General features: G+C 34.1%; 1 long non-coding RNA gene and 1 pseudogene across 1 annotated transcript; both read right to left on the bottom strand.

Annotated features, from left to right (window-relative positions):
* Positions 1–29,419: 29,419 nt before the first annotated feature.
* On the bottom strand, positions 29,420–63,035 carry LOC140636241 (uncharacterized). The gene is made up of 4 exons (XR_012033539.1): positions 62,833–63,035; positions 35,593–35,649; positions 32,543–32,624; positions 29,420–29,638 (listed from the first exon to the last, which is right to left on the bottom strand). It is a non-coding gene; the product is annotated as an uncharacterized lncRNA (long non-coding RNA).
* LOC140637406 (5S ribosomal RNA) lies at positions 29,830–29,936 on the bottom strand (annotated as a pseudogene).
* Positions 63,036–72,089: the final 9,054 nt, after the last annotated feature.

The following is a 72,089-nucleotide window of genomic DNA, read 5'->3' as shown; positions in this document are numbered from 1 at the left end:
CATTTTTGTCACATATTCCATACAACTCTATGATGTAGATTTAGTCATTATCCTATTCCACAGACTGTAAAACTCAGCCATAAAAGAATTAAGTACAGATCCAGTAAGCACTAGATCTGGGATTTCAACCCAAAGAATTTAATTCTAGTGCCTATTCTTTGAAATACCAATCTCCAAATCTCATTAATTTAAATTAAATGAGCCACAGATTAATGCAGAGATATTACATTGGACATTATCATGAAGAAGGATTACATTTTAGAAATGTTCTTTGTGATTTTCCATTCCCTGGGTTCCAATTCATCTCTTTCCTCTTGTCTTCTACAACTTTAATTTTTGCCTAAATGAGGGTAACTGTTATTTTGCTTCTTTGCAAACCAATCCTAGACACAGAAATATTTTACTCTGCCATCTTCAGGGTAACTGGACAACTGAGGCAATATAGTAAACATATATTATATGATGCAACTTTCAATACATATTAAAAGTCCAAAGAGATTAATATCTTAAAGGAAATAAAAAGGCTAAAAAGATGGGCATGATGTCATTTATTCTATTGTTGTTTTTTTTTTTTCTTGGTATTGTAGGCAGTCCAACAAATAACACTATATTTGCTGCTCAACTTGAGATCAAATGAAAACATAGAGGAGACAGAGAGATGGAGATGGGTATTTGAGTTTTATTACTGACTAGTAATGAAATAATTTGCTTAGATCTGTGATGGTTACAGTGACTTATCCATATTTTACCCAAGAATAAAGCTCTTTTATTCACATGGACATTGACAGAGCTAAAACTTGCAAGCCTAGTGCCCAGCATAGGGCAGTGCCTGCTCCTTTGAGCTCATGGCATGGCTGTGGCCACATAGGACTCAGACATAGAAGACAAAAGATAACAAAAGAGGGAGAGGAAGGTGAAGAGCTGAGCAACAATTTGCAGTCTCTTTTCTTAAAGCCCCAATCAAATAATTTGCTGTTTCTTTGGGAGAATGTGGAATGAGTGTGTGTGTGTGTGTGTGTGTGTGTGTGTGTGTATGATCTGGCAGAGGGTGTCACAGGGGTAAGAGAAAAGGCTAGTAGCAGTATTCTCATATGAAATGAGATGAAATGATAATTAAAAAATTATATTTCCCTATTCATTATTTTTTTTGTTTTTAATATAAAAAGTATAACCATACAAAATATTCTCATCTTATAATATTTTAAAATATATGCAATAAAGAAGAAAATAAATATTTCTATGTTTTATTTCTATATCGATTTTATTATTTCAACAGAAATACCAATTTTTATCAACTTACTTTTCTCATTGTTTTTTAAATATCATTATGTTTGTATTACCAGTCATATTGTCTTGTCTCTCTCCCTTTCTTTCTAAGTCTCCCACAACACGCATATGCACACACAAGTCATAATAATTTTTTATGATATTGTATCTTCCTCTCCAGTGCTTTCTTTATTGCTGCATTCATAAACCATTACATGAGTTTTAGATAAACCCCTTTGCAAAGACTTTTGACTTTTTTCTAATTTTCATTCCTATCCTTACCACTTGGGATTGTCAATCTTAAATTTAAACATACAGCTAGGTATCACCTTATAATCAATATGCTTTTAAAAAGTATTTTGGCCATTTGGATAATCTTCTTGTATAGTACTTGTTCAAATATTGTGCTTATTTTTCTTTTCCTTGTCTGTAATTTCTCACTGAATTATTTTTCTTTATATAATTCTAATGTGAATTTTGTGTCTTAGATATTTTCTCTAACTCCATAGCTTCCCTCCACTATCTTACAATGTCATTTAATAGACAACTTTAAAAAAAAATTAATGTAGTGTAGTTGAGCAGCTTTTAATTCTTTAATGATGATTTTTAAGAAATCATTGTTTGTTTGAATGTTATTAAGTTACACTTTTATGTACCCTTCTAGAAGTTCTATTGTTTTGTTATTTCCACAAGTTGCCTAGAATTATTTTCTATGTAGGGTATATTGTAAGAATTGTTTACTTATTACTACTTTTTATTTGTCCATATAGATATATATTCAGTTGACCTAGCACAAATTATTAAAAATACTATAATTTGGGGTGCCTGAGTGGCTCAGTTGGTTAAGTGTCCAACTCTTGATTTCCACTTAGGTCATGAGGTTTGTTTAGGTCCGCTTGGGTGATTAGATCAAGCCCTGCATCAGGCTCTGTGCCGGCCTTGCAGTCGTCTTAAGAAACTCTCTCTCCTTCTGCCCCAACTCTCTGATCTCTTTCAATCAAAAACAAAGACAAAAACAAACAAACAAATAAAAACTACACTATCTTAAGCAGGAAATAAACCAGTGCAGGATGTTACTTCTGGTTTCCATGTTTGATCATTTTCTACTCTCTCCTAATTAGTACTACTTTAATATGAATCTTGATATCTGTTTAAGAATTTCTTCCCACTTTGCTCTACCTCTTAAGGTATATATGAAGCATCTTTGATCCTTTGCATTGCTAGATACATTTTGGAATTTTCATTTCCACTGCCACCACAAAGCATATGTTTTTTGTTTTTTTTTTTTAAGATTTATTTATTTATTTATTTATTTATTTATTTATTTATTTGAAAGAGCAAGGGGTGGGGAGAGAGCACTCATGCCTGCATGAGTAGGGGTAGGGGCTGTGGAAAGGGACAAGCAGACTTCCTGCTAAGCAGGGAGCCAATGCTGGACCTGATCCCAGAACCCTGAGACCATGACCTGAGCCAAAGTCAGATACTTAACTGATTGAGCCACCCAGGTGCCCACATATGACATTTCTGTTGAGTATGTTGGGGAATATACATATCATTAAAACATTAAGACAACTCTCATGAATATAACATAGTCCTCCACTTTTATGTCTTCATTATGTTGTTGCCAATGCTTAAATTTTACTTGAAGATTTTCTGTACATCTTTCATTACATTTAGCTCAAAATATTATATCTTCAAATTTTATTTTTTTAGTTTTTTAGCTTTTCTAATTATTGGCTACCTATTACAGAAGTACAGTGGAATTCCTCTCAAGATTCCAAAAAATATAAGAGGAAGGAAGACTTCTAAATTCATTATATGGAAGAGGAGGGGCAAGACGGCGGAAGAGTAGGGTCCCCAAATCACCTGTCTCCACCAAATTACCTAGAAAACCTTCCAATCATCCTGAAAATCTATGAATTCGGCCTGAGAATTAAAGAGAGAACACCTGGAATGCTACAGTGAGAAGAGTTCGCGCTTCTATCAAGGTAGGAAGACGGGGAAAAAGAAATAAAGAAACAAAGGCCTCCAAGGGGGAGGGGCCCGCGAGGAGCCGGGCTGAGGCCGGGGCGAGTGTCCCCAGGACAGGAGAGCCCCGTCCCGGAGACGCAGGAGCTGCACCGACCTTCCCGGGCGGAAAGGGGCTCGCGGGGAGGTGGAGCAGGACCCAGGAGGGCGGGGATGCCCTCGGGCTCCGGGGGACACTAACAGACCCCTGCGCCCCGGGAGAGTGCGCCGAGCTCCCTAAGGGCTGCAGCGCGCACGGCGGGACCCGGAGCAGCTCGGAGGGGGGAGGGCAGAGGAAGAGGCTCCGCGGAGGGGGCTGCGTGGTTCCAGGAGCAGCTCGTGGGGGGCTCGGGGGCGGCTCCGCGGAGGGGGCTGCGGGGCGGGAGCGCGAATCCACCAGCGCAGGCCCCGGAGCACAGGGCGCCGGGACACAGCCCAGGATCCGGCCTCCCCCGGGACAGGCAGAGGCCGGGAGGGCCCAGGACAGCAAGGACGCTCCTGCCCCAGCTGAGCAGATCAGCGGCCCCGCCCCGGAGCCTCCAGGCCCTGCAGACGGAGAGCTCCGGAGTTCCTGCGGGGGCTGAATCCAGGTTTCCAGAGCTGCCCCGCCACTGGGGCTGTTCCTCCTGCGGCCTCACGGGGTAAACAACCCCCACCGAGCCCTGCACCAGGCAGGGGCACAGCAGCTCCCCCAAGTGCTAACACCTGAAAATCAGCACAACAGGCCCCTCCCCCAGAAGACCAGCTAGATGGACAAGTTCCAGGAGAAGCCAAGGGACTTAAAGTACACAGGATCAGAAGATACTCCCCCGTGGTTCTTTTTTTTTGTTTGTTTTGCTTTTTGATTTGTTTCCTTCCCCCACCCCTTTTTTCTCCTTTCTTTTTCTTTCTCTTTTTCTTTTTTCTTTCGTTTTTTTTTTCCCCCTATTTTTTCTCTTTCTCTTTTCTTTCCTTCTTTCTCTCCTCTCTTTTTCTCTTTTTCCCAATACAACTTGCTTTTGGCCACTCTGCACTGAGCAAAATGACTAGAAGGAAAACCTCACCTCAAAAGAAAGAATCAGAAACAGTCCTCTCTCCCACAGAGTTACAAAATCTGGATTACAATTCAATGTCAGAAAGCCAATTCAGAAGCACTATTATACAGCTACTGGTGGATCTAGAAAAAAGCATAAAGGACTCAAGAGACTTCATGACTGCAGAATTTAGAGCTAATCAGGCAGAAATTAAAAATCAATTGAATGAGATGCAATCCAAACTAGAAGTCCTAACGACGAGGGTTAACGAGGTGGAAGAACGAGTGAGTGACATAGAAGACAAGTTGATAGCAAAGAGGGAAACTGAGGAAAAAAGAGACAAACAATTAAAAGACCATGAAGATAGATTAAGGGAAATAAACGACAGCCTGAGAAAGAAAAACCTACGTTTAATTAGGGTTCCCGAGGGCGCCGAAAGGGCCAGAGGGCCAGAATATGTATTTGAACAAATTCTAGCTGAAAACTTTCCTAATCTGGGAAGGGAAACAGGCATTCAGATCCAGGAAATAGAGAGATCCCCCCCTAAAATCAATAAAAACCGTTCAACACCTCGACATTTAATAGTGAAGCTTGCAAATTCCAAAGATAAAGAGAAGATCCTTAAAGCAGCAAGAGACAAGAAATCCCTGACTTTTATGGGGAGGAGTATTAGGGTAACAGCAGACCTCTCCACAGAGACCTGGCAGGCCAGAAAGGGCTGGCAGGATATATTCAGGGTCCTAAATGAGAAGAACATGCAACCAAGAATACTTTATCCAGCAAGGCTCTCATTCAAAATGGAAGGAGAGATAAAGAGCTTCCAAGACAGGCAGCAACTAAAAGAATATGTGACCTCCGAACCAGCTCTGCAAGAAATTTTAAGGGGGACTCTTAAAATTCCCCTTTAAGAAGAAGTTCAGTGGAACAGTCCACAAAAACAAGGACTGAATAGATATCATGAAGACACTAAACTCATATCTCTCAATAGTAACTCTGAATATAAACGGACTTAATGACCCCATCAAAAGGCGCAGGGTTTCAGACTGGATAAAACAGCAGGACCCATCTATTTGCTGTCTACAAGAGACTCATTTTAGACAGAAGGACACCTACAGCCTGAAAATAAAAGGTTGGAGAACCATTTACCATTCGAATGGTCCTCAAAAGAAAGCAGGGGTAACCATCCTTATATCAGATAAACTAAAATTTACCCCAAAGACTGTAGTGAGAGATGAAGAGGGGCACTATATCATACTTAAAGGATCTATTCAACAAGAGGACTTAACAATCCTCAATATATATGCCCCGAATGTGGGAGCTGCCAAATATATAAATCAATTATTAACCAAAGTGAAGAAATACTTAGATAATAATACACTTATACTTGGTGACTTCAATCTAGCTCTTTCTATACTCGATAGGTCTTCTAAGCACAACATCTCCAAAGAAACAAGAGCTTTAAATGATACACTGGACCAGATGGATTTCATAGATATCTACAGAACTTTACATCCAAACTCAACTGAATACACATTCTTCTCAAGTGCACATGGAACTTTCTCCAGAATAGACCACATATTGGGTCACAAATCGGGTCTGAACCGATACCAAAAGATTGGGATTGTCCCCTGCATATTCTCAGACCATAATGCCTTGAAATTAGAACTAAATCACAACAAGAAGTTTGGAAGGACCTCAAACACGTGGAGGTTAAGGACCATCCTGCTAAAAGATGAAAGGGTCAACCAGGAAATTAAGGAAGAATTAAAAAGATTCATGGAAACTAATGAGAATGAAGATACAACCGTTCAAAATCTTTGGGATGCAGCAAAAGCAGTCCTAAGGGGGAAATACATCGCAATACAAGCATCCATTCAAAAACTGGAAAGAACTCAAATACAAAAGCTAACCTTACACATAAAGGAGCTGGAGAAAAAACAGCAAATAGATCCTACACCCAAGAGAAGAAGGGAGTTAATAAAGATTCGAGCAGAACTCAACGAAATCGAGACCAGAAGAACTGTGGAACAGATCAACAGAACCAGGAGTTGGTTCTTTGAAAGAATTAATAAGATAGATAAACCATTAGCCAGCCTTATTAAAAAGAAGAGAGATAAGACTCAAATTAATAAAATCATGAATGAGAAAGGAGAAATCACTACCAACACCAAGGAAATACAAACGATTTTAAAAACATATTATGAACAGCTATACGCCAATAAATTAGGCAATCTAGAAGAAATGGACGCATTCCTGGAAAGCCACAAACTACCAAAACTGGAACAGGAAGAAATAGAAAACCTTAACAGGCCAATAACCAGGGGGGAAATTGAAGTAGTCATCAAAAACCTCCCAGGACACAAGAGTCCAGGGCCAGATGGCTTCCCAGGGGAATTTTATCAAACGTTTAAAGAAGAAACCATACCTATTCTCCTAAAGCTGTTTGGAAAGATAGAAAGAGATGGAGTACTTCCAAATTCGTTCTATGAGGCCAGCATCACCTTAATTCCAAAACCAGACAAAGACCCCACCAAAAAGGAGAATTACAGACCAATATCCCTGATGAACATGGATGCAAAAATTCTCAACAAGATACTAGCCAATAGGATCCAACAGTACATTAAGAAAATTATTCACCATGACCAAGTAGGATTTATCCCTGGGACACAAGGCTGGTTCAACACGCGTAAAACAATCAATGTGATTCATCATATCAGCAAGAGAAAAACCAAGAACCATATGGTCCTCTCATTAGATGCAGAGAAAGCATTTGACAAAATACAGCATCCATTCCTGATCAAAACTCTTCAGAGTGTAGGGATAGAGGGAACATTCCTCAACATCTTAAAAGCCATCTATGAAAAGCCCACAGCAAATATCATTCTCAATGGGGAAGCACTAGGAGCCTTTCCCCTAAGATCAGGAACAAGACAGGGATGTCCACTCTCACCACTGCTATTCAACATAGTACTGGAAGTCCTAGCCTCAGCAATCAGACAACAAAAAGACATTAAAGGCATTCAAATTGGCAAAGAAGAAGTCAAACTCTCCCTCTTCGCCGATGACATGATACTCTACATAGAAAACCCAAAAGTCTCCACCCCAAGATTGCTAGAACTCATACAGCAATTCGGTGGCGTGGCAGGATACAAAATCAATGCCCAGAAATCAGTGGCATTTCTATACACTAACAATGAGACTGAAGAAAGAGAAATTAAGGAGTCAATCCCATTTACAATTGCACCCAAAAGCATAAGATACCTAGGAATAAACCTAACCAAAGATGTAAAGGATCTATACCCTCAAAACTATAGAACACTTCTAAGAAATTGAGGAAGACACAAAGAGATGGAAAAATATTCCATGCTCATGGATTGGCAGAATTAATATAGTGAAAATGTCAATGTTACCCAGGGCAATATACACGTTTAATGCAATCCCTATCAAAATACCATGGACTTTCTTTACAGAGTTAGAACAAATTATTTTAAGATTTGTGTGGAATCAGAAAAGACCCCGAATAGCCAGGGGAATTTTAAAAAAGAAAACCATATCTGGGGGCATCACAATGCCAGATTTCAGGTTGTACTACAAAGCTGTGGTCATCAAGACAGTGTGGTACTGGCACAAAAACAGACACATAGATCAGTGGAACAGAATAGAGAACCCAGAAGTGGACCCTGAACTTTATGGGCAACTAATATTCGATAAAGGAGGAAAGACTATCCATTGGAAGAAAGACAGTCTCTTCAATAAATGGTGCTGGGAAAATTGGACATCCACATGCAGAAGAATGAAACTAGACCACTCTCTTTCACCATACACAAAGATAAACTCAAAATGGATGAAAGATCTAAATGTGAGACAAGATTCCATCAAAATCCTAGAGAAGAACACAGGCAACACCCTTTTTGAACTCGGCCACAGTAACTTCTTACAAGATACATCCACGAAGGCAAAAGAAACAAAAGCAAAAATGAACTATTGGGACTTCATCAAGATAGGAAGCTTTTGCACAGCAAAGGATACAGTCAACAAAACTCAAAGACAACCTACAGAATGGGAGAAGATATTTGCAAATGACATATCAGATAAAGGGCTAGTTTCCAAGATCTATAAAGAACTTATTAAACTCAACACCAAAGAAACAAACAATCCAATCATGAAATGGGCAAAAGACATGAACAGAAATCTCACAGAGGAAGACATAGACATGGCCAACATGCACATGAGAAAATGCTCTGCATCACTTGCCATCAGGGAAATACAAATCAAAACCACAATGAGATACCACCTCACACCAGGGAGAATGGGGCAAATTAACAAGGCAGGAAACAACAAATGTTGGAGAGGATGCGGAGAAAAGGGAACCCTCATACACTGTTGGTGGGAATGTGAACTGGTGCAGCCACTCTGGAAAACTGTGTGGAGGTTCCTCAAAGAGTTAAAAATAGACCTGCCCTACGACCCAGCAATTGCACTGTTGGGGATTTACCCCAAAGATACAGATGCAGTGAAACGCCGGGACACCTGCACCCGGATGTTTATAGCAGCAATGGCCACGATAGCCAAACTGTGGAAGGAGCCTCGGTGTCCAACGAAAGATGAATGGATAAAGAAGATGTGGTTTATGTATACAATGGAATATTACTCAGCTATTAGAAATGACAAATACCCACCATTTGCTTCAACGTGGATGGAACTGGAGGGTATTATGCTGAGTGAAGTAAGTCAGTCGGAGAAGGACAAACATTATATGTTCTCATTCATTTGGGGAATATAAATAATAGTGAAAGGGAATATAAGGGAAGGGAGAAGAAATGTGTGGGAAATATCAGAAAGGGAGACAGAACGTAAAGACTGCTAACTCTGGGAAAGGAACTAGGGGTGGTAGAAGGGGAGGAGGGCGGGGGGTGGGGAGTGAATGGGTGATGGGCACTGGGGGTTATTCTGTATGTTAGTAAATTGAACACCAATAAAAAATTTAAAAAAAAGAAAAAAAAATTCATTATATGAGACATGCATGTCCTGATACAAAAACTAAATAAAGATACTATAATAAAAAGAGAACTATAGGCCAGTATCTATGATGAAACATATGGGGCATCTGGGTGGCTCAGTCAGTTAAGCGTCTTCCTTCAGCCCAAGTCATGATCCCAGGGTCCTGAGACAGAGCCCTGCATCAGGATTCCTGCTCAGTAGGGAATCTGCTTCTCCTCCCTTTCCCCCTCCCCCATCACTTGTGCTCTCTCATGTTCTCTGTGAACTCTTTCTTTCTCTCAAATAAATAAAATCTTAAAAAAAAAAACACACACATAGTTGCAAAGATCCTTAACAAAGTACTAGTAAACTGAACCCAACAACACATTTTTAAAAAATCATTCTCCATGATCAAGTGAGATTTATTCCTGAGATGCAAAAGTGGTTTAACATTTACAATCAATTATTTGATACATCCCATCAATAAGAGAAAGATTAAAACAATATGATCATTTAATCTAATACATAAAATCATTTGACAAAATACAACAGTGATTCATGATAAAAACCTTTAACAATGTAGGTGTACGGAGAACATAACATAATTAAGGTCATATATGTGAAAAAAAAACACTGGTAACATCATATTCAATGGCAAAATAGTAAGAACTGTTCCCCTAAGATCAGCAGCAAGATAAGGACAATCAGTGTCAAAATTTTTACTTGGGATCCCTGGGTGGTGCAGCGGTTTAGCGCCTGCCTTTGGCCCAGGGCGCGATCCTGGAGACCCAGGATCGAATCCCACGTCGGGCTCCCGGTGCATGGAGCCTGCTTTTCCCTCTGCCTGTGTCTCTGCCTCTCTCTCTCTCTCTCTCTCGCTCTCTCGCTCTCTCTCTTTGTGACTATCATAAATAAATAAAAAATTAAAAAAAGAAACTTTTACTCAACATAGTGCTGGTACTCCTAGCCACAGCAATTACATAAGAAAAATTAAGAAAAGGCATCAAAACTGGCAAGGAAGAAGTAACTTTCTCTATTTGCAAATGACATGATTCTCTATTTAGAAAACCTTAAAGTCTCTACCAAAACGTACTAGGACCGATAAAAGAATTCAGTAAGATTGCAGGTTACAAAATCAGTGTATAGGAATCCATTGTATTTTATACAGTAATAATGAAGCAACAATAAAAGATATTAATAAAGCAATCCCATTTACAGTTGCATTAAAATAATAAAACACCTGAATAAATTTAACCAAAGAGGTAAAAGACCTCCACTCTGAAAACTTGTAAAACATTGATGAAAGAAATTGAAGATGACACAAAGGAATGGAAAGATATTCTATGCTCATGAATTGGAAGAACAAATATTGTTAAAATATCCATACCAAAGCAATACAGATGTAATACAGTCCCTTTCAAGATATGAGAAGCATTTTTTACAGAGCTGGAACAAATAATCTAAAATTTGTATGGAACCACATAGGACACCAAATAGAAAAAAATATATGTATTGAGAAAAAAAGCCAAAACAGGGGATATCACAATCCCAGATTTCAAGAAGTACTGCAAAACTTTGGTAATCAAAACAGTATGTACTGGCACAAAAATAGACACATAGATCAACAGTACAGTGTAGAAAACCCAGAAGCAAACCCACAATTATATGGTTGTTTAATCTTTGACAAAAGAGTCAAGAATATGCAATAGGAAAAAGTCTCTTCAACAAATGATACTGGGAATACTGAACAGCTGCATGAAAAGGGATTAAACTGGACCACTTTCTCACACCATACCCAAATATAAACTCAAAATGGACTAAAGGCCTAAATGTGAGACCCGAAACCATAAAAATTTCAGAAGAAAGAGCAGCAGTAATTTATTTGACATGGACCATCGCAACATTTTTCTAGATATGTCTCCTGCAGTAAAGGAAATAAAAGCAAACACAAACTATTGGGAGTATATCAAAATAAAAAGCTTCTGCACACCAAAGAAAACAATCAACAAAACTAAAAGGTAATTTACAAGATGGGAGAAAATATTTACAAGATATATCTAATAATGGGTTAATATCCAAAATATATAAAGAAATTCCACAACTCAACATCAAAAACCCCTACAAATAATCCAATTACAAATGGGCAGAAGACATGAACAGATATTTCTCCAAAGATGATAAAGGCCAACAGAGTCACGAAAAGATGTTCAACATTACTAATCACCAGGAAAATGCAAATAAGAACCACAAGGGAAGACCACCTCACACCTGTTGGAATGACTCGAATAAAAAACACAAGAAAAAAATAAGTGTGAGAATGTGGAGAAAAAGGAGCCCTGGTGTTTCTCTGTGGTGCGAGTGCAAACTTGTGTAGCCACTGTAGAAAACAGTATGGAGATTCCTCAAAAAGTTAAAAAAGAACTACCCTATAATCAGTAATGGCACTACTGAGTATTTACTCAAAAATACGAAAACACTCACACAAAAGGATGTATGCACTCCTGTGTTTATTTCAGCATTATTTACAATAGCCAAATTATGGAAGCAGTCTAATTGTCCATCAACAGATGAACAGATAAATAAGTGGTATATACATATATATATACAATTAAATATTATTCAGCTTTAAACAAGAATGAAATCTTGCCAAGTGCAATGACATGGATAGAACCTGAGAGTTTAATGGTAAGCAAAATAAGTCAGAGAAAGACAAATACCATTTGATTTCACTCGTGTAGAATTTAAGAAACAACAAAGGAAGGGGAAAAAGAGAAAGAGAGAGGGAGAGAGTGAGAGAGAGAGAGAGAGAGACAAACCAAGAAACAGACTTAACTATAGGGAACAAGCTGATGGTTCCCAGAGTGGAGGCAGGTGGGGGATGGGTGAAATAGATGATGGGGATTAAAGAAAATATTTATCATTATGAGCACTAAGCTCATATTCTTAGTGAGAACTCATTAGAATAGAATTGTTGAATAGAATTGTTGAATCTCTATTTTTTATGCCTGTACTAAAACAATACTATTTGTTAATTATACTAGAATGAAAATAAAAAAACAATAAATGTACAGTTGATTTTTGTATATTTGTATATTTTTGTATATAAATGTCATCTATTCGGGATCCCTGGGTGGCGCAGCGGTTTAGCGCCTGCCTTTGGCCCAAGGCGTGATCCTGGAGACCCGGGATTGAATCCCACGTCGGGCTCCCGGTGCATGGAGCCTGCTTCTCCCTCTGCCTATGTCTCTGCCTCTCTCTCTCTCTCTCTCTGTGACTATCATAAATAAATAAAAAAAAAAAATTAAAAAAAAATAAATGTCATCTATTCATCTATTTATACCCTTCCAGATTGATTAATGAGTGTTCTCTCTAGTTTGCTAAAGTTTTATCATAACAATTTTTTAAGAAAATCTATTGATCTAATCATCTATATTGTCTTCTTCTGTTAAAGAGAATTATACTGATTAATTTTTAAAAATGTTAAACCAAACTCATAATTCTGAAAAATAAAATTTGATTAAAATGCATTATCTCTTCATATGCCCTAATCAGTTTGCTAATACGTTTTGAATCCTTGTATCTATGGATCCTGCAAATTTTTGATATCCTTACTAATTCTTTGTTGTTTTATCAGTTTCTGCAAGAGCAGTGTTAATATTCCCCATTGATTTTGGAATTTCTCTCATTTTTGTACATTTTTGCCTTATATTTTAGAAACTGTATTACTAAAGTATACAAAATTAGCAATGTTATATCTCCCTGATAAATTACATTATTTAATTATTATGAAACGTTTCTTTCTATCCCTAGTAATATTTTGTGATGGTATCACAGTTCTAAATTGCAAATATTATTGGTTCAGCTACTTGCTAAAACCTTCAATATATATATATGGTTAAGACTACAAGATCTTTCTAAGATCAAGGCAAAAATCCTTTAGAATCTCTGCATTTAAGGGAAAATTCCATAACATGACATTCAAAAACCTTCCATAGCCATCCATAAATTTAGCTTTATCTTCCATCATGCCCATCTGATGGCAAATCTGATGCCAAATCAGATGATGCCATCATGCCATCTGATGCCAAATCATTCTGAATGAGTATTTCCTATTGAGGAGTTCAGGCCTAAGCCAAAAACATATGTGTAATTTTTTAGGTCCAACCATAGGCAATTAGTGAAGATTTACCTGGCAGGCCTTACAGAGGAAAGCTGCTCTCCCCAGACCAGACTGGTGCACAGCCAATGGGTTGCGAGCTGTGAAGAGAGTTGTAGTCAAGAATTCAGGTCCACGCAGTGGCCATGCTTTCAACATATCTGCATTTGTAGCCCACATGCCTCCATTTGGAGGTCTCCTTATTGGGGACCTTGAAAACATATTATCTCTACTCTGAGACACTCAATATTTAGTACTTTTCCAGTTCTACATCATCCCTTCCCTTCCCTTGACCCTTAGTCCCTGGCCCCTCGTTCTACAAAAAACTATAAAGCTTTTTGTTCAAGCCTCCCTCTGTACTGAGAATCCCTCACCTTTTCGTTGAACAACCAGATCTCCATCCAGTGTTGTTCCATGGGGAAAGCTGACACTTTTTCCTTTTTGCTACCTTGTTTATACTGACTTTTACATAAAGTGATCAAAGATTTGACTGTTACTTTCATCTTGGTTTTCTGTCTTAATCAACTACCCCAATACCTGGCAGCTCAGGTCTCTTCAGCTGAGCTCTTAACAAATATAATGTAAATTTTCCTTGTGTCTTTCTCTTGTTAAGTGACTAGAATGTCCACCCCCTAAGTTACTTGGCTTACATACTTTCATCTTGTAAGAGTCACGTCAAATACCAGCTCACCTACAAAGACATCACTCTTTAATATTGACTATACTTTCATGTTAGCTCTGTCAATTATATATATATATATATATAAAATTATAATATATAATATATAATATATAAACATAATATATAATATATAATTATAACAAATATAACAATCATATAGTCTATTCTATATACATATAGAATACATATAATATATAATTATAGTATATTATATAATTATAACTAATATAACAATCATATAGCATATAACTGTAATATGTAGTATAGATTACCTATAATTATATAGCATATAATTATATTTACGTAGTCTTCTAATTTGCATAGTCAATTACATAGTGGCAAATATAGCCCCTGATGCAAAGTAGACACTCTAGAGAAAGAATGTGTGAAAAATGGTCAAATGAATGAAGAATAAATGTCAATATCTAAAGTATTTTTTAAAAATATTTTTCATGTTGTACTTAGTGTTAATTTAATAAAAACAGGATATATAACATCTAAACTGTTATGATTATATAACACCTAAATTGATACAATTAAGAACATAAATGAACAAGATCCTCCTTGGTTTAGGTCAAAAGTGTTTTAGCTAATTAGATTACTCTTTGAAATAAAAATTTGAAGTTTAAAAGCTGTAATGCACATGGAGGTAGCACATTAAAATATATTATTCAAATATATAATTATAATGATAAAAGTAGAGTTAAAAGAAAATGTTTAAAAAATAACTTTTTCTTCTAAGAAAACTTTCTCTGAAAAAATGCATAATAATTTCTTCATAGGATGGATGATAAAAATTTCTGATAAATATTGATCACTGTGGTATTTAGCTTCAGCAGTTATACATGCATGCATTTTCATCTCACACACATACATATACACACAAACAGGCTTTTATACTTTTACATTTTGACATTACCCAACTTGATACTAAGAAAAAAAATATGATAGAAATGTTTTTTTTCCATTTTAAAAACTGCCAATAAAAATAGATATATTTTTATTTCAGTGTTCATGTGTCTGCCTATCCATTTGGTGATAATGACAGTATAGCTTTAAAGACCATACAATGAACTAAGGAAGGTGAAGAGAGTTAAGGGCTAAACTATAACTATTCCTGCTTCTAGACTTCTTGTTATTTAAGATAAACATTCAAAAATGATAAGCATTCATATTCTATAAACTACATATACTTGAAATTGTTTGCATTTACATCCAAGATCATATTGATGGGCAGATTATTCTGTAGTTTCTAGGAAAAAAGATCTCTGAAGTTAGCACAGAAACCAGGACTGCAGTCACAAATTGTATATGAGCAAGAGAACTGACCTGGTTGTTCCTATGTAGACTGCTAACTAATTACTCTGATTATAGTTATATTTCTCCCCCTTGCTTCTAATATATATAGACTCCTACCTTAAAAACTCTCTCCGGGATGCCTGGGTGGCTCAGCAGTTGAGCATCTGCCTTTGGCTCAGGGTGTGATCCCAGTCCTGGGATGGAGTCCCACAGTGGGCTCCCTGCCAGGAGTCTGCTTCTCCCTCCATCTATGTCTCTGTCTCTCTCTCTCTGTGTCTCTCATAACTAACTAACTAACTAACTAACTAACTAACTAACTAACTAACTAACTAAATAAAATATTAAAAACAAAACAAAACAAAAAAGCCTCTTTCCAAAGAGTCTTCATTAAAAATAATTAGGAAAGGATTCCCATCCAACATCCACTTTCTCCAAAATGTTCACCTATGGTTTTCTATACTTTGGTGTATTATTGGTCCATTGTTGTCTTCTAGAAATTCTTTTAAGTTTTGGAGTCACCCATGACCACTCTAACTATTCACAGTGCCATTTTGAGTCTATCTCTTTTGGTATATGTTCATGGTCATTTTGATGAGATAAAGGGATAAAAGGGAGGGAGTGTATGTAAGTGCAGGTAACTAATATCAAAGAAAAATTCCACTAAGCAGTAAGACTTTATTTAAAATTATTTGAATAGGGAAGAGATTGAAATCTAGTCTTCTCCAATAAAAGGTAGTATAAACACTGGGGTGAGCTCTCTTGATGATTTCATTCAAAGTAATGGCTTCAATGTCTTTGAGGAGTATACTCCTGGTTTACAGAAGACTTACAAAGGAGCAGAGAAGTAATTTATAAGTTTCTAAAGTAAATGTTCTAAAAACAGGTGCCTGTGCCTATATTCATGAAGAAACTTGTCTGAATTTTATCAAATGAGAAATTTAAAGTCTTCAAGTTCACTATGTTGATCAGAATCTCAGCATTAGTATTTCTAAAACCTTCCAATAATTCTTATGCATGGCTAGATTAAACATAACAACACAACTGTGACTTTTATAATAGTGTAATTCAAACCCATGACCAAGTAAACTTAAATTAGGTTGTTTCTCTAGCTGCATTGTCATTTTGTTCTCTCTTTATAAGCAAAATTCACTTTACTTTTACCCCCACCCACAAATAATTCTGTTTTTAGCATATGATTATTATTTTATGTTTGGTGTTCATCATATTGCAGAATAAACTAATACTAGAAAATATTTTAATAATAAAAGGGATCTCTGGGTGGCTCAGTGGTTTAGCGCCTGCCTTTGGCCCACAGCGTGATCCTGGAGTCCCAAGATCGAGTCCCACATCAGGCTCCTTGCATGGAGCGGGCTTCTCCCTCTGCCTGTGTCTCTGCGCCTCTCTCTCTCTTTCTCATGAATAAGTGAATAAAATCTTTGGCCACTCTGCACTGAGCAAAATGACTAGAAGGAAAAACTCACCTCTAAAGAAAGAATCAGGGATCCCTGGGTGGCACAGCGGTTTGGCGCCTGCCTTTGGCCCGGGGCGCGATCCTGGAGACCCGGGATCGAATCCCACATCGGGCTCCCGGTGCATGGAGCCTGCTTCTCCCTCTGATTGTGTCTCTGCCTCTCTGTCTCTCTCTGTGTGGCTATCATGAATAAATAAATAAAATCTTAAAAAAAAATAAAGAAAGAATCAGAAACAGTCCTCTCTCCCACACAGTTACAAAATTTGGATTACAATTCAATGTCAGAAAGCCAATTCAGAAGCACTATTATAAAGCTACTGGTGACTCTAGAAAAAAGCAAAAAGGATTCAAGAGACTTCATGACTGCAGAATTTAGATCTAATCCGGCAGAAATTTTAAAAAAATCAATAACACATAGTCACACCAAGAAAACCACCAAGATTATTTCCCATATGTGAGGACAAAGCTAATCTGGGCTTTGTTAATGTAAAATTAAGACATTTTGTCATGGGTGGGACACTAATTTTGGGCTCCTAAACAAATAACTAAGGAGAAGAAATTTTTCATTCTTCTGAAGATTGTGGTAGTGGAGCCCTCAGGAGTGTCCAATGCTCCTCCATTTCTACCAAAATTGATGACCCTCTCAGAGATTAATGGGAAGGAAAGTTGACTGGACACTACAAACAAGTGAGACCTGTGCATTATGTGAAATGTAAGGGCTTCTCCCACTCAAGCAGTTAACTGATGAGAAATTTCTTCATATTAAAGTTAAGCCACTTGATATTGAAAGTAGGTATTTTTTCTCTATTAATATCCCCCCCCCAGAATTTATTAATAGGATTTTTCATTTATTTTATAATTATGTTTTTATTTATGTGATAGTTTTCATCGTGTTTATTGTTTCATAATTCTAGAACACTAATCTATTTTGTCTGTTTAATATATATATATATATTTTTTTTTTTTTTCAAGATTCCTGGGTGGCTCAGCAGTTGAGCATCTGCCTTTGGCTCAGGGTGTGATCCCGGAGTTCCAAAATCGAGTCCCACATAGAGCTTCCTGCATGGAGCCTGCTTCTCCCTCTGCCTATGTCTCTGCCTCTCTCTCTGTGTCTCTCATGAATAAATAAATAAAATCTTTTAAAAACTTTTTTTTCCAAAAATATATGCATTTTTCACAAAAGCATAAGAACAAGTTTATCTAAAGGATATTTATTCTCTTCAAAATAAATTGAAAGTATACTGCCACTAACATCGCACTGATATTCTTTTTCATGTAAGTTTACCCTTGAACAATGCAGAATTTAGGGCATCTACCCTGTTTAGTCAAAAATCTACATATAACACTTGACTCCTCAAAAACTTAACTACTAATAGCTTACTGTTGACTGGGAGCCTTACCAATAACATAAACAGTCACTTAACACATATTTCGAATGTTATATGTACTACATACTATATTCTTGTAGTAAACTATAGAAAAATATTTTAAAAAATATAAAAGAAAATACATTTAAGGAACTCTACTGTATTTATTGAAAAAACCCACATGTAAATGAGCCCATACAATTTTAACCCATGTTATTTAAGGGTCAGCTGTATTGTGGAAATATATATGGTGTATGACTTAGTTTTTCATAAAAAACTGATACTCTGACTTTTGAGAGAGATTAAAATAGAAAAATATTCACCAATTTTTAAAATTGTAAAATCCAGTGTTGCACCCCCAGTAGAATATCCAGTAACCATATATGACTATTGAGCATTTGAAATGTTATTAGTACAAATTGAGATGTTTGTAAGTGGAAAATATATACTGGATTTTAATGACTTGGTATAAAAATAAGTAAAAAAAATCATGATTTTTTATCAATTGCATGATGAAATGATAGTATTTTGGATATATTGAAAAAATATTAAAATCAATTACTTTTTTTACCTTTTTATGTGGATAACGGAAAATTTAAAATTACATATATGACTTGTATCATAATTGGACAGTGTTGTCCTAATGCCTTGGCAAGTTGAATTTTGCCTTTAATGTCAATATACTGATTTGTTGGACTGTAAATACCTAAATTAAGTATGGCATACAAAAAGAACAAAACCACAGTCTCAGAATTATTTCCTGTGATAGAATTCAACAGAAATATCACTAAATTGTCAGTTTTCAACAATTTTTATCTATGAAAACTTTTCATATAGTTCAATTTTTATCCTTCCTCTTTGATTTAAAAGTTCATTGATGTTTTTCTTTTAATATCAAATGACTGTGACTATCTCCTTCTTACCTTATAGTATCAAATCTAATTATTTTTATATCAGTGCTCAAAATTCCAATTTTCATAAAAGGCTTATTTATGACAATATGTTGACTGGGTCAGAATATGTCTACATTTATTTTGAAAAAATATGGAATAATTCCTGTATGGTTCTCTGAAGCCTACTCTCATGAGTGGCAGAAAATTTGGGGTCTATATCAATAGTGTCGGAATGTTGGGGATTTTGAGACATATATAGTGATGCCCTTTGATTTTAATTGGGAGAGGTGTTAATTTTGATCTACTATTTTAATTAGAATAGTCTATTTGATAAACTCTATGTCCCATGACCTGGAAATAGGCAGAGATCACTGAAATTATGAGGGAAAAGTCATACTAATGAAGTAATATAACTCTTTGAGCCATAAAGGAAGACAGGGCATGAATGTAAAATTACTAATATTACTTGTAATGTGCATCTATGTCCAACTGTTCTTTGATCTGACTCCCTTTTAAACAACAGTATAAATGAAATAAGTATACCATTATTGGCTCTGCTATGGATAACTTTTCTGAAAAAGTTAACTATGAGGAGACAGAAAAGAGTTTCCATGCTGGCGGGAAGTAAGGACAGAAAAGAGTACAGAGATTGACAGATTGGGCAAGCCCAGAGAGGGCAGAACTATCATTGACCGTGAGCAGAGCAGGAAGCTGGCACACAAAGGAACATAGAAAAAATTAAAGTTACAAACAGCATGTTTGTAAATAGCATTTCCCCAGTCTCAGATATGTCCAAAGCAACTCCTTAAGGAAGAAAATTGCAGAAATAGTCTGAATTTCCAAAGGATTCTAGGAATACCTTGAAGTTTGAGCAAGTCAAGAGATACAGGACTTTGGGATATTGCAACGATGGCAAAATTATACTCTGTTGTTTCAGATGAAAGCACAGACAGAAAACTTGTTTTAAAAAGTTTTATCCTTATCCACATCTCCCTACATGCATAATTACATCCTCATTTGAAAATATATTTCATGGTGTCTATATTTTGACTTTCTAGTCAAATTTAGGATCCAACAAAGTTCTATTTGATTATAATTTCTATGAAAAGCCTCCATGAATTTTCAGTGGTAGATATTTTGTCCTATGAAAGCCAGGCTTTTCCAAGTTGGTCTTATATATGGAGACACTTTATGTTATATGTTTTAAATTTTAAGATCATATGTCTGGGGTGCCTGGGTGCCTCAGTCGGTTCAGCATCTGACTCTTGATTTTGGCTCAGGTCATGATCTCAGGAACCTGGGATTGAGCCCCCGGAGGCTACACTCAGCTCAGAGTCTGCTTATCTCTCTCCCCACCCCTCATCCCTCCCCCGCTCCTCTCTCTTTCATAAATAATAAATAAGTAAATAAATAAATAAATAAATAAATTATATATATATATATACATATATATATATTAGAAGATAATAAGTATGTGTCTATTCAGTGCTTGTGTTGAAAAAGTCACCTTTGCTCACTTGGTAAATACCTTTTTCCATAGGTTTCAAGTGACTTGTCCTTATGCCTTCAAGCAACTCTGATAATGCAGCCTAGTACAACCCCTCAGTGAAAAAATTGTCCTAGGTAAGGAATGCTACTAAAATCACTCTTTGGCCTAATGATTGGTTTGCTTGCCTTTATACACATATCTATACACTTATGCAGACCATTTATTTAGCCACCTGAATGAGCCCCTGCTCTTAGAATTTTGTTAGATGTTGAGGATGGAGTAGTAAATAGAATTTTGACATGAATTGCATTAAAACAAAACTGTTAGCTCTCAATAGCAATTAGTAGTCAACCTTTGCTTGGGACCATGGAAATTAAAAATCTTGCCAGTTTTGAATGCTTTTATTTTTCTTCATCATATTGTCAATTCTAGTTCCCAATGAATGTAGGTACAGGTGATTATGGGACTTTCTTGATATCTAGCTAAGATATACTAACCTAAAAACTGCCTCTTTTCTTCCCTTTCATCAATGGCTAATATGAGACTTCTTGTTTGGGGGGGAAAAAAAGGCAAATAATGTGATATGTGATATCTACTCACTCATTCCTTCATTCAGTAAACAAAAAGTGAGGAGGGTCAAGTTGAACTTGATAGTCATTAATAGTAGCTATGACATGGCTAGGGCCACTATTGTTCCCAAAATAAATTTTGTTGGTATGAGTCTCTTAATATCTTTCACATTTCTCTTTTTAGTGATACTGCCTACAATGCCTATTTCCTTCCCTAAATTGTTTTCTACTGGGGTACTGAACTTTCTGTTTAAGAAAGATCACTTCAGGGAATCTCTGGGTGGCTCAGCCGTTTAGTGCCTGCCTTTGGCTCTGCGCATGCTCCTGGAGTCCCGGGATCGAGTCCCACCTCTGGCTCCCTGCATGGAGCCTGCTTCTCCCTCTGCCTGTGTCTCTGCCTCTCTCTCTCTCTCTCTGTCTGTCTCTCATGAATAAGTAGATAAAGTCTTTTAAAATAAAAGATCACTGCAATATAATGGTAAAAGGAGATTAGATATCAAGAAGGTACTAAAATGAAGGAAAAAGCAATTGTTTGATGGTGATGGGAGTGGAGATAGAGAAAGGGTTCAAAATATTTAGAAAAGGATTAAAAGGACTAGTGATGTGAAAGGATAAATAGGCTGAGGAAGAGCAAATTTAGGAATCTAGGATGGCTCGTTAATCTAAGTGTTCTGCAAATATTTTTCATGAAAAATTATTTTTCTAAATGTTTTTTGCATGGTCATCTGTGAAGTGCCATTTGATTGGTACCAAGTAAGTGAGCTTATTCAGATGCAGACTAAAAGAAACATAATACAAATATTGAATGAAAGACTAAAATAGGGACGCCTGGGTGCCTCAGCGTTATTAAGCGTCTGACTTTGGCTCAGGGTATGAGGATGGCGTCCCACATCAGGCTCCCTGCATGGAGCCTGCTTCTCCCTCAGCCTACATCTCTGCCTCTCTCTGTGTGTCTCCCATGAATAAATAAATAAAATCTAAGAAAAAAAAAAAAAGACTAAAAGAGTTGGGAAAGAAATAACTAAAAGTACGGATGTACTCATTTCCCGAAATTTTAGCTAATGATGGTTAATATTTATTTTTGTACCAGACATATTCTTACATGTTTTACCTATACTAAGTAGATTAATATTCACAATAACTCTGTAAATTAAGCACTGTTATTTTTCCAGTTTAACAGATGAAAAAATTAAAGTCTGAGTCACTTAGTAACTTGTCCAAATTTTTATAGCTTGGAGAGTGAGGATAAAAACAAATTTAAGTCCTATAGGCTTATAGCCTGGTCTAGTAATATCTATACTCTATTGTGTCTATATTTTAAATTTCTGAAATGCTCTATAAGAACAAGTACTGTATCTTCTTCTTTTTGAAGGCAAAATACAAATATACATTAAAATTACATTTTTCTTATCTACTCCAAAAATACTTATTTTCTGGCACTATTTATGACTTGGGTAATTATCTCAATATAATATCACATGTAGCGTTCTTACTACTTAATTTTATCCATATGAACAGATTATTTTTCTATTTCCCTGTATGGGAATTGCATGCAAGTTGAAATTGTATACCAATAAAACATTTTTAATGGAGGCTGATAATTCCTACCAGAACTTGCCTCAAGTAAAGTTTTGATTTTTAATAACTTCTTATTAAACTGATTAGAAGAATTTGAGGAATAATTTCTTTAAAACATTTATTTCCAAAGTAATTTTTAAATTACATTATTATTTTCAAGTTGTGATCAGCCTGCATTTTTTTCAGAGAAGAGGCAATTCACGAACAGAGTTTGCAGTAGCAGAGAATTCTTATAACATTTCTAGTGACAGAAAACATAACAAAATTAAACATAACTAACCAACAATTTTCTTATATTGTTCATAGTATATTTGACTTTAGAAAACAAAATAAAGATAATTATAGATCTCTAATCCCTTTAAGAATTATAATTTTAAAAACATATTAAAGAAGCTCTCTGATTTTAAATAAATCATCTAGTATAGTACTTTTCAGACTCAACCTGAATCAAAATCATCTGGAAGGTCTGTTAAAATGTTGATTCCTATTAGGTAACCCCAGAGATTCTGATCCAATGTGTCCAAGATAGGGCCTAACTTTGCCTTTGTGATAGGCCTCCAAGTAATGCTAATGTTGCTGTTTTATGGTCCACACTTCATAGACCATTGCTTTAGTCCACATTTAAGACTATTGAGATATCATGGTGAAATTAAGCAAAAACAAAACAGTTAATCAGAATATAAAAAAGAACTAGATTTGTTCCCAACTTCAATACTTCTTGTTTTGTATTCATTTATTTGTTTATTTTCTAAGCTGAAAGTCTACCTGGAAAACAGACAAACAAAAAACTACCCCAACATATTTCATTTGTGTAGTCTCTGAATAGTAAAAGACAAGCTCCACACATGTCTATGATGAAGAGTTTATCCAATAAGCCTCTAGACATAAACTGATCCAACCCATGTGATTTACCTTTTAATCTTCATCCTTTCTGGCCATCCTTTTCTCATTAGATCTAAAATACAGTAATAATGTTTACTAAAATTAGAAACTGTAATAGAAAAATAGCAAAGACAGGCCATGAGAACCAGCAATCTTAGAATTGTAATTTACATTCCAGTGGGAGACATCTATGAAAAGACTTATTTTAATTTAATCCTCAGTTAGGGGTCCTGTTTTAAGAGCAAAAAAGAAACACTGAAATCAGCTCTCTATGAGCAATCCAGATTTTTAATATAGTTAGATTATAAGGTAATAACATTGTGTAAGTTTCTCAAAACTTATGATCCCACACAGGTTTAATTGCCATAAGCCATTAGTTGAGAACATTTTCTTGAGAAATATATATTAAACAAAAATGTGAATGGAAAGCAACTGTTTCAAATATCTTAAACTGTGGAACTTCATGTTAAATGTTTTTCTCTTATGAAAAGAAAAAAGAGTGTTCTAATATAAGTATAGAATTTCTCAAATTGCTCATTTTGTAAAAAATATATCAGTGGGAACAAACTATTTTAGAAATAAAGAAAAGAGATAGCTTTATCCAACTTTAATTTTTGTATGTTATTTTAGGAGAGCAAGTTAACATGTACAGCATACTAAAATTAAAAAACAAAACAAAAAACAAAACAAAACATTGAAGTCTAGTAGGCATGCTATTTATTCTCCATCTGCCCTTATCCCAGCTCTATTCTCCTCTTCTATGTTTCTCTCAGTCCAAGAGGCTGGCCTCTGGACACTCTATCTTCCAGATCCCCTTGATATCTAGCTTTAGTTGGATTTGTATAATGGTAGTATGAGGAGGCTTAAAGGAGGAGACAGAAACTAAACTATTTGTTCCCCACTCCCTCCTGGTAGTCATTCCATTCCTCTGTGGCAATAACTTCCACAAGCTGGCCCATATATCCAATATTCTAGCATTCACTGAGTACCAGTAACCATTTCCTTCCTTTTTCCCTGAGGCCCTGGAATTGGTAACTGTAGGTTTCTGTAGCTATCCTCTGGATATCTCGGCATTTCCCATATGACACAATAGACATTTTAGACTGGATAGTCCTTTTTTTGTTCAGAACAATCCTATGCATTGTAGGATGTTTAGCATCATTTTTGGGTGCAAGTAGCACCCCTCCCCAGTAAGGATAATAAAAAATGTCTCTAACTGTCAAATGTTACTTGGAGGACAAAATCTACTTTCCTTCCCCCTTCTCCCTACACATGCCCTCTACCTGAGAACCACTGCCATAAACCATCTGACAGTTCTGTATTATTTTCCTTCTCTTCATTATAGCCATTGGAGTAGAATCTTGACTCATATAACACAAAATGATTAAATAAAACAATTGGGAAAATGGATGTATTGACTGATGTTGGTAACATTTGAAAAGTAAATAATGGTTAGTAAAGTTTGTGTGATAAGATTATATCAGACCATGGAAAATCTTTAATCCTTACAAACAGATAAGAATAGTTCTTAAAGGTTTGAAACTATGGAATATACTTAAGATGATTATTTGTTTAAATAATTTGTTAAACAATATACAAATTACCAAAATGCAGATAACATAAAAGGCAAAATATTATTATATTAAATAAAATAAAATATTCTGAAGAGTTTTAATAATAGTAAAGTAAACCAAAGCTAAAAAATTCTATAGATATTTATAGGAATGATGTTAAATAATTATTATTTACATTAGGAAATTATTATAAAAATAAACTCAGTGTTAAGTGTTAAAAATCCAGTGAACACATTTTTTGATATTATAAAATGGCCGTTATTAATGCTATATTAAGCATTTCCAGTTTTCTGCTTCCTGAGATAAGGTAGCATTTCTCTGCCCCTTTGAAGTTAAGTTTACTGTTTACCCAATAAAATATGTGCAGAAGCAACTTCTTTTTCTTTTCTGTTTTAAAATTGATGCTCTATAATTGGTTTCCTATTTAAAGACAATGATAGTAAGAATTGGTCTATCTCATGTTTAATGATAAATAACAGATTTCATCAGTTAGTTATCATGATTATTTAGTTCATCATTTCTAACAGAGTTTATCTTTTACTCCCATCCTAAAATTCCAAGTTAGTTAAAACAAAGTTAGCTTTTTCTTAATTCATCATTCATGATGAAGATGGGGATGAGACACATTGCATATAATTATAAACATCTTAGATTAGATTTAATATCATATTAATTCACAGGGAAATATGTTTAATCACTTAAATAAATGAAAAGCTAATATTTGTATCACATAATTCTTAGTACTCTAAGAAGACTAAACGACTTTGCAATTAATTCTTTCTAAAATTATAAAATAATCCTTCAATTATTAGCTCATCTACTCTCGACCCTTGAGAATTATGGAAACAAAGTTTGCTAATTGTAGCATATCTGAATTTTAATCTCATATCTTTTAAATCATCATCCAGTGATTTTTCTAATATACCTTTTTTCTCCTTTCCTATGCCATTAATTTCTAGATCATAGGTATGATAAAGAAATGTAAGCCACCACATAAAGTATTCTCTGGCCGGTAGAAGTAATAATATAGGAAACAAATTTAATATTTAAAAGTATCTTCCATATGCAAATTTGCTTAATCTTCACAACTATACTATTGAGATTGTTGCTGTTGTGGTTTATGTGATATTTAAAAATAAAGGGAACAAACATTTATTATTTCCAAATTACTGTTCCAATGTGTGAGCAGCGGCTGCCCGTAAAGTAGATTCCTTCATTGAAAAAGTATTGCAGTAGCAAAACCCATGGTCTCTTACAATAGCTATCAGTCTAAAAACTTGGGAAGAATTTAGTGAGCAAAAAGGACAGAGGTTAGGTTGTCATTTGGCCATAGCTTTTCAGGATCAAGGACATTTATGTATAAAATATATGCCAAAAAAAATAAAATAAAATAAAATAAATAAAATAAAATAAAATAAAATATATGCCAATCGCCCTGGTTTAGTTTAATGATTCTTTGTTGCGAGGTAGAATGATAGCATGCCTCACAAGGATATTTATAATAGAATATAAACTACATGAAGTCAGAAGCTTATAACTGTGGAATGTGCTTGGACAAATTTGAATTTATCTTGTTCAAAGTTGCATCCCCAAAATAGTGGCTACAGTTTAGCATATAGTAGCTATTCCACAAATTTTGTGTTGTTAAAGTCATAATCACATCCACATTTGGATAACAAAATTAGGACTCAAAGGAAAGTCATAGGAAAGATTATTTAAAGAAGTCAAAAAGCACATAAAGTTATTATAATTGTGAATTTAACTAAACAGTAACCTATATTTTTGTCTAATAAACTTTCTTTCTCTGTGTTCCCATAAATATATGGTACCCTAAGGATTTAATGTACATTTAATAAGAGAAAGTGTGCAGGCTTATTTCAGATGCTATTGTATTACAATACTAGTGTCATTGTATAAAACGTACATTATAATAAAAGTGATGTCAATTTCCATGCTAGCAGTAGTCCAGTGGTCCTGTTGTGAAGATAGCCAAGCTTTCTCGCATTAGTGCTCAGAAAACTAGGTCTCTAGAATATGATTATGAAATCTTACTTCTTTATTTGTAGTGTGTGTGTGTGTGTGTGTGTGTAATTAGACCAGATGCTAAAGTCTCTCTAAATTTCAAAATGGATACTTTATTTATTGCTATTTAGTCTCTTCTGAGCCTTACTATTTATTTTCTTCTGAGTTGTTTATATCATGTTTGTGAATTTGAAAATTGGCTAATATTGGAGAAGAATCATGTTTATTTTTGAAAATTAATTATTCCATTGTAGCTTTCACTGTTTATACCCCTTTACCTGCCCCCCATTGACTTCAGTCACAAATAAGCCTTTTAAAGTACTCTGCCACATTTTAGCAGAATAGCCTGGTGAGTAAGGAGCTAGGAGCAGTACCAGAAACCATTAAACCTTATATAAATGATGCCAGTAAGGTATGCCACAGCGGCAGTGCTGCATTCAATTATAAATAATAACATAAGTACAAGTGCATGCCCTGGGCTTTCAGCTGATTAAATATCATAACTACACAGACTCCAATACAGAGGCACAAAAGAAAGATTCCTAGTTTTTACCTAGAAACTAAAACTCTATCACTTAAGTGTTAATTGGTGTTACATTGAGTAACAATGCTGTGAACCGAAAAGGCAAGACAAGGACTCCCTGCTGTAATGTTAAAATGGTATGCATCTATTATCAGCTCGCTAAATTACCAGTAGTGTGTACACTACCTCATCTAGTTGAAATAATGCAGGAAAACAGTAGGGGGTGAATGGGACCAACCTGCAAACTGATAAATTCAGTTCATGGACATCTGAATTATACCTCACTATCACATATCCTACATTTTCTGAGGATAAATGATTAAAAAGGAAAGCATCTAAATGAGATTTGACTATGTACTGGGAACTGTAATGTCATGTAGATGTGAGTTTTTGTAATTAAAATGCATACTATTTTGTCCTATGCACATAATATATACAAATAAAAGTAAACATTCGATGATATTAGTGTTTATATTGAGTTGTAATGTCATAATCCTGGGGATTGTTCTGAGAAAAGCAAGAAATGTAATAATTCTTGAAAACATATAGCTCCTCTGCATTCTCACCAACTATGTCTCCAATTTACACAAAAGGAAAATGAAGCTCGAAGAATTGATGCTTAAGACAGGTATACAATAAGCCAAAATGACTATTCTAATCCTCAGTTTTGATCTCACTGTATTACATCATCACGTCATTTCAAATATGTCAAAACTGAACACAGTGATAAAATGTTTATCCTTTTATTTCAAGTAATCATACTTTTTAAAATTTATACATACTTTATTATGGAGAAGAATAAGATCCATAATCCCCCAGGTATTCTGGGGATCCCTAATTCCAGGGATAATGTAGAAAACTAAAGTCTTTTATTGTTTGAACTCCATACAATCTATCCTTTTGATTAAGAAAAAATACTGTCAGCAGTCATGGAGTCATGGATATATATATATAGAGAGAGAGAGAAGCATAATATATATAATGCATATAGAATGGCATAAGAAAGATTTTTGGCCATGCTTGATAAAATTTTGGCTGTGAATATATCTGAATTGACCCTTCACCTAATCCTTAACAGATTTACAGTATTTTATTTGTAGATATACCACTGTATAGTGGAACAATTTGTGCTTAATTCTATTTCTTTAACTGAAAATAGTAAGACTATGTTTAGAGTTAATAAATTCTATAGTTGTGTTAATATGGTAGCCACCAGATTGGTGTGACTACTTAAATTTAATTAAAACTAAGTACAATTTAGGGCATCTGGGTGGCACAGTTGGTTGAGCATCTGACTTCTGGGTTTGGCTCAGATCATGATCACAGGGTCATGAGAGTGCCCTCCACACTCAGCATTGAGTCTGCTTGAGATTCTCTCTCCCTCTCCCTCTTCCTCTGCCTCTCCCCTCACTCTATCTCTCATTCTAAAATGAATAAATATATCTTTAAAAAATAATAACATGAAACTAAGTAAAATTTAAAATTCAGTTCCTCATTTGTGCTGGTTCCATTTACATGTTATCAAGGTACAAGTGGCAAGTGGCCACCAAACTACACATTTCAGTGTTGCAGAAATTTTATTTAACAGGGTAATATTAGAATAAGGAGTTTCTATACATTTGAAAAAATTACAGTTTTTCATGTCATTTGTACCAGAAACACTGAATAGATCATACTTTTTAAAATATATAATATGAATGACACAAATGTTAAGAGAATTAAGCAAAACAAAACAACAACAAAAAACAAACATGATTACAAGATGTGTGTAAGGAATTCCTTTGACAGGTTACAACAGTAAGTATGTAGCTGAAGAATGAATCAGTGAATTTGAAGATAGTTCCACGATTATTATTCAAAATGAGACCTACAAAGGAAAAAAAGTAAAAATCATCTATAATTATCTTCATAACTATAATCGTGCAGAAGGCATGGAACAATATTAAACAGTCTAATATATACTGACATATATTGTTTTATTGTGTTTTGCTTTATTGCGCTTTGCAGATATTTTTATTTTTCACAAACGGAAAATTTATGGCAACCCTGCATTGAGCAAGTCTATCAGCACCATTTTTCCCATCCAAGTACTAACCAGGCCCGACCCTGCTTAGCTTCCGAGATCAGACGAGATCGGGCGCATTCAGCGTGGTATGGCCGTAGACAATCAGCACCATTTTTCAATAACATTTGTCCAGTTTGTGTCTCTGTGTTGCATTTTGGTGATTTTTGCAATATTGCAAAAACTTCTTCAGTTTATATCATAATATATTTGATGTGGTGATCTGTGATCAGTGATCTTTGATGTTGCTATCATTATTGTTTTGTTATGTTATGAATTGCGTCCATTTAAGACAGACAAATTTAATTGATAAATGTGTGTATTCCAACTGCTCCACCAAGTGGCTACTCCCTACTCTCTCTCCTCAGGCTCCCCTATTCTTTGAGACACAAGAATATTGAAATTAGGCCAATTAATAACCCTACATAGCCTCTAAGCTTCAAGTAAAAAAGAAGAGTTGCACATCTGTCTTTGAATCAAATTTAGAAATGATTAAGCTTAATAAGGAAGGCATATCAAAAGCCAAGATAGGCCAAATATTAACTAAATCTCTTGCACCAAACAGTTGTGAATGCAAAGGGAACGTTCTTGAAAGGACACTAAAAGTGCTATTACACTGACTGAATATACAAATGATAAGAAAGCAAAGTCTTATTGCTAATATGGAGAAAGTTTTAGTGGTCTATATATAAATCAGATCAGTCACAATATTTCCTTAAATCAAAGCTTATTACAAAGCAAGGCTCCAACTCTTAAATTCTATGAAGGCTGAGAGAGGTGAAGAAATACCCACCATTTGCTTCAACGTGGATGGAACTGGAGGGTATTATGCTGAGTGAAGTAAGTCAGTCGGAGAAGGACAAACATTATATGTTCTCATTCATGTGGGGAATATAAATAATAGTGAAAGGGAATTTAAGGGAAGGGAGAAGAAATGTGTGGGAAATATCAGAAAGGGAGACAGAACGTAAAGACTGCTAACTCTGGGAAACGAACTAGGGGTGGTAGAAGGGGAGGAGGGCGGGGGGTGGGAGTGAATGGGTGACGGGCACTGGGGGTTATTCTGTATGTTGGTAAATTGAACACCAATAAAAAATAAATAAAAAAAGAAAAGAAATTGCATAAGAAATTTTTGAAGATAGCAAAAGTTGGTTCATGAAGTTTAAGAAACCACGTTAAAAATGCAAGGTAACACAGCAAGTGCTGATGTAGAAGCTGTAGCAAGTTATCCAGAAAATCTAGCTCAGATAATTAAATAGAGTAGTTATACTAAACAACAGACTTTCAAAAGAGACAAAACAGCCTTCTACTGGAAGAAGATACCATCTAGGACTTTGATAGCTGGAGAGGAGAAGTCAGTGTCTGTTTTCAAAGCTTCAAAAGATTAGCTGATACTCTTAGTTAATGCAGCTAGTGACTTTAAGTTGAAGCCAATATTTGTTTACTATTCTGAAAATCCTAGAGCCCTTAAGAATTATGCTGTATCTACTCTGTCTGTGCTCTATATGGAACAACAAAACCTGGATAACAGCACATCTGTTGATAGCATGGTTTACTGAATACTTTAAGCCCACTATTGAGACCTACTGCTGAAATAAAAGATACATTTTAAAATATTACTGCTTATTGACAATGCATTTAGTCACCCAAGAGCTCTGAAGGAGATAATGTTGTTTTCATGCCTGGTAACATATATTTATTCAGCAGCCCATGGATCAAGGAGTAATTTTGATTTTCAAGTCTTATTATTTAAGAAATGCATTTTCTAAGGCCCATCTGCCATTTATAGTGATTCCTCTGATTTATCTGGCCAAGGTAAACTGAAAGCCATATGGAAAGGATTTACCATTCTAGATGCCATTAAATGCATTTGTGATTCATGGGGAGAGGTCAACTGATTAACAGGAGATTTGAAGAAGTTGATTCCAACCCTGATGAATGACTTTCATTGGTTGAAGTCCTCAGTGGAGGAATTAACTACAGATGGAGTGGAAATAGCAGGAGAACTAAAAATAGAAGTGGAGCTTAGAGATGTAACTGAATTACTGCAATAGCATGATCAAATGTGAATATTTAAGTTGCTTCTTCTTAAGTTCTTTCTTTCTTTCTTTCTTTCTTTCTTTCTTTCTTTCTTTCTTTCTTTCTTTCTTCTTTCTTCTTTCTTTCTTTCTTCTTTCTTCTTTCTTTTTTTTTTTTTCAAAGAAAGCAGTTTCTTGAGATGGAACCTACTCCTGGTGAAGATGCTGTGAAGATTGTTGAAGTGTATTGCATATTACATAAGCTTCACTGATAAATCAATTTTAGGGTTTTACAGGATTGATTCCAATTTTGAAAGAAGTTCTATTGTGGATAAAATGCTATCGAACAGCATCACATGCTACAGAAATCATTTGTGAAAGGAAGAGTCAACCAATGTGGCAAACTTCATTGTTGTCTTATTTTAAGAAATTGCTGCAGCCACAACATCCTTCAGCAGTCATCACCCTAATCAGTCAATGGCCATTGACATCAAAGCGAAATCCTCCACTAGGTAAAAGATTATGACTTGCTGAAAGCTCAGACAATGATTGGTGTATTTTAGCAATGAAGCATCTTAAATAATGTATGTACATTGATATTTTAGATATATTATTGCATACTTAATAGACAACAGTATAGTTAAATATAACTTTTATATGCATTGAGAACCCAAAAACTCATTTTACTCACTTTAGTATGATAAATGCCATATTGTGATGGCCTGGATCCAAATGCACAATATCTCTGAAGTATGCCAGTATGTAATTGGAACCTAGAAAGAGAAGTGAATAGAATGTTTCAGGAGGGGTAGGCCCGGTGGCACAGCAGTTTAGTGCCGCCTGCAGCCCGGGGTGTGATCCTGGAGACCCGGGATCAAGTCCCACATCGGGCTCCCTGCATGGGGCCTGCTTCTCCCTCTGCTTGTGTCTCTGCCTCTCTCTCTCTCACTCTGTGTCTCTCATGAATAAATAAAAAATAAAATCTTTTAAAAAAAGAAAAGAATGTTTTAGGAGAAATATTTGAAGAAATGGCTGAGAATTTTCCAAAAATAATGAAAGACAATAACTCATATTTCAGGTAGTTCAGAGAACTCAAAGAGGCAAACAGATGAGTGAATGCACAGACAAAGTAAGACATAACTTTGTGAGAAAGAACCCCAGAGATCTACAAAGGGACCTCCTTGCATGATCATAAGATACCAATCAGTGAGTGTATGTTACGAAATTACTGAAGGCTACAGAAATAACCATTTGAAAAATCAGAGACAGTAGAGCCTGAACTTGCAAATAGTTGCAAATAGGGCCTGTTCCACATCAGGCAAATGGTGGAAAATCTCATAATCCATGGAGTAATGAGTGAAGTACACAAAAGATCTTAAAGTTAATGGTAGGGAATGTTTAAGCTCAATACTACTTCAATCCTAATAAACCTGAAAAGCAAGATATGAAAGAATTAAAGTACTTCTGAGTAAATTAACTGCATTAGAGAATACAGAAATAGTATGTAAAACTATAGAATACACAATGTATGATAACCAATAAAAATTACCAGGCATGCAAAGAAGTGGATAAAGAATATCCATGATTGGGGAAAAAAAATAAGTTAATCAAAACTACCCAGGACTGACACAGAAGTTAGAAAAATGGACATTAGAACAATATTCCACCTGTTCAAAGCTTTCTGTGGAAACAAAGAAATAGGAAAATACCCAAATATAATATCTAGAGATAATTACAGTATTTGGGATAAAATATACATTAGTTAAAAATTGCAGGAAGAAATGATTAGAAAACATGAAAACATAGTAGGTGACACTTTTCAAAATTCAATTTTCTTTAAAACAGAAGCTATTAAAATAACAACAAAAATAATGAAAAGAGAAACAATGAACTATGGGACAATATCATGAGTCTTAATATATATGTAACTGAAATTGTCAAAGGAGGAAGGCCATATCTTTTTACATATCTTTACAAAAATATGTAAAGAAATAATGACTGAAAAATTTCCAACTATGAAGGTACTCTAAATCCACAGATCCAAGATTTTCAGTGAAATTTAAGTTAAAAAATTCTCAAGAAAATGACACCAAAACACATTGTAATCAAATCATTCAAAACTAGTGCTAAATGAAAAATCTAAAAAGCAGACAGGAAAAAAAGACATTACACACATAGAAAAAAAAAAATCATACCAACAGTAGATCCCCCATTGAAAACACTGAGGAATAAAACAGTGTCTTTTAGTATACTAAAAGGAAAAAAAAAATGCTTCTCAGAATCCCATATCAAGTGAAAATATATGTCAGAGAAAGGACAAATAATTTTTCAGATGTGTGAAAATTGAAAGAGCTTAGAAGCACACTAAAGGAATTGCTGAATAAAATTCTTCAAGAAGAAAGGGAGTGATAGAAAGAAATTTGGATCTATAGAAGGAGACAAAGTGTATCCGAAAAGTTAATAATATGCAGAAATGAACCTTGTTCCATTCTTAACACCATGTGAAAATGAACTTTAGATGGGTCAGAAATTTAAAGAGTAAAATGATAAGGCCTTTCAAAAGAATCATAGAAGAAAATATTCATATCTAGGAATTTGATAAAGTGTCCTTGGATATGACACCAAAACAAAACAAAAACAAACCTTGAATTTTATTTTTTAAAAGCTCTGAAAAGGGATCCCTGGGTGGCGCAGCGGTTTGGCGCCTGCCTTTGGCCCAGGGCGCGATCCTGGAGACCCGGGATCGAATCCCACGTCGGGCTCCCGGTGCATGGAGCCTGCTTCTCCCTCTGCCTGTGTCTCTGCCTCTCTCTCTCTCTCTGTGACTATCATAAATAAATAAATTTAAAAAAAAAGCTCTGAAAAAAGCAGTTAGAGAATAGTGCTATAATATCTAAGAAAGTATTTGAAAATATATGTAATAAAAATCTTGTGCACGCTGAGAAAACTCACTACTCGAAGTGAGACATACTAAATGGTGGGGAAGGTGAGGAAGGCAATGGGATAGGGTTTTCAGTTTCAGTTCTGACTTGTAAGGATCTTGGAAATGATCACTCCCATTCTTATAAATGGAAAAATTCAGAGACGCCTGAGTGGCTCAGTCGGTTAGGTGTCTGACTCCTAGTATTGGCTCAGGTCATGATCTCGTGATTGTGATATCAAGCCCTTGCATCAAGCTCTACATTCAGTTGGTGTCTGCTTTGGATTCTCTTTTTCTGTCTCTAATAAATAAAGAAATAAAATAGTTATTTAAAAAAAGGAAGGGACACCTGAGTGGCTCAGTGGTTGAGCATCTGACTTCATCTCAGGTTGTGATCCCCGGGTGCTGGGATCGAGTCCCACATCAGGCACCCTGCATGGAGCCTGATCATCCCTCTGCTTGTGTCTCTGCCTCTCTGTCTCTGTGTCTGTCATAAATAAATAAAAATAAAATCTTATAAAATCTTTAAAAATAAATAATCTGGACAAACTGAAAATGAATAAATTTTCTTGGATGCTTAAGACAATTAATGTTGCAGGGAACCCACCAGCTAGAAATGTGTAAAGATGAACACATCCTTAGAGTCATAGCTAAGAGCAGAGTGTGCTTTCCAGGAGCAGAAACTCTTGTAGCCATAAACTGATAAGAACACTTAAATCAAAATTTTGTTGAATAGTTGGACATTCATTGTGGAAAAGGATGACAATGAGGAACACCTGGGGTCACGTTTTTATAGAAGCTGCACATTTTGTGGTCTTTACCTTTAAGAACACCATTGTATTTCTCAAAATGAAGATCTGAGAAAGATGTCTTCATGGCTGTAACAGGGTAAAGAGAAAACTAATTATTTTCCAGTTACATTTCTAGAGACATCTCCATGAGAAAAGTCCTACTTTCCAAGGAAGAGCACTTTTGTTTGAGGCTTGTCATAGTCAGGGGAAGATCATTTTTCCCATTTTAGTCCTCTCTAGCATTTCTTCCTCACCTTAGGGAGGGAGAGCAAGCATAATTAAAATGGGTGAGGGATTTTAGGAAACAGATTCTGGGTGCTGCAACCAGGGAAGATATGAAAGGGCAGAGGTAAAGCTTTACTACTGGAGAAACAGTGGAAAAGATCACAGTCCAGAAACACAGACCTACTAAAAGACTAATACATTATCTTAAGACTATAGAGCACTCACGCTCCTCCACACCAAACTTTCATGCTTGTAAACTAGAAGAGTATTTTTTTACCTAATACAAGGAAAAGAAAAGATGTAAAATGAAGATAGAAATCAATAAAATTTAAAATAATCCATAGGATCCCTGGATGGCTCAGCAGTTGAGCGTCTGCCTTTGGCTCAGGGTGTGATCCTGGTCCAAGAATCGAGTCCCACATCAGGCTTCCTGCAAGGAGCCTGTTCTCCCTCTGTCTATGTCTCTCCCTCTCTCTCTCTGTCTTTCATGAATAAATAAAATCTTTAAAAGAAATAGTCCAACATGTTTTTTTTTTAAATCAATTAAACCAAAAGATTTTTTTTAAAGAGCAATAAAATTGATAAACCTTTAGACAGGCTAAACAAAATTTATAAAAAGAAAACATAAATTGCCAATATTATAAATGAAAGATAATTTTTCATCATCACTGTTGAAATGAACATTTAAAGGATAATAATGAAGTCTACAAACAAATATATGTCCACAAATTTGATAACATAGGCGAATGGACCAATTCAAGGGAAGTCTTCATAACTATCTACATAAAAATATGAAGGAATCTATATAATAAGTACTAGAACTAATAGAAAAATATAGTGCCAATTATCAGGATACAAGATTAATATGTAAAAGTCAGTTATTTTCCTATATTTCTACAACAAATAATTGGAATTTGAAATTCAAAACAATGCCCTTTATGATTGTAAACTCCCCCACCCCGACACACACACATACACACACATACACACAGAAATTATTTGGTATAAATATAACAAAATATGCAAATATGCCCTGGATCTGTGTACAGATAATTAAAAAGCACTGTTGAAAGCAATAAAACAAGATGTAAATAAATGCAGAAATATTCTGTGATTATGAGTTAGAAGACTCAATATGTTTAAGATGTTAATTCTTCCCAACTTAACCTATAGATTCAAAGCAATGCCTATCATAATCTTAGGAAGCTGTTTACCCAATTGATTTGGACATTTATGTCAGCACTGAAACCTGCACAGAGATATATGTAACAGTTTTATCCATAGGTACCAAAACCTGAAAGCAATCAAGATGTCTAGGTGAATGGCAAAATATAGTACATTTGTATAATAAATACCATTCAGCAATAAATAGGAATATGCTATAAAATCATGCAAAGGTATGTATAAATTCTAAGTGCTTATTGAAAGATTTAAAAGGCCAGTTGGAAAGTTGCATTTCATTTTTCTGGAATGGCAAACTAATAGAGATTGAACACATCAGTGTTTGACATGGATTCAGGGAGGGCTGGAAAAGTTGAATAGTTGATTCATGGAGGATATTTTAGGCTAAATCAAGCTTTTTAAGATACTATAATGATAAATATACGAAACCTTGTCAAAATCCATAGAATTCATTCTATGATGTCAGCATTACACTGATGCCAAAATCAGATAAGGACTCCAATTTAAAAGAGAACTACAGGCCAATATCCCTGGTGAACATGGATGCAAAACTTCTCAATAAAATACGAGCAAACTAAATTCAACAATGCATTTAAAAAGACCATTCACCATCATCAAGTGGAGTTTATTCCTGGGTCGCAAATGTGGTTCAATATTTGCAAATCAATCAACATGATCACAACATTAATAAAAAAAAAAGAATAAGAACCATATGATCATTTCAATAGATGTGGAAAAATTTTTCAACAAAATACAACATCCATTAATAATAAAAGCCCTCAACAAACTAGGTTTACAGGGAACATACCTCAACATTATAAAGGCCATATATGAAAATTCCACAGCTAATATCATCCTCAATGGAGAAGAACTGAGAGCTTTTCCTCTATAATCAGGAACAAAAGAGGGATGTCCACTCTCACCACTGTTATTTAACATAGTACTGGAAGTCCTAGCCACACCAGTCAGACAACAAAAATAAATAAAAGACATCCAAATCAATAAGGAAGAAGTCAAACTTTCACTATTTGTGGGTGATATGATGTTCTATATAGAAAACCTAAAGACTCTACCAAAAAATTGCTAGAACTAATATGCAGATTCAGTAAAGTCACAGGACACAAAATCAATGCACAGAAATCTGTTGCATTATGATACACCAATAATGAAGCAGCAGAAAGAGAAATTAAGTAATAAATCTCCATTTACAATTGCACAAAAAACTGTAAGATACCTAGGAATAAAACCTAACTAAAAATAAATAAATAAATAAATAAAATAAAACCTAACTAAAGAGGTGAAACATCTTTACTCTTTTTTCCTTTAAACTATAAAACACTTGTGAAAGAAATTACAGATGACACAAAGAAATATAAATATATTCCATGCTCATGGGTTAGAAGAACAAATATTATTAGATTGTCTATATTACCCAAAGCAATCTACACACTTAAGGCAATCCCTATCAAAATACCACTAGCATTTTTCACAGAACTAAAACAGTCTTAAAATTTGTATGGAACCACAAAAAGATTCCAAGTAGCCAAAGCAATCCCGAAAAATAAAAGAAAGCTGAAGGCATCACAATTCTGGATTTTAAGTTATATAAGAAAGCTGTAATTGTCAAAACAGCATTGGTACAAGTACAAAAATAGACACATAAATCAATAGAACAGAACAGAAAATACAGAAATTATCCCACAACTATATGGTCAATTAATCTTCAACAAAGCAGAAAAGATATCCATTGGGGAAAAGACAGTCTCTTCAACAAATGATGTTGGGAAAACTGGACAACAACATATGCAAAAGAATGAATCTGAACCACTTTCTTACACCATATACAAAAATAAATTCAAAATGGATTGAAGACTTAAATATGAGACACGAAACCATAAAAATCCTAGAGGAGAACACAGGCAGTAATCTCTTTGACATTGGCCATAGCAACTTCTTTCTACATATGTCTCTGGAGGCAAGGGAAACAAAAGCAAAATAACTATCAGGGCTTCATTAAAATAAAAATCTTCACTCGCTGGCATTTAAATAAAAACTTGTACAAAGTTAAAAAAAAAAAAAGAACGTTGGGTATTTTGACCCATAAATGATTACACTGAAGTTCTGGTTTGTAGTATTATTTATTAGATCATATTTTTAGTGATGTGTAGTATTATTGTAGTTTTTAGTGTTATTTTTAAGGAAGATCAAATATGATTTATAGCATTATTTTTAGGAGATCAAATATGCTTTTTTAAAATACTCACACTGTCATAAGAGTATAGCCACAATGTGTTATAACAGCCATATACCAGGAAAAAAATCTTGCACATGGATTTTTATTTGCTTTTTAAAAAAATGTGCTTATTCTTCTCATACTTCTTGAGTACCTACTAAGTGGTAAGCTTGGGGTTAAACATAGAAGCAAATATTTCCAAAAAGGAATAATAAGTGTCATAATGTAGGTAAATATAAAATAATATGGAAGTACATCTGGAGGATTATTTTGGAAATTACCCCAGGGTTTTTGTCTTGCCCACTCCTGTAACCCATTCCTAACCAGCATCTCCCCAATTCCTTAAGCCAGCTTATATTTTGTGTATCAATCAATTTTTGTTCACTTTTTGTATTCCAAAAGCCTTTAAGCCTTATATCTACTATGATGCTTAATCAAGTATACTGATCTATATAAATTTTCATGGCAGACTTAGCAGCAGTAATAGTAGCAGTAGCTGAGACAGCAACAATATATATCATGTGTTGGAGTCACTGTGACCCAGGTACTTTCTGCCTGTATATATAAGCATCACTTCTTGATTGTTACACAAATATATATATGTAATAACTTGGATTGGAAATTGAAGCTCAAAGAGATTTCACATCATACTCTAGTAGAAAATCAAATATCCCCACTAACATTTTCCCAAAATATTAATATTTTATCCAAGGTCTAAGATATTAATAATTATACTAGTGCTTATTTTGTATAATATTAAAATATTGTGATCTGATAAATACATATTTTATTTGTCTCATTAACTATTACACAGCTCCTAAAACCCTTGTGATTTCCTGGTAGAGGTGAAAGGAGCATCTTTTGCTATCCATAAAAGCCCCTGTCAACAAAACCTGATTTTATGCTAATGAGATGATTCTTAGTGGGCCCCCAGATAACTTCAGGATGGGAGCTGGTCACCAGAGGAACCAACCATGTTATTTTCAGGGTTGAAACTTTCAGCCTCATCATCAGACTTCCAAGGAGGAGAGACACTGAATTCGGTCATTAATGGTCACTGATTTAATCAATTTTGTCTATGTAATGGAACCTCCATTTAAAAACCCTAAAAGAAAGAGTGAGAGAGCACCCCATGTCTCATAATTTTCTCTATGAATTTCTTCCATTTAGCTGTTCTGAGTTGTATCCTTTTTATCAAAAGTTCACTCATGTGCCCTTGTAATCAATCCCCACCCCCATCTCTAACCACTAGCAGTCACTGATCTGTTTCCTGTTACAACTTCAAGAAAGTCATACAAGTAAATTCAATCAGTATGTAATTATTTAATGTAAGACAATGCTTCTATATGTCATCTATCTTTTTGAATGTATCATTCATTCATTTCCTTTTATTGCTAAATAGCATTCTATTATATGAGTAGATGTAACAAAGGTTGTTCATCTAATTATAAGATGAACAGTTAATTTCCAAGTTTTTGCAATTATAAGTTAATCTGCTATAAACATTTATGTGCAGATTATTATTTGGCCATTTGTTATTATATTATTATCTTTTTATTACATTATTTTTATTGACTAAATACCGAGTAGGAGAATTACTAGATTGCATTTCCTGCCTCACTCCTATAATCTGCCATTTTTCCAAGGAAACTTGGCCCCGTTCACTTAAGGAGTTTTGTAGTAAAAACCAAGATCTGGATGCAGGTATGTTTATTCCTACTGAGGTGCTCATTCTGGGCCATCTCAGCTGATAGAGAAAGGAGATACTTGTGTGTATATGAACTCATGTGTATATACCTATTATTAATATGTCTGCATATAACCATCTATGTCTCTGCTAAGCTAAATATGAGTTCATATTAATGTCTCCAATGATAATCCATTACCATATAGATAATTATAGCCTCTTTCTCTTGCATATCTATAATTTCTCAGTCCAACTGTAAGAAACCTGGCACCCATCATCCATTACCTATTTACTTAATTGTTGAAGTCAGTATACATGTAGAGTGGTTTTCAGAATTGTTTACCTGTACACCATGAGAGACAATTTTATCAACTAAAGTACAATGCTCACATCCAACTTTTTTGCCTTTCATTTAATGGTTTTAGACATTTTCAAAACTGTGTAGGTGAATATCCTTTCTCTTAACTACATCAGTGAGGTTATTTTGTGCATTTATAACACAATTGTAATCTTTGTTTAGTCTGGATTCCATCCTGGATCCCTAACTACCTAAAATGACTTATTTTTAAATTTGCATACACTAAGGACTTTGAGATATAAATTTCTATGTTCTTAAAAATCTCTTAAGTTTTTATTTAAATTCTAGTTAACATAAGTATAATATCAGTTTCAGTCATACAATATAGTGATTCAGTACTTCCATACAATACCCAGTGCTCATCACAAGTGCACTTCTTAATCCCCACCATCTATTTCACCCATCCCTTACCACCACCTTCCTGCTGGTATCCACCAGTTTGTTCTCTATAGTTAAGAGTGTGTTCTTGGTATACCTCCTTCTTTCTATTATTTTTCCCCTTTGCTCATTTGTTTTGTTTCTTAGATTCTTAGAGTGAAATCTTATGGTATTTATCTTTCTTTGACTTATTTCACTTAGCATAATGTTAGCATATTAGCATAATATTAGCATAACACACACACATAAACATACCCCTTTTTCTTCATCCATTCATCAGGTGATGGATCCTGGGCTGTTTCCATAATTTGGCTATTGTAGATAATGTTGCTGTAAATATCCAGATGCTTGTGTCCCTTTGAACTAGTATTTTTGCATCCTTTAGTTAAATACCCTAGTCTTGCAATTGCTGGATCATAGGATAGTTCTACCTTTAAATTTTGGAACCTCCATACTGTTTTCCAGAGTGACTGTACCAGTTTCCATTCCCACCAACAGTGCAAGAGGGTTCCCATTTTTCCACATCCTTACAACATCTGTTATTTCCATGTTGTTGATTTTAGCCATTCTGAGAGGTGTGAGGTGATATTTCATTGTATTTCTGATTTGTATTTCCCTAATGATCAGTGATGTTGAGCATCTTTTCATGTGTCTCTGCTAGTCATCTGTATGTCTTCTTAAGAAAGAATATCTATTTATGTCTTCTGCTTATTTTTTATTGGATTATTCATTTTGAGGGGTGTCAAGTTTTTTTTTTTTAATTTATTTATGATAGTCACAGAGAGAGAGAGAGAGGCAGAGACACAGGCAGAGGTAGAAGCAGGCTCCATGCACCGGGAGCCCGATGTGGGATTCGATCCCGGGTCTCCAGGATCGCGCCCTGGGCCAAAGGCAGGCGCCAAACCGCTGCGCCACCCAGGGATCCCGAGGGGTGTCAAGTTTTATAAGTTACTTATATATTTTGGATACTAACCCTTTATCAGATATGTCATTTGTAGATATCTTCTCCCATTCCATTGGTTGCCTTTCAGTTTTGTTGATTGTTTGCTTGACAGTACAGAATTGTTTTATTTTGGTGAGGTCCCAGTAGTTTATTTTTGCTTTTGTTTCCCTTGCCTCCAGAGACATATATAGAAAGAAGTTGCTATGGCCAATGTCAAAGAAGTTCCTGCCTGTATCTCTAGGATTTTGATGATTTCATGTCTCACATTTAGGTCTTGAATCCATTTTGGAATTTTTTTTGTGCACGGTATAAGAAAGTGGTCCAGTTTCATACTTTTGCTTGTTGCTGTCCAATTTTAATGCACCTTATACTTTTAATTATTCCTCCCAATTTTGATATATGGAGGTTAATAAGTGTTTTAATTTATTTTGTTTTATACAAAATATTTAAATTGTTCCAATATCTAATGTTTCTAAATGTAGTAGATTTCTAATTTATTTTTTTACAAATTAATCTTTCGTCAGAAAATCATTTTCTTGACAACTGATAATAGGGAATCATTTTATGTATAATAAACCACACAGTACAATAATATTTTCAATTGGTAAGATATGTAATACACGTAAAGTCCATCACACATCATAAGGAAAGGAAATAATAGAAAATTATTTTGAAATAGTATGTTATTCTACAGACATATTCCTGTTAGCTTTAGCATGCATCCTAAGTGTCCATGTTTAAAAAGCCTATGTTGCTGTTAATATCCTTCTCATAATTACAACTCAAATACGTTTAGTGAAGAAATAGTATTATAAAAATGAATAAAGGGGAAACGATTAGCTGTAATCCCATGCCCATGTCCCAACCACTGCTAATATATTTTACTGCTTTTCTGTATAATATATATATTTTTTAAAAATGTAGACACTCCTAAAAGAGGCAATAACCAAAATGCTATCATTAAATGAGGAAAATCAAGCCTCTATGCCCATTCACATTGAGAACTTCTCAAACACCTGGAAACTTTACCTACAGTTCACTACATATCAGCTTGTTGCCATAATTTACCTGCTACTTTACATTATAATGACATGGTACAGGAGAGACAAAACTGTTGTTTCCCTGCTGACGATGTAATCAATACACACCTGTTTTCTGCTGGGAAAACTGCAGCAGTAGATGTGGTAGCATTTTAACCTGTTAGACGGTGACAAAGTAGCATGCTGGAAACACATGAATTTGACAAACTTTCACATACTGTTTGCAAATTGAACACAAGCAGTGGGATGCTGGCATATGTTACTATTTCCATGATGACAGATTATGATGCTTCAGGTAAAAGTTAGAATCATTCATAGAAAAGTGGAAGAAACCCAGTCATGAAACAAAGCTATAGGGGTACAAACTTCGTGTTTTCTTAATATATTCCAAATATATCTCATTGTAATATCAAGTTTCTTTTAAAAGAAACTGAATTGGAGCACCTGGGTGGCTCAATCAGTTAAGCATCAGACTCTTGATTTCTGCTCAGGTCACAATCTCAGTGTTCTGAGATCAAGCCCCAGGATAGGCTCTGAATTCAGCAGGAAGTCAGCTTGAGAATGTATCACCCTATCCCTTTGCCACTCCCCCTACTGCACTCTCTTACCTCTCTCTCTCTCTCTCTCTCTCTCTCCAAATCCAATAGCATTTTAGAAACTGTCCAAAAATTATTGGTTTTAGAAATTTTTGTATTTCTCTTCATTAATGACAAATAAATTTCAAGTTTTTGTATATTTATCAATACATTGATGATTTGTTAGTTATTTTTCTTCATATGTGGTCACCAAAAATATAAAGGCTACTTATCTTTGAGCTCGAATTAAGAAAAGGTAATCTGAAGACAGTCTCCAACCAAAACATTGCATTTTGAAAGAATTAACTTGGAATCATTTAAAGTTATGATTTTTCACCATACTTTTTTTCTGGAAAAAGAGCACAGATTTTCTAGTTACTCTTTTTTTATCTTGTTTATTTTGTAGATTATATTTTATTATTTTATTTTATTTGGTTATTTGTATTATTTATATAATGTGGCTTTCTCCAATATTAGATAATATAATGTGTTTTTTTAGCATAGGATGCTAATGATTCTAATATGGGTCTGTTTATAGTGGGAAATTGTCAGCGGTACTAGAAGAAAAGAAAGGGGGCGGGGAAACCTGAGATAACCAAATGTATTAGCTTTCCTTTTCCCTTTTACTTTGTATGTAGTAAAAGCAATAAATCACCCAGTGGAAATTAGAGGAAATATGGCTCTGAATATTTCTCTTATCCCTGTTAGACAATAGGCCCCTCCATCATTTCACTTTATAATTTGCTATCTTAATGGGTCAAATAATCATGATGTTGAGTTACCACTCATGTCTCGTGTAAATTCCAGATTTACCTCCTTGGATCGTAGATTCTAACTCCTTATTTTGTTCAAGTATTTTACTCTTATCTGAAACTGTTTTTTATTTATTTGTCTTTGGTTATGTTGAGTTTGTTGTCTTACTTCCTAAAATAAAATGTTAAGAATCCTTAAAGGAAGTGATTTAGCTATCTGATTCCTTGTAGTTCTCAAAATGTCAAGAACTGGGCATGATACATATTACGTATTCATCAACACTGGAAGTTACTGGAATGAAGAAATAAATGAGTAAACAAATTATCTAATTAAATTAATTATAGATTATTTAAGAATTCAACACATATTATCAAAACTATGTAACTTTTATTTTGACTAATCTGTGGTCATTTATATAATCCTCTGTCAATGATGAGGATACTGTCAAAATCTAAGCTAAATCTCTAAGGCCACTAAGAAGTTCTAGTCAGTCTTGTTGATAAGAAAGATATTTATCTTCTGTACTTTTTTCCTCCTGAGTTTCATTCAGAGACACAGAAAAAAGCCATAATTTCAAACTTGAATATTCATCAATTTAGATGTGTGTTTATGCTCCTTGAAGATTCTATAGTAGTAGAATTAAAGATGGGAGTTCTATTCTTAATTCAGTGTTAAAGAAAATCTCATATAAAAAAATTATTCTTGAAAATACTTTATCAGGGTGACTGAGTGGCTCAGTTGGTTAGGCATCTGACTTTGGCTCAGGTCATGATCCAAGGGTCCTGGGATTGAATACCACATTAGGCTCCTAGCTTAGCGAGGAGCCCATTTCTCTCTCTGCTTGTTACTCCCCCTGTTTGTGCTCCCTCTCTCTTTCTCTCTCTTTCTGATTAATAAATAAACAAAATCTTAAAAAAATGCTTTATGAATTCATGTATTGCATTTTTATATACCATCCCACCTAAATTTTTCTTCTAGTTTGAAACAGATTATTGTCTCTTCAGTGAAGTATTAGATGATTTAACATTTTGTCATATTTACACTATCAAAGAACATAAAGATACATGTTACATTTTGAAATCTATGCTGATTTCTGGGCATAAGCTAATAAGCATAAAAATATAGGAATGGATGCCTACACAACTAAACATACTGTCTTTCAGGAATAGAATTCAACTCCACTTTAAAACAACAAGATCCCTTTAAGTCTGCTCTTTTCAAGGATTAGAAACACCGTTTGTCTTTCCTTAAATTCAGAGAATTATTTTAAGATTGAACAAAGCAGCAATAGCAGCTCATAAAGAATCACCCTTAATGCTCCTCCTTCTCTGTGTTCATTCTAATACATTCAGCTGGCCAACCTGTACTTGACTTATGTTTGGTCCATCCCTACATTCTTAAATCCAAATGTCTTGGAATAAGACTCTGCCAAGGCCTGGCCTACACCATCTGCTCTAACTGACTGCCAGGATTCCCGGCTGCCCTGACAAGCCTGGAGAGACACCCTGTTTTTTGTCTCTCCTGTGAATATTTGAGGTTTCCAAATAAGTGACTCTCAGATAAGTGAAATAGTAGAGTGTCTCAATCATAAACATTATTATTTCTATCCCATTGATACTCGAGGTGATTTCCTCTATGAAAATCCCCAACATCTAAAATATGATACTTTGTTTTAGGTGACAATATTGGCAATAAATATTAACAAGCAACCATATAGAGAGTGGACCAACATAATGATAGTTCTTGTAACTATATTTGAGAAGCATTGTCTAAAGAAACCAACAAGTGTGTCCTGGAAAACAAAATATTAATAACATGCTAGTGGTGTCTTAACCTTAAAATGAGAAACACAACTATACACAAGGAATGAGAAATTTTTGTTTAAAAATGACATTCTGTCACTGAACATTCATCAATAAAGAACTCTAACCCTCAGCAAATGCTTACAAAACTCCAAGCACTTAACTATTCTCTGGAGTTGGAGTATCTATCCTCAATATCCTCAGGGTCTGGTGTTTAAAATATAAACATGGTGGTTCTGTAAATTGGTTGATTCATAATATGATCCTACAAAGCATTGAAGGAAATATGTGTGGAGTAAATATTTGCATGTAAACTATTTCATATCACATTTATTTTATTTTATCTTATTTTCCATATTTGTGAGAGATACTGCTGATCATATCAGTCTGCGTTCTGGCCATTTGTGCAAATTGTTCATCTTCCAAGCTATTTTTAAAACCTGAATAATTCCGAAGATATTAAATTCTAAATAATAACAGATTAATATGTTTTCTAATAATTCTAAATAAGGGAACTTTAAACCCATTTCTTATTTTTATATTTATCAACATTTTGGAGGTTGAATTTGTGGATTAAAGAAGAATATTTCATTTTTGTTGTCAGTTCTCCTTCTTAAATTTGAGCCACTTTTATAACTTGAAATTTTTTAAAAGAATGCCATTAGAGTGATTCTTGCTTTGAGAAATTATATTTACAAGATATGTTCATCCTGACTGCTATGGGATTTATTCATTATAAATAACACATGACAAGACTGTCTGCTGATTATATTTAAAGCACTCAAGAACTTACAAATACGTTTTTCTTTAAAACAATATATAATCCATCATACTTTAACTGCATTTAGAGAAGCTGTGGAATCAGATTACCCACAGCAAAAAAAAAAAAAAGCCAATATAATTGATAAATATTAGTTGTTTACTCTAGAATAAATAATATTTCAATGATCATTTGGCATTTTTGTTTATTATTTGCTTATGGTGAAATGTTAAGCAATTTTAGCAAATATTTGCAAAGGTGAAGTTTTAGAAAACACACACTAAAGGAATATAAAATTATGCTGAAATTGGAAGGTCTCTCTGTCTCTCCCTTTCTTGTGAATACACACACACACATAGACACACATTAATATACAAACATATCTATAACCACAACATATATGTGAAATATGGGTATTTTTCCTGATATCAACTATAGAAAGGGGAGAGAAAAGTAGCTGAGTAAAATAAAAACAATACCTACCTGTAATGACCAGCAAAGAAGATTAGGGATATGAATGCTATCCAGAAAATTAACCAAATTAGAAACTTTGCTCTTCATATCTAATGTATCACTTAATTTTCCACTGTTAAGAAACCATAGATTATTTAATAGGCAATATTCGTCAACTTGTGAAAGTGCAAACAATGTCTGTATATCTTCATTTCCTTTTCTACTTGATAAGTTTGGGAGAGTGGAGTGAGAGACCCAAAGATGAAAATATATAAGGATGTTCAAAGATATTAAGAACATTATGGGGAGACTATCAAAAGATATATATTAAGAGTGTATACAGTAAGCTAGAGTTCATACTACACAGCAATTATATGAGAGAAATATGGTAGGTGGAATTCATACTTATGACTAGTGGGTTATTGACTTTCTCCACCAAAGAAAAAAACGTTTATTGCTCTGAGTGTAAAAATATTTACAATAGTTTGTAACTATTTGAATCAAAGGAGTCATAGTACTAACAGTTATGAAGAATATATGTATGCTTTTTAAATATAACACAAATGATTGTTCAATGTATTTGATTTCAGCTTTTTGTGTCCCAAACTATTTCATAAAAGATTTCATTTACATTATCAGAGAAATCATCTCAGATGAAAAGTCTAAAACTAATTTACCAATTGCTAAATGTGCTATAAATTGTCACTTAATAGTAAATATTAAATTGCCACAAGCCTGCTTTTTATTTTAAAACCCAATTTTATGCAGTATACAATTGAAATCTAAACTTTTCTTCTCCTGTCCAACCAAAAACAAGCCAACCAAAAATGCCTTCCTACTTACTCATTCACTTATTCATTCTTCAAATATGTATTGATTGGACATGAGTTTTATGACAAATCCACTTATCTTTAAGTGTGAATTATGTGCCATTCATACTTACTAAACGAAAACCACCAAGTGGGCATCAGTTCTCTCTATTTCTGTAAAAGCAAAATTTATTACTTGTCTGAAGTAGTGAATGCTGTGCAATCTTCATTTTCCAATTTACTAACTCAGAGTTTTTTAAGTTATTCTCATTTCCCATTATGTAACTAGTATCTTATGGGCAGGAAAATGGAATTTTAGTTTCTGTGTTACAAATATGAAGACCCACAATTGTATCTGATATCAAGGATTACCCAACACCAGATATAAAAGACTGGACTTGGGGCACCTGGGTGGCTCAGTGGTTGAGCATATCTGCCTTTGGCTCAAGTCATGATCCCAGAGATCTGGGATTAAGTCACACATCAGACTCCCTGCAGAGAGCCTGCTTTTCCCTCTGCCTGCCTCTGTGTGTGTGTGTCTCTCATGAATAAATACATAAAATATTTAAATAAATAAATAAATAAAAGACTGAATGTCACAGAATAACTGGACATTGCTTGTGGTTGTCCTTTAGAAGGGATGATTGTGACTAATGAAACATTGATTTTAGCGTAATTAATGTGTTATATTTTATATTTTAAACATCTGCCTTCGGCTTAGATTATGATCCCAGGGTCCTGGGATTGAGCCTGGCATCTGACTCCACAGGGAGCCTGCTTCTCCCTCTCCCTCTACCTGGCCCTCTCCCTGCCCTCTTCTTGCCCTTTCTCACGCTGTCAAAATATATAAATCAAATCCTTAAAAAAAAAAAAAAGTTTGTGCTAATATTTTCAAAGTAAAAGGAATAAATTTTTAAAGAAGGGAAGGTTTTGTATCAGCTTACAATGATATAAATGCCATTTGGAGAGTTACTTTTACAGACAAATGATAAGTAATTGGTAGATATACATTTTCTATCACTTCAGTGACTTTAACAAAAGTAATTTTTCCTGTTCTTTTGATATAAAACATTTTTGGCAAAAGAAATTAAAAATGATAAAATTATAGTAGATACAAAATACAATCAAAAGGCTCAATAAGCAGTTATTTTGCTATAAAAATTAAGATTTCAGGTTAGTTGACAGATTGTTGCACCAAGATAACAATCCATGTGAGTCTATATGGGTATTTAAATATCACATGTAGTAGATATCACATGTGTATTATATCAATAAAATTTTAATAGGTTATTTTTTATCCATATTGAGAAGATTATTAGAGCTTGCTCTTTGAAGTACTAATAACTACATGTTTTTATTTGGGATAACTTCTCATTCCTTGTAAAAAAGAAAAGGAAATTTAATTGTGACTTATGCTTGTGTAGTCCACTATCTGGATGTATCACAGTTTGTTACCCAATCACCAGTTAGACAATTTTTTTTTTAATTTTCAGCAATTATAAATAAAGCTACAATAAACATTTTCATACAGGGTTTTATATGAACAAAATTTTATTTTTAATAATACAGTCGACATCAGTTTAACTTTATAGGAAATTGCCAAGCTTTTTTCTAGAGAGACCATACCATTTTGCATTCCTACTGTTAATGAATGAAAGTTCAAGTAGGTGAGCTTCTATGTCAATGTTTGGTATTTTATTTTTAAAAATTTATTTTAACTCTGGCTTTCCTTTATAAAACACTGTCTAGTGAAAATAATGCGGCCTAACTTGTGGATTTGGTTTCTTCTTTCAAAGCATATCTTTGGGGATCCCTGGGTGGCGCAGCGGTTCAGCGCCTGCCTTTGGCCCAGGGCGCGATCCTGGAGACCCGGGATCGAATCCCACGTCGGGCTCCCAGTGCATGGAGCCTGCTTCTCCCTCGGCCTGTGTCTCTGCCTCTCTCTCTCTCTCTCTGTGACTATCATAAATAAAAATTAAGAAAAAATTAAAAAAAAATAAACTGCAAAGCGTATCTTTGCCACAAACTATGTAATAAGGTACATGATCTCTCTTTTCTTAAAAAAATAATATTTATCTTACTATTAATAATAAATATATTTAATTATAATATAATGATTGTCTTATAGCATAGATGATAATATCTTTGAACAGTGCACACTTATTTTCTAAAATATAGAAGTTATATATCTATTTTACTTTTGAGGTTTTGAGGTTTTTTTTCTTTTAATTGTTATATGATCTCTTAAGAAATGCAAGGGAAACTTGTTCAGGAAAACTTGCATTTGGTCTTCACATACAGTGATTGGAAGGCAAGCATAAACAGCATATATTTATTTATTTATTACTTTTTTAAGATTTTATTTATTTATTCATGAGAGAGAGAGAAGGCAGAGATATAGGCAGAAGGAGAAACAGGATCTCGCAGGAAGCCTGATATGGGACTTGACCCCAAGACCCCAAGATCATGCCCTGAGCCGAAGGCAGACGCTCAACCACTGAGCCACCCAGGCATCCCAAGTGCATTGATTTAAAACATGTTATTAAAAACATTACTAGAAAAAAAAATAAAAATAAAAATAAAAAATGAAGACATTACTAGATTAATCCTGATAATCCAAATATGCATACAAGTACTGGATTTGAGTTTGTATGCAAATATAAATATAATACTTATATACACATTTAAACTTTTTATTTCTATTTTAATAATGACAATGATAAAGAGTTTTTCTTTAGGCTTTTTGCACTTAAATGCATCATTCATTGACTTCTAGCTAATAATATTGAAAATATACTGGTTGTGAAATAAAAAAATATTACAAACTATGTGTTGTACTTAAGAACTATATGTGTATATGCATCTCAAAGCATAATCTATATATAGAAAATGTCCTAGTTGCATGTAATTGGATCATATTCTACAAATAGGAGACTATGGGTTGGAAGACTATATTTCAAAAGCTAATTGCTATTGTCCACATGAATTCAATCAATAATTAAATGTAATAAAATGTAAGTTTCTTTACTCCTAATTTTAAAAATTATCAATAATTTTAGAGCTGTTAAATTGCATATACAGCTATAATGTGAAAGTAAACAGCTATAAGTGAGCACACAGCTAAATGCAATAGTGTATTTTTAAAAAGGTACACTTAAATTTGCTGGTAAGTTTTATAACCCACTATCATTTTATAGTTATGCAAACTAATAGAAAAGCATTCATATCTCATGCTTCAGCACTTGAAGAATTATTGGTGTAAAATAAAATAATTACTTACAATTTTTATATTGCATTCACAGAATTACTTTTATAGACATAAACAGCACAATTAAGTTTTAATTACTGGTACAAGTAAAATGATTACTTGTTCAGTTTTGCAAAATTACTTTAAAATATTTGTTTTTAAGACCCTCTTTCACAAAAGTAAAATATTTATAAGCAAGGAAAAATTACATGTTGCAATACTTTTTCTTTGTAGGTTTCTTATAAATAAGTTCCATGGCATTAATACTATAATACTTTTTTATATTGATTTAACTTAATTTAATTTAGTCCACTAATTATTTAAGCCTGTCCATAAACCTTTTTTAGGTGAGGGATTTTTTTTACATTTTTAAGTTTTAATTTCAGTATAGTTAGCATACAGTGTTATTTTAGTTTCAGGTGTACAATATAGTGATTCAGCAGTCCTGTACATTACTCAGTATTCATCATGATAAGTGTACTCCTTAATCCCCATCACCTATTTCACCCACCCCCCCTCTATTATCAGTTTGTTCTCTATAGTTGAATCTGTTTCTTATTTTGTCTCTTTTCTTTTTTCTTCTTTTTTTCTTTTTCTTTTCTTTTCTTTTCTTTCTTTTCTTTTTTCTCCTTTTCTTCTTTTCTTTTCTTTTCCTTCTTTGTTTTGTTTCTTAAATTCCACATATGAGTGAAATCATATGGTATTTGGTCTTTCTCTGACTGACTTATTTTGCTCAGCATTATGCTTTCTAGCTCCATCCGTGTCATTGCAAATGTAGATTTCATTCTATTTTATGACTGAAAGATATTCCTCTATTTATGCCACCTCATTATCTATTCATCTACTAATGGACACTTGAGCTGCTTCCATAATTTGACTATTATAAATAATCCTGCAATAAACATATGGCTGCAGGTACCCCTTTGAATTAGTGTTCTGGTATTTTTTGATAAATACCTAGTAGTGCAATTACTGGAGTTGGGTAGTTCTACTTACAACTTTTTGAGGACCTCTATGCTGTTTTCTACAGTGACTGCACCAGTTTTCATTCCCACCAACAGTGTACAAGGGTTCCTTTTTCTCTACATCCTCACCAACACTTGTTTGTTCTTGTTCTTTTGATTTTAGCCATTCTGACAGGCATAAGTTAATATCTCATTGTGGTTTTGATATACATTTGCCTACATCTTTTCATGTGTCTGTTGGCTGTATATGTCTTATTTGGAGAAATGTCTGTTCATGTCTTTTGTTTATCTTTTAATTGGGTTATTTGTGAGGTTTTTTGGTGTTGAGTTGTATAAATTATTTATATATTTTGTACACTAACCTTTTATCAGATATGCCATTTGCAAATAATTTCTCCCATTCAGGTTGCCTTTTAGTTTTGTTGACTGCTTTCTTTGCTGGCAGAAGCTTTTTATTTTTATGTCATCCCAATACTTTATTTTTTGCTTTTATTTCCCTTGCTGGAGGAAACACATCTAGAAAAATGCTGCTATCGTTGAGGTCAGAGACATTACTGCCTGTGCTCTTTCCTAAGACTTTCATGGTTCCAGGTCTCACATTTATGTTTTTAATCCAGTTTCATTCTTTTTCATGTAGTGGGCCCGTTTTCCCAGCACCATGTGTTGAAGAGATTGTCTTCTTTCCTCCTTTGTGGAAGATTAATTGACCATATAATTGTGCATTTATTTTTGGGTGTTCTCTTGATCTATGTGTCTATTTTGATAGCAGCGTCAGTGCCATACTGTTTTGATTACTACAGCTTTGTAATAGAACTTGAAGCCTGGGATTATGATTCCTCCAGTTATTGTTGTTTGTTTGTTTGTTTGTTTCTAGACTGTTTTTGGCTATTCAGCATCTGTTTTTTGGTTCCAGACACATTTTAAGATTGTTTGTTCTGTGAAAAATGCTGTTGGTATTTTGATAGGGATTGCATTAAATCTGTAGATAGACATTTAACAATATTTATTCTTCCAACCCCTGAGCATGGAATGTCTGTCTCTAACCTTTCGAAGAGGCTTAGTTTTCCTGCATTTCATCCCAAATTCCTGTGTAAGATCCTAAAATACACAGCAAAATACTGTATAAAAACTCTTAAAGTTTGTTTTGTTTTGTTTTTGCTTCCTCATTTCACATTCATCGACAATTCACCTCTATCAGAGTTGCTTTTACTTGTCAGAATTTCTGTGCCTGGTTTTCACTAAGATTAGCAAATTATTTCATTAATATTTTTTTAAAGATTTTATTCATTTATTCACGAGACACAGAGAGAGAGAGAGAGAGAGAGAGAGAGAGAGAGGCAGAGACATAGGCAGAGAGAGAAGCAGGCTCCATGCAGGGAGCCAGACGTGGAACTCGATCCGGAGACTCCAGGACCACGCCCTGGGCTGAAGGCAGGCACCAAACCACTGGGCCACCCAGGGATCCCCCATTCATTAATAATTTTTAATTGCTTAAGACATTATTTTTAAAATTCTACTTTTGCTCTTTCAGGGCTTTAGTGATAAAAATATTTTTGATATTTTAAAATCCCATTTGCTTTTAAATAATACCTCTACCTTCAGTCTATTTGTTCTCAATTAGAAAATTCTATGTGAAGAACAATTACTTTGTATATTTCCATTTTTTGAACTTGTCTACATTTTTAATTGTTGTTCAGTGATATTGGATAATATTAATTCTTGATGATTTGAATCTCTTGTTAAATAAATTAGTTAAATAATATATAAGACTTAAAAATACTACAGTGTTTCCTAGATTTTATTATTGAAAATACTCTGACCACATTACTTATGGTGGACTCTACCAGATGTTGAATGCAGTGTTTATCAAATTATTGCTCATCATGGTTTTTGCCATATCTATTTATCACTAATATCTTATTTCTACATGTGATCCAGAAGATTACAACTGTATGCATAGAAATTCAGAGACAAGAATGTAATTGAGCTTCCCTCATTTCTGTAAGCCCAGCATCTGAATAGTTATGTGGGAAGATTAAGTTGAAACAGTTTTGAAGCTCTCATAGACATACCTAACCACCAGTTCTATAATTCAGGTCATAAGAACAAGCGGGAATTTTAAAACATTCCTACAGGAGTCTCCTCCTAAGCAAAAATATCCATGAAATTATAACTTTTATATTCTGATGAGTACACCTAAGTAAGTAGTAAGTATATCAAAATGCTCATGATTTTTCATGTAAAAGTATCTCACGTAATGTAAGGAATACTAACCAAAACAATTGTAAATGGAAAGAATTCATAGAATTTTTATCACCACCTTCTAATTACTTTCATCTTATTGTATTACATCAGTACCAAATAGAGTATAAGTCTATACATTTTGTTAAAATGATCCCTGGGGACATACATATCCTAGCCTTACTATTTTATCAGTAATATTTGCATATAAATATCATAGCCTTATATTTTATGAACCATATTTATCTTTTGATGAAAAGAATTATAACTATTTCTCTTATTCTTTGTATTATTGGGATATAGCATATTGCTAAGTTGTAATAGACATGGAAGATACATTTGCTGAACTGAATTCTAAAATAAATTCAAATTTTAAAAACATAATAAAAATATTTGTAATGCTGGGGTGCCTGAATGGCTCAATCAGTTGAGCATCCAATTATTGACTTTGGTTGAGGTTATGATTTCAGGGTTGTGAGACTGAGCTCTGCATTCCGGCTCTACACTCAGCAGGGAGTTTGCTTTAGGCCCTTTCTCCCTTTCCTTCTACCTCTCCCTCCATTCACACAGGCTTTCTCTCTCTCTTAAAACCAATCAATCTATATATCTTTAAAAACTATTTTTAGGGATCCCTGGGTGGCGCAGCGGTTTAGCGCCTGCCTTTGGCCCAGGGCGCGATCCTGGAGACCCGGGATCGAATCCCACATCGGGCTCCCGGTGCATGGAGCCTGCTTCTCCCTCGGCCTGTGTCTCTGCCTCTCTCTCTCTCTCTCTCTCTCTGTGACTATCATAAATAAATACATTAAAAAATTAAAAAAATAATAATTTGTCTAAAAAAATAAATAAAAAATGAAAACTATTTTTAATACTATAATATGGCACTCCAGTTTGTATATATACATATAATCATATAAACACACTCTATTTTCATTATGTACATGTACTCTTGTAGTACTTTAATTACAATGCAAATTTCCCATCCCACATATTTTTTCTTGTTCACTTTTTTACTTTATATCTATATTTTATGTATTTCCTTTCTTTCCCTTTTTCTTTTTCTTTCATCTCCCTCTCTCCATTTCTTTTCATGATTCCTCAAATATCAGTCCAGGGAGTTCTACAAATCCCTGAGGTATATCTAAGAGATTCTGATATAGTAGGTCTGCAGAAATCCTAAAAGAAATGGAGTTTTGCAAATATCTCCGGTGATTCTAATGCAGATGGTCACTGTACAAAACTTTGGGATACACTGTAGTTCTAAAAGGGAGATGAGTAATTTTTGAAAACTAAATAATATGCTAGTGAATCATTTTGGTAAAGTTTATTATAAGTTTAAAATATTACACCATTAACATAAGAGATCAATAAATAGATAAATTAACATAAATTAGAAATATACTAGTCTCTCACAACTTTGATGTTTAGCTTGTTTTATACAATCGGTAGAGAACTTGGCTGAGAAATATAATGCCTGAAGTAAAATTAATTTAAGAAGACCAATAACATGAGTGAACCTTTAATGTGAGCAACAACATCACTACCAAAAATAGCAAGATAGTAAATACAAAATGATATCAATAATATTTTATATATGTTAAAGGCATAACAGTGGATTCTTCATATCATAATTTTGATTCTGCAGGAGAATGTGTCTTTTTTCTCTGCATAAACTTAAGTTCTGTTTAAATGTGAGAATTGGATATGCTAATTCTCCAAGATTCTCCAAGATGACTTCTGGCCCAGGGAACCTAGGGAATGTGGATTCAAACTTTCCAAGCCTGCCACTATTGTATGTGCCATTGTGATACTATAATTACAACAGCTATTTTTCTATAATCCTATATATATTCTCCTATATTTGGGAGATCATACACACACACACACACCACACACACATAAACATATATGTTATCCTATCTAAGAATATATATATATATATATCAAATCTTCTCCTTTATTTAGTGAAATATGGAAAACTAATAGAGTGATTTAGTAGTGACCAAGATGGCCTTTACATTTTCCTCAGCTTGAGTAATCTTTAGAGAGTTTTTTTTCTTTCTATAATTTTCAACTTCCCTTTTCCTAGAACATTTACTTTAGAAAAATTGCAATTGTAAATTCTTTCTCTGCCCCTTTGAGATGTATTTCTCTCTAAGCCTCTTTGTAGTTTTACAGTCCACACATGTCTTTCTCAAGGACCTGGGAGCCATCCATTTGAAATATAATCATAAAGGAAGAAAGCTTCTTTACCTCCCAGTCTCTGGGAGAAGATAGAACCTTGCTTTGACAAGTATCGATTGGCAAATAGATAACCTACCTAATCTTATACCTATAAATCTCCTCCTGAATATATCCTCTAGAACTTTTCTACTAGCTTATCCTTACTGCTTCTTGTTTTGGGGAATTGAGCTCAAACCCTGTCCCTTATTACAACAGTCTTGAATAAAGTCTCCCTTACCTTTTTAATTCTGTGTAATGCAATTTTTTGACATTAGTATTTACTTCTTTATGTTACAAGAAAATGTACATTACCAAGAAAACCTTAAAATATAAAAAAATAAAAATAAATCAATATGTTGTATTGTACGATATCTAGCTACTCAGTTGCTGTCTAATTAGACTTATAATCACTAATGAATCTCTCATTACAGATAACAGTTGGTATTGATGTATCATTTTAACTTATCTCTGTAGTTTTCGTGTGTCATAATAATCTCTACCAATAGCCTCTTTCGATGTTTGACATTTATATTATCATTACTTCCTACTTCAAACGGGTATGTAAGATATAAAAATGGTGAGATAATTTGTGCTTTTTTGGAAAAGTGTATAATTATTATTATTCTCTAAGCCTCAGTTTTCTGATCTACAAATGTTCTCTTTTTAAAAAAAATCATATATAGAAAGAGAGACAGAGAGAATAGTTGATCCACAATGTTACATTAGTTTCAGGTATACAAAAAAGTAATTCAATAACTCTATACAGTATACTATGCTCACCACAAATATATTATCTGTCATCATGCAACCCTATTACAATAGCATTGGCTATATTCCCTATTTTGTGTCTTTTATTCCCATGACTTATTCATTCCATAACTGGAAACCTGTATCACCCACTCACCTTTGCCCATCCCCCTATCACCCTCCCCTCTGGCAACCATCAGTTTGTTCTCTGTATTTATAGGTCTGATTCTGCTTTTTGTAGTTTATTCATTTGTTGTTAGATTCCACATATAAATGAAATTATATGCTATTTGTCTTTCCTTGTCTGACTTATTTCACTTAGCATAATACTCTCTAGGTCCATCCATGTTATTGTACGTGGCATGATCGCATCCTTTTGTGTTTTTATGGGTATGTAATATTCCATATTATTATTACTATATTATTCTATATATATTTCTCACATCTTCCTTATCTATTCATCTATCAATGGACACTTAGGTTGCTTCCATATCTTGGCTAATATATATAATGCTGCTATTAACATAGGAGTGCATATATCTTTTGAATTTTTGTTTTTATTTTCTTTGGGTAAATACTGAGCATCAGAATTATTGAATCCTATAGTATTTCTATTTTTATTTTTGAGGAACCTCCATACTGTTTTCCATGAATGAAACCATCAACAAAACAAAGTGCCAACCTATTAAATGAGAGAAGATATTTACAAATGATGTGTCCAATAAAGCATTAATATCCAAAATATAAAAGAACTTATTCAACTCAACACCAAATCACAACAAAACAAAAGGCAAATTATCTAATTAAAAATGGGCAGAAGACCTGAATTGACATTTTTCCAAAGAAGACATACAGAAGGCCAACAGATACATGAAAAGATGCTCAGCATCACTAATCAGAGAAATGCAAATCAAAGCCACAATGAGTTATCATTTTACCTTTGTCAAAATGACTAGAATCAAAAAGAAGGAACAACAAATGTTGGCAAAGATCTAGAGAAAAAGGAAACTTCATGCACTCTTGTTGGGGATGTAAATTGGTATAACCACTGTGTAAATGCTCTTTCAAAGGTTGAAGATTGAGGTGATTTATATCATAAACACTTTATATGTTATTTTAAAAATATAATAAGAATATCTTATTAAAAAGTCGTGGCTATTCAAAAAATATATAAAGTTGATTCATTGTATCAAAGGGATATGTATTCATCATGCCCTACTTTTAAAGCATTATCAATTAAATCATTTATCATTTTCATTTTTTATAGACCTGATCATAATATTCCTAACAGAAAGGAAATAATTAGAATTAAAATTACTTGAATTAATATAATTTCTTTCTTAGTATAAATTCTAAGGGTATCATCAATGTATTTGAATAACATTCAGATCATTATAAGACAAAAGCAACCATAAGTTGGCATATAAATCATAATATGATGGCATTAATCATATTATGGGGGAGCAATTAAGTTTCAGTATGTAAAGAAGTGCTCTGGGAAATTTAAATTTCTTTTATAACCTCATTATATTAACATTTAGCAATATAGTTGAAGCACATATTCACAGCTTAGGGCTTCCTTGATCTACTATAAAAATGGTTTAATCTTTGAAAATGGGTTATATAGCCATACTTTTACAAATTTTCCTCATGAGAATGATCTTTTTCCTAACTTGAAAAAAAAAATACCTCCAGTATGTAAAAATAATTAAAACATGCACTTAACAGGCATGCAAAAACTTAACAAAAAAAGCAAAACAACTTTTACTCTTCCTTTTTTTTAAAAGATTTTATTTATTTATTCATGACAGACACATACAGAGAGAGAGAGAGAGGCAGAGACACAGGCAGAGGGAGAAGTAGGCTCCATGTAGGGAGCCTGACGTTGGACTCGATAACAGGTCTCCAGAATCATACCCTGGGCTGAAGGCAGGCACCAACCGCTGGGCCATCAGGGCTGCCCATACTCTTCCTTTCTTAATATATACCAATTCACTTATCTTCTAACTTCCCCCCACATTTTTCATAAGTAGGGCTCAATATTCGCATCCAGTTTATTCTCAAAGTTTCTCATTCTTTTGGCTTTACTTATTGGAATATATGATAAGTCACAGCTATCATATACTACCATACACTGTGTGTGGAAATCCTAAAATATCTGCCCAATAGAAAATTTATTCAAATTCCCATTTAGGCAAAATCCTTAGTCACTAAATATTGAGCCTTTAAAATAAAATCAACTTTCAACTAAAGCAGGGTCTATTGGATTGTTCCTGGATCCTATAATTCTCCAACATCAGGAGACTTCCCAGAAAAGAAGCTGGAAACCAAATAAAAATCCTTGTGCTGTCAGTCTCCGGTAGGAAAGACGAGTCAATGTGACTGTTTATTGGTTTTTTTCCAAAGCAAATGTTTGTTCTAGTAAAATTATAGTCTTTCTTCCCATAAAAATATAACTGCCTTTTATATTCAAAACATTTTAGAAGCTATATTTCGTAATAAAAATGACATTAACAGTAAACAGTTGTTAATATCACATTTATCAGATTTTGTATGTTAAGTTTATCTATTTTAAACTTCTTATATCGAAGAAAATAAATATATATCCTTACTTGTACCTAAAAATATCTTTTTACATTCAACTTCATATATTTACTTTGATTTCCTCATTTTTTAATAATAGGCTCTAACATTTAAAAAAAAAACAATTTCTTACAAATTTGCCTTCCATAAAAGTGCATGGAAGCTTAAAATATTTCCTCCTTTTCCAAATATCCATGTTGAAATGTATATAAAGTATTGGTGCGTATAATTAAAACAGTATAAAATATTGAAAATGATAAAATCAGTATATCTGCTTACTGGATTCATTTCTATAACTTTCAATATAATATAAAATCTTTACAAAATGCAAACTTTAATATATAACATTTGATTCTGTGGCAGTGATTCCAATAATTTATCTGTTACTTATATCATGTGCATTGATAATACTGTAAATTAATAAAAGGAATCTAGGTCATTACCAGGGGGAAAAAAAGAAGGTGCAATGAAGATGAAGTGTGGCCATGATGAGGTGTAGAGACATTGACAAGTTCAATGATTTCTTCCTTGAAAATAAAATTACAAATGATTCAAGAGTGATAAAAATTCAGCATTCTGTTTTGTCCATTGCTAATTTCATTCCTAAATTGTGGGTTGGAATAACCATATTACTAATATGATGGTCATCATTTAATTACATTGGACATACATTTTGATTTTTCTCCATTTAATATAGAAAATTGCTTTGGCTAAAATATGTCCATTTTTTTCTATTTTTAAAGTGTAGCCTCTGTGTTTTAATCCATAATCTCCTAAAGTATTGAATTACGTGGTTTGGCTTTACACTACTTGAAGATTAAGCATTTCCTTTACTTCCTTTTAAATTAACCTTCCATTAGTTTTTGAATGATCTCTCCTTCTTATATTATGGAATAGAATATAAAAAAGGATCTTATCAATTTTGCTATACACTTCAAAATCTTAACTCAATTATATTCACTCTATCTCTTCACATTTCCAGGCTAAATAATCTTAACTTCCCCACTTTTCCTTTTGTATATGTGTAAGTTTCATTCTACTTTAATCATCTTACGTGTCCTTTTGTGAACTCTTTCATCCTTATCTTACCCCAGGGAATGTATCCTAACTAAGACAGTGCTTCATATTGGAAGATTCTATATATAATTATAACATACATTAGTGCTATTAATTTGCATTTATATACCATTTCATTTATGCAAAGTGCTTTCAGTTTATCTTTACAATATTGCTAGGAACTTATTAGCATATGTGCTTGGAAAGAGAAAGTACAAAGAGGTTGAAACTAACCCCAAATCACTAACAGTACATCTAAATTATTTTTGAGACGACAGAAAATGAACCTTTTTGTTTAAAAAAATATTTTAAAAAAGCTAATTTTATTGATAGAAACTTACTAAAAGTCGTTAATTTTCTGGCAATAGAAAGAACAAGTGGACAAAATGACAAATTTGTTACAATATTCTTTTTAAACTAGAAAGACTACTTGTTTAGGGTATATGAGAATGACTTAGAAAAGTATAACTTTGTCGAGTGTAAAATCCTTTAACAAAAGGATAATGAATTTCCAATATTTTAAAAATTAAAAAACACTCAAAATTAATTGAAGTGTCTTGAATCTAGCAAATACCATCAGGAATATAGATTTCTGTTTTAAATCTTAGGAAATAACTCCCCTTCATTTTTATGTGCATTAGAGGAGCCTGTTCTGATTATTTGAATTACACAATTCTGTTTTAGACTTTTGGCTTAATGGAGATTTACCATATTAATCCCTAGACTTTCTTTCTCTCAGATTAGGTGTAATGTCTGAAATTAAGGTCCAATATTATGTACAGTCTTGACTGGTGAAATTGTTCCTCAAATGACCTAACCAAAAGCTTAATGTCTTCTCTCTGCTCCTGTGTATAATATCCCCTAGACCAAACAACAATAACCACTTCATCATCAAATAGACCAGCTAAAATCTCTGCTTATAATTAAGTAGCAAGCTTCAGTTCCATGCCGACCCACAGAATAGTTTAAACAAGTCCAACACATCCTCCTTTGGGAATCAGGAGACACCTTACCCTCTTGTGAGTCTGCTTCCCACAGCCCCTGGTTCTTCATTATGTTCCAGATTGCCACACTTGTGTGGTCCTGCCTGGAGTGCAGTGTCCTCCTTTCCTGAGCTGTGAGTGTATGTGACTCATAAACCTCTGTGTATCTTATCTATCCAATGTCAGATATCATGTTTCTGGCCATTTCTATAATCCCAGAGTGGGCATCACTCCTTCCCTGAAGGGGTGTATAGGAGGAAGTAATAATGACAATTCTTGCATCACTGGACACAGTGTCCACCAATGAAAGATAGCCAAAAGGAGTATTTCATATGTTAGTATGCTTATATGTCACAGTGATTTAAAAAAAACTGTGAAGTGTGTGCATTTACAAATAAGCATAGAGGTTTTCCAAGAATCTCCTTCTTTCTTTCTTTCTTTTCTTTTTTTTTTAATCTACAGTCCTCTAGGGAAGCAGTGTTTGAAAATCAATTTCTTACAATAAAATCAGATTCTTAGGGCATTTCCTGGTTTTCCACAGTATCCAAATTTCAATATTCATAAGAACCTTTGTGAAAAGTGGCTAATTTTAGTTTGGCATGCAGAAATACTACAAGGAGAAAGCAAAGATTATTCCCGAAGTAGAAACAAGAAAAGGCTATTCATAAGTACTAAACTTATTGCGAAGATTCTTTGTGGCAAAAGAAATAGAGCATTTTCTCAATCTTTGCAATAATTAAAGGGACAGATATTATTTCCTCATTTAAAACATAGAGAATAGCTGATTTAAAAAATATATTTATTTATTTGACAGCACACAAGCAGGGAAAAGGGAATCAGGCTCCCTGCTGAGCTAGGAGCCTGATGTGGGACTTGATCTCAGGCCCCTGGGATCATGACCTGAACTGAAGGCAGATACTTAACCAGCTGAACCACCGAGGTGCCCTAGAAGAGCTGATTCTGAGAAGATGTCTCCTTCTCAAAATTTTACTGTTAGTGAACACCAGTACCCTTTTCTGTTTATTTAATAAATCCACATTTATTTTTTATTATGCTAGAAAAAGCAAAAATCACAAAAAAAGAAAGAGAGAGAGAGAGAGAAGAAAGGAGGGAGGGAGGGAGGGAGGGAGGGAGAACACAGATTAGGGAAAATCAGTTTTGTTCCTTTTTTAAAAATAGGAATAGCTTACACTATGAATATAGGGTAATTCTAGTACAATTTTTAAAATGAATCTTCCACTCAATACCCCCAAACAAAAAAGCCAGTCAAGAAATGGGCAGAAGATATGAGTAGACATTTCTCCAAAGAAGACATACAAATGGCTAACAGATATATGAAAAAATGCTCAATCACTCATTACCAGGGAAATACAAATCAAAACCACAATGAGATACCACTTCACACTGGTCAGAATGACTAAATACAGAAAATAACAGATGTTGGTGAGGATGGGGAGAAAGGGGAACCCTCTTATTCTTCTGATGGGAATACAAACTGCTGAATACACTATAGAACATGATATTGAGGTTCCTCAAAAAGTTAAAAATAGGGCTACCCTACAACCCAACAATTGTACTACTAAGTATTTATCCTAAGGATACCAAAATAGTGATTCAGAAGGGCACATGCACCCCAATGTTTATAGCAGCCAAGTCCAAACTATGGAAGGAAAGCAGATGTCCATCAACTGACGAATGAATGAAGAAGATGTGTGTATGTGTACACATACACACACACACACACACACACACACACACACTGGAATATTACTCAGCCATCAAAAAGAATGAAATCTTGCCATTTGCAATAACATAAATGGGTCTGAAAAGTATTATTGAAGTGAAATTAGTCAGTCAGATAAAGGCAAATAGCATATGATTTCATTAATATATGGAATTTAAGAAACAAAATTGATGAGTATAGTAGAAGGGAAAGAAAAAATAAAATAAGATAAAAATGGAGGGGAAGGCAAACTATAAGTGACTCTTAACTGTAGGGAACATAGGAGGGTTATTGGTGGGGAGGTTGGTGGGGGGAAAGGGTTATTAGGTGATGGGCATTGAGGAAAACACTGGATATGATGAGCATGTTATATGCAACTGAATAATCACTAAAATCTATCCTTACTACTAATACACTATTTGTTAACTAACTTGAATATAAATAAAATCTAAAAATTGTGAAAAAAAAAAGATGTTAAAGATTGCTAAAAAGCTAACAAAAAATAATGTATCCTTGGTTTTCCTTTCAATATAGTTACCATGGGGACTAGTGGTCTTCCTTATCTCTTTCTCATCATTTATTATTTCTTGAAAAATATATGAGAGGGACACCTGAGTGGAGGGGACAGAGCGGCCAATGCTGCCCGGTGTCCCGGGACAGGAGGGGACAGCGAGGGTGACACTGACCGCTGTCCTTGGAGAGGAGGAGACAGTGTCAGACACTGACCAGTGTCCCCAGAGAGGAGGGTACAGTGCAGCCGACACTGCCCGGGGTCCAGGGAGATGGTGGCAGGTGTCCTGGGAGGGGAGGTAACAGCATCGTCTACACTGCTCGGGGTTCTGGGAGATGAGGGGACAGCGCGGCTGACACTATACAGTGTCCTGTGACAGGAGGTGACAGCGCACCCGACAGTGTCCGGTGTCCCGGGAAAGGAGGGCACAGCACATCTGACAATGACTGGTGTCCCTAGAGAGGAGGGGACAGCCTGCCCAGCACTGCCTGGGGCTCCAGGAGAGGAGGGGACAGCCTGCCCAACACTGCCTGGTATCCTGGGAGAAGAGGGGACTGCACTGTTGACACTACCCAGTGTTCCACGAAAGGAGGAGACAGCATGGACCACACTGTCTGGTGTCCCTTGAGCCTTTAGCTCAGGTCATGATCCCAGGGTCCTGGAATTGAGCCCCACATTGGGCTCTCCGCAGTGTGCCTCCTTTTCCCTCTGCCTGTGTCTCTGCCTCTCTCTGTGTGTCTCTCATGAATAAATAGATAAAATCTTTTTTTTTTAATATGAGAAATGCTGCATAAAGAAAAAGCAAATATATGTCTAGAAATGAAATTAGGCATATAAAGTATCCAAACCACCAACTTCTAAAGCCATTGAAAATGCCCATAAGTCCTCTTTTGATATCTTCATCTTCTCATTCTTTTCTAATTAAAATTTATGTTTTAGATACCAGCATTCAAGACAAAGGTAAAAATCTAGTTTATAGTCACAATTTCAGTTTAAATTTGTTATTTAACTTTTTTAAAAAATTTTTTACATTGGAAGTCTTATCAATGATATAAGATCCATAATCATTTATGGAGTAGTCTGAAGAAACTTTAGAAACATAGTCTGCTTAAAATTATTTATATTGAAAATGAATTCCTAGTTCTAAGTAATACACTGACTTATAGTTTTATTTTTATAGATAGGAAAGAGAAAGATTGATGCTTTATTTTTAAAAATATAAAAGAAAGTTGCAAGTATTGAAATACAATTCATTTGGATTGTTATGTTCGGCAATATTTTTATTTCTTAAGATAAAAAAGCATGATGCTGTTTTCAAAAATTTTCACAATCATTGACTATTTCTTAGTTAAGATCTCCTTTGCCCTGCAACCTGTAAAGTATTTCACTACTTCATTTGGCTTTAAGAGAGAGAGAGTAATTATAAATTTGTTTTCAAATTGGGGAATAGAAATCAATATATAAATACTAATTTTTCCTGCTGTTATTTATTTTAAAAATCTTAAATTTGGAAAATCTTACATGCATCTTCAATATATGTATGACTGTTAAGGAAAGTACAGTGCTTTTATTGAGATAGAAACTACTTAGCAAGTATACTTTTTAAAATGTTTTATTTATTCATGAGAGATACAGAGAGGCAGAGACACAGGCAGATGGAGAAGCAAGCTCCACACAGAGAGTGGGATGCGGGACCCAGGGATCATGCCCTGAGCCAAAGGCAGATGCTCAAACACTGAGCCACCCAGGCGTCCCTTAGCAAGTATACTTTATAGAAAAATAATAGATCTTTTTGTGATTGTCCCTACAATTGAGTATCTCACACTTCTCTGATCATAAAAATTTATCTGGTGAACTTGTTACAAATAAGGAAGTACCCTCAATCTTCACCTTCAGTAGGCCTGGTGTAGGGTCTACAAACCTGTACTGATAGGGATTTTCTTTGTACTAAATGAGAATAATTAGCAATGACTATTTATGTATTAAAATTTAAAACTATAAAAATCCTAAAGCCACTACAAGTCTTATTATAGGAAGTTTGTATTTTAGAGGTTCTTTAATTTTGGGTAATTATATCCTTTGTCAGAATTATCAACAATTACTGATGGTTTAGTCAATCATGAAAGACTTATCATTTCTAAAAGTCAAAGTCTTTAAAATTTAAGAGGAATGCTTCTCATTTGTAACATTACGTTGCCTTATGTATTCAGCTCCTGAGAAGCAATTTGAATTTAACTTTTCATTCTAATACTTTCCAAACCTGTAACGTTTGCGTAAGTTGCTTGCAATTTAGCTTTACTTGAGTATCGTTGTTCTGTTCTTAATTTAATATTAACATTATTTTTTAGACTCCATTTCCTATAAAAAAATCTGTGAAATCATAGATGTCTTAGTTCCTTTTTAGGTTGCTTTAACAAAAATACCATAAACTAGGTGCCTTAAACAATATTTATTTCTCTTATCATCGGAGGCTGGGAAGTTCAAGATCAAGATGACAGCTGACTTGTTTGATGAGAGCCCATTTCCTGCTGTATAGACGGTTGTCCTCTCTGTTACATAATAGAAAGGGTGAAGAAAGACTCTGGAATATATTTTATAAGGACACTAATCCCATTCATGAGGCCTCTAGCCTTGTAATTTATCCCTCCTAAAGGGCTTACCTCTAAATACTATCAACTAGAGATTTGATATCCATATATAAATTTTAGAGGGAAACAGACGTTCAGTCTATAGCACAAATATGATTATTTTGTTATATTTTCTAATTAAATAAATGCAGAATTAGGAAAAAAATAAGATAATCATCTGAAAAAAACTAACATTTCTTAATTTTAATCATTTGCATGTATACAACTCTTACAAAAATATTGCTCTGGGAAAAAAAAGATCAATCACAATACAAATGCTTTGGTAAACTAGTGGCAGTGCAACTGACATTTTGATGGGGCTTCATGATGAAATTGGGACAATACATTCTAGTAGATGAACTCTTCAAATAAAACAATTTTATTTAATTTTTAATAGAACAGGCAAGATAAATAAAGGTAATAAATTCAGAATAGTTTGGTATTTGTTGGAGTCTGTATGCTAATTTCCCAATAGTGGTATAAAAAAAACAATATGAACTTACTGACTTACTAAAATTTGTTATTTTACAGTTCAAGATGACAGAAATCCAAAATGCATTTTACAGGCTATGATCAGTGTTGACAGAGCTGTGTTCCTTCTAGAGGCTCTGAAGAGGAAGTCCATTTCCTTGCCTTTTCTATCTTCTAGAGGCTGCCCGAATTCATTGACCCATGGTTCTTTCTTCCATCTTTAAGTGCACTTTTCCAGTCTCTGTTTCTGTTGTAGTATTTTCTCAGTCTATGACCCTCCAGTTCTTGTGATTATATTGGGCCCACCTAGATAATTCAGGATAATTTTCCCATCTCCAAATCTTTCACTTAATCATATCTACAAAATCTCTTTTCTATGTAAGGTAACACATTTACAAGTTCTAGAGTAGGAAACAGGCATCTTTGGAGGACCACTATTATTTCTACTACAATATGAAAATATTGTAGTATATAATAGTTTAATATGCTGGACTGGCCTAGACTGCTTAAAGAAAATATGCAGAGAAATTCTAGAGTTATTTCTGAAGAAGAAGAAAGAAAAGATTAAAGCAGATTGAAATTCATTAAAGCCAAGGAGGAAAGTGATTTAGGGAGAGGATTGTCAAGGCAGACAGAGGGTCAGGTAAGATAGGATCTGAGCAACAGTTACTGAACCCCACAGGAAGAAACAGAGTTAAATAGAATGAACACATGTCAGTCGCTCAATCTATGTCTAGTAAGATGCCAAGTATTTCATGTAGATTATGTACTTTCATTCTCACATCAAAACCACAGTGTAGATGATATTAGTGATTTTTTTTTTTTTTACACATGAAGAAAATGAAACTGAGCAATGGACTAGTCTTTCAGTTGTCAGTTAACTCTTTGTAGAAACAGTTGTGGAATTCTTATTGTTTCTAATTCCTTAAACTTGTGGTCTGTCCATGACATCATGCTGTCCATATGGAGAGTGGAAAACATATTAGAAATGATCCAGGAATCAAGGTAATCCAAAAATCAGTGGCTCAGTGGTTTAGCACCGGCCTTCGGCCTGGGGTGTGATCCTGGAGTCCCGGAAAATAGTCCCCCATCGGGCTCCTTGCATGGAGCCTACTTCTCCCTCTGCCTGTGTCTCTGTCTCTGTCTGTCTCTGTCTCTCTTTGTGTGTTTCTCATGAATGAATAAATAAAATCTCTAAAAAAAATTTAAAAAAAAATAAATTTTAGAGGAACGCCTGGGTGGTTTAGCAGTTGAGCATCTGCCTTCAGTTCAGGATGTGATCCCAGGATTTGGGATTGAGTCCCACATCGGGCTCCTTAGAGGGAGCCTGCTTCTCCTTCTGCCTATGTATCTACCTTTCTCTCTGTGTCTCACATTAATTAATAAATAAATAAATAAATAAATAAATAAATAAATAAATAAATGTTTTTAAAATTTAGAGTTTTCTTAATATCACAAAAGGATGAGAGAAAATAGAATCAACACTTCTTAGTCTTTTGTCTTAGGTTACGTCTGGCTGGAAGAAACAAAAATTCCACAAAATAATTTAGATAAAAGAAAATGGGAGTATGATATTAATGGCATATGCTTTAAAAAATCTATGTAAAACTATGTATCTGAGTCATAGGCAGATTAAAATGAGATGACTCTATTGATCTTAGCAATAGGTAACTACAGGTCTGTATCTTCATGCTCTACTTTTAATGTGATTCCATGACCAAAGAATAATTTCTGCATCCCTTTGAAATGTTAGCAAAGAAAGATCCCTGTAATCCTAAACCACCTTATTTTATAAGACAAAAAAAATTGAGCAGAAATATCTGACAGGATCTTAATTAATTGGTCAATAATTATTTAATTAGAATAATTCATATTTATACAGGGTTTACTTTCTTATAAAAATACTTAAATATTTTTAAGTAAAAAATAAATGAATTGGAAGGTGATAAAGCCATCTCACAGAACACAGACACAGTAAGAAAATCTAAAGCTTTCAAAGCAATTAAGAAATCAGTCCAAAAATAAAAAATAAAAATAAAAAAAGAAAGAAATCAGTCCAGTTCACTTTACCTGAGAACATACTTTTGCCTCTACTTGTCTCTGCACTGTCTTTGGATTGATTTCACTCTTAACTCTTTGCATCTCAAGCGTAGTTCTCCATAGCTTTAAGATGAAAATTCCATTATAGATTACATTACCTGAAAATTTTATGAATGAAAGAAATTGATAAGTCTAGTGGATTGTATATTTCTTATTCAGTCAGAATAGAAACTTCCTGTCCCACACTCTGAGAGCAATTCAGCAAGAGTTGGAGGAGAACATTAGATAATGGCATAAAAATGGGGTTACGATTCTTTATAAAGAAGGTATTGTGTGCCAGGAATCTCCCCAAGAATTAAACTTCTACTTTTCTCCAAGGGTAACACCAATAAACACTCACACCCCCTCTCATCTATTAGGTGTATGTATCATTAATGTATTAATTAATTTGAATCTAGTTTACCTAGTAAAGGAATATAATAAAAAATAAGAATTTTTAAAGCAGACAAAAATAGAAGTAAACATTTCTAACTTTTGATACTTTGGTCCTTGTCTAACTCTATCTGAAAGTATGGCAAACCACCATTTGTATTAGTTTTTTAAAGGGTTTTGTTTATTTATTTGAGAGAGAGCAAGAGAGATCATGTGCTAGGAGGGGCCGAGGGAGAAGGAGAAGAAGGCTCCCTACTGACCAGGGAGCTTCATCCAGGGCTCCATCCCAGGACTGGAGATCATGACCTGAGCTGAAAGCAGATGCTTAAGGGACAGAGATATCCAGCGCCCCTGTTTGTTTGTTTTATTTGTTTTTATTGAACGGAAATGATTCAAACCTCCATAATGATATCCTTATGTGCCTATGTAAACCCGATAAATGATTCCAACATCATGATTGATGAATTTGCTGCTGTCTCAGGTTTTAAAATTAATTGGAGAGAAATGAAAATTGTAATACAACTTGCTTTGTCTGCACAGCATGCCTTCTACATAAATCACTAAATGAACACCAGAGGGAATTAAATATTTTGGAATGGTATAAAAATAAACTTGAAATAAATGCAAAACTTTGGAATGAAATATATAAAAATTTCCTTAAGCCTATTATGCTAGAACTTTTACAATGTAAAATAGAGAGATATATTGGTCTGAAAGATAATAGCATTAGAAAATAAGGTTAATTAGGTCAAGTTTTGCTCATTTTGTTTTATGCTTTAGAATGTTTTCATTATTATGTTTACAATATGACAGTCTAAATTTCATCCAATCATATCTTTTATGTCCAACATTTCCAAAAGCAGAAAGTCATTCTACATAATTTTGTAAAAGTGAATCGATACCTTTACAAAGTCAGGGCTCAGAACTCCATGTAGGGAACCAGGGCTCCATTTCCGGGCACAGACAACTTAAGATGATAACAAGTTGATGGTCTGCCTAATTGAATTTCTAAGTCTAGACTGCTTATGTTCTCTGTTACAGATATTTCTCTTTTAAACGGGTAATCTGGTTTGTTTTTGATTACTGACATCAAATAGTTCATCTAGACGATGCTAGGGATGCCATAACTTTACATTTTGGATGCCGGCCTTGCTATTTCCCAAAATGTGGGCTTTCCTATTATATTTGTCATATTCCAATGAGTAACATATTAGTAATTTAACTTGGAGTACTTTTTATTTTTTTTAACTGAAAAGCATCTAGCCATAAAAGACAGCATATCTTAAAAATTCAAGAATGTATTTTTCCACAATGTAGGAATTTTGATTCTTAAAGAGAATTATCTGGTAGTCAGTGCATTTGGTATATTTCCTTACACAAAACAGGTATACCACAATAATGCAAGGCTTAATAATCGAAGAAACTTGGTGCTGGCTGTGTGAATTCTTGTGTGTATGAACTCTTGATACCATCTTTGCAACTT

The sequence above is a fragment of the Canis lupus genome, chromosome 7, assembly GCF_048164855.1.
Source record: "Canis lupus baileyi chromosome 7, mCanLup2.hap1, whole genome shotgun sequence".
In the NCBI taxonomy this organism is placed as follows: domain Eukaryota; kingdom Metazoa; phylum Chordata; class Mammalia; order Carnivora; family Canidae; genus Canis; species Canis lupus.
The sequence above is the reverse complement of the archived record's forward strand: the minus strand, read 5'-3'. Positions and strand labels throughout refer to the sequence as shown.